Source organism: Megascapheus bottae, chromosome 9 (assembly GCF_031878675.1).
Source record: "Megascapheus bottae isolate mThoBot1 chromosome 9, mThoBot2.hap1, whole genome shotgun sequence".
NCBI lineage: Eukaryota > Metazoa > Chordata > Mammalia > Rodentia > Geomyidae > Megascapheus > Megascapheus bottae.
This window is the reverse complement of record NC_143517.1, coordinates 36,884,385-36,956,473: the sequence shown is the minus strand read 5'-3', so window position 1 is coordinate 36,956,473 and position 72,089 is coordinate 36,884,385. Positions and strand designations below refer to the sequence as shown.

The following is a 72,089-nucleotide window of genomic DNA, read 5'->3' as shown; positions in this document are numbered from 1 at the left end:
AATGCTGTCCTTGAAATCTTTTACTCAGGCTAGTGCTCTGCCTCTTTGAACCACAGCATCACTTCCAGTTGCCCGATGGTTAATTAGAGATAAGAGTCTCACCTGGACTTTGCTGCCCTGGATAGCTTCTGGCTTTGAACCAAGAGCCTCAGATCTCAGCCTCCTGAGTAGCTAAGATTACAGGCATGAGCCACCAGAGCCCGGCTTAAAATAGACTTTTTTTTAAAACATCCTATGTACTTAAGTAGTGTATGTTCCATGTCCCCCCTACCTTGCTCTCAAGAAATATGGTGGTCACCCATTGGCATAGACAAATTTTCCACTCCAAGCCACTAGCCATTCCCCCAGCCTCCCTAAGCCCCTAAACTGGATTCAGTGACAAATAAATAATGCTGCTGCCAATATTTGCCACCTGGAAAATGAACACAATTTCAAAACCCTGTTTTCTAAACTCCTGGTGACTGAGACAGGAAGGGGTGGGGGAAGAGGGCGGGTGGTCTGTTTGTATATCCATTGGTACCGCCTCTTCCTCACCGGTGAGCTTTCCATGGAAATTCTGGCTGCATTAAGCTTGTCTGAGCTTGGGACTATTTTTGGAAGAAGAAGAAGAAAAAAAAAAAACTCTCATGGGAGAAACTTTTACTTTTATTCTTATACAGGGTCCTTACTTTTATTTATTAAAGAAACAAAAACATGTCTCCTGGTTAACTTCAAGCAGCTTTCATGTTAAGTAAAACAAAACTTGTTGGCTGGTCCCATGGGACCAGGGGAAAGGGGGAGCCCATTCCATAGCAGGTCTGGGTTCTGGGACCTGTATATTAAGCACCCCTCATAAAAGAGGAGGAGCCATCGACTTTTGAGGTGCTTGGCCCAAGGAATGACTTCGGGAGAATGTTTGAGCTTGGCTGGAAGAGAAAGAATCTGGATGACATTCCAGCAATTTTCAAATGCAGCTTTTTGAAAGCATTTCCAGCAAGAAAGAAGGAATGGAGACTCAGCATTACCCCTCTCCATCTCACAGCTGTAACACTGACATTCTCCCCCCATCTTACTCCCCTCCCAAACAAGCAGAGGATCACAGGACAAGAATCACCCCCAGCTCTGGTTTTACCCCCCAGAGTCTAAGTGTTCATTTTAACAAGTTGTGAAAGGCAGGCAGCCAATCCCTTGGCCTTCATGAGACAAATTGATTCAAGGTTTTCTCCTTGAGCCTGCAGCCAGGATGCCTGCCACAATAGCAGCTGAAGAGGTACTATTGTTCTATCTCAGTGCAGATGCAAAATCCCTGAGCCAGGCCTACTAGAGCAAAATAGAAGTTAAACTGCAGTCCTAAACAAAGCTGTGGTGAGACACCCCATGAGCCCTGTTGGGTGACATTCCCAGACCCCAATCGTCAAAACTAGCTCTCAGTTCTCAGTTTGTTTAAGTCATAGCTGGGCTGGGGAAATTCAAGAGCATGGTACCAGCACCAGCCCCTTCGTATTACATCAGAACATGGCAGATGATAAGACAGAGCAAATGTGCTAGCTGGGGCTTCTCTTACTATAAAGCCACCAGTGCAATTAGGGAGGCCTCACCCCTCATGACCTCTTCTAATGCCAATTTCTCCCAGAGGCCTCATCTCTAAATACCATTAACATATGACATCAGGGATTATGTTTCCAACATATGAATTCCAAGGGCTATACTCAAACCACAGCCCCCTCTATTGCTTTAGTTCTGTCTGCCTCTTTGTCAATCCCAACTCCAATTCCAGCTAAGATTTCCATTGTGCCCTGATGTATTGGAGAATAAATACAAATGCCTAAGACACAGCATAGCATCCCTGGAGCTCAGTTTCATACATTACATGCATATGTGACAGAGCCTGTTAAAGACATTCACCGTACAATTGTTCTTCCTAAGCATATAACAACCATATCGTAGTCATCATAGCTTCCCTTGTGTTCCGAGCAGTTCAGCCATCATACTGTGACTGTCATTCATCTCCAACAGAATATGAGCAGGAGTGACATGTTTTCAGGTCAAGAAATGGATGCACCTCTTTTTCTCTTCCCCCTAGCTACCTATGAGAAATAGTGAAGACCTGAGAGTCCACACACAAAAAGATGGCAAGGACAGAAAATACATTCCAGAATTACCTTCTGGGATAAGGGAAGTAAAGAAACGTTTGCATTGCTTTATGAGCAAGGAATAAGCATTGGTTGAATTGAGCCCTAAAGTTTGGGAAACTTACATCCTGTGGTCTACCCTATTCCGACTAATAGAGAGTGTTAATAATACTTGCCCTCCCTAACTAATTTTCTACTCACTGGTAGAAATCTCAAATGAGATATATGGTGTGAAGTCACTTTGAAACTATATTTCTTCCCCCTTGTCTGGAGTAGAAACATGGAGCGAGGACTCAAATACTTCATACTCTCAGATTAGGGATAAAAAATGTGAATGTTATTTAAGTGAAAAGTAGAGCAGTAATCATTAGAGGCAAGGAAAAGTAGGGAGAAGAGGCTGGAAAGGTAGGAATTGGATAATGGGCACCAAAATGCACTTACATGGAAGAAACAAGTTCTAATAGTCTATCATGCAATAGAGATCATGTTTACAATAATTTCTTAAACCTTTTATATAAAACAGGAAAAAAAGAGTTCAAAGCTACCTCAGATCTGCAATCCTAGATACTCAGGAAGCTGAAATCGGGGACTGAAGTTTTAAGCCAGTACAGGCTGAAAATGATCTACAGTTAACCATCAAAAAAAACAGAAGTGGAGGAGTGAGCTCAAATGGCAGAGAGCCAGCCTTGAGAGAAAAGGCTGAGCAAGAATGTAAGGCCCTGACCATATAAGATGAGGCTAAATGACAGGACCTCCAGGATATGGAAACATATAGTTATAGTGTCTTGCCTTACTATCTGGTATATTGTACATATGTTTATTTGTTTATTTGAAATAGGAAAGGGAAGGGAAGAAAACAAGAGGAGGGGAGGGTGTGGAAAGAGAGAAATGGGGACAAAAACATGAGAAAGGGTATCAATGTATGTGAAATAATGCACCTTCTATCTGGTGAATATAATGTAACCCTTCTATTAATTACAATAAAAATATATATGGGAAAAAATAAAATACAATAAACATCTCAAAAAATTGGGGAGCAAAATACTGAAGAGCGAACTGGGTATACTAAAATGGAACATGAAATTTATTTTGTTATAAAATGAAGAATTTTCCCTGAAAATTTCTTTCTTTCCATGTTTATATTATTTCCATCTTTAATCAACATTTCTTTGACTCAAAAAAAAAAGAATGTAAGGCCCTGAGTTCAAGGTCCAATACCTATACCAAAAAAAAGTTCAACGTTTCTCAACAGAAAGAAATTATAGCTATTTAGACGAAGGAAACACTAATTACTATGATTTAATCATTACATATTATACACATGAGGGAAACTGCCACTGAGCCCCAAGAACATATACCATGATTATGTGTTACCTTTTGGTTTTTTAAAAGAAATAATAGCATAAAAAGGGATGTATCTGATCAGGCATTGATGGCTCAGGCCTGTAATCCTAGCTACTCAGGGGACTGAGATCTGAGGATCGGGTTAGAAGCCAGCCCAGGCAGAAAAGTCCATGAGACTCTTACCTCCAGGAAGCTACTCAGAAAATGCTGTCAAGTTGTAGAGCATTAGACCTGAGCAAAAGAAACTTGGGAAGAGCCTAAGCCTAGAGTTTAAGCCCCAGAGCTAGCAAAAGTAAAATAAAAGGAAGTAGCACTGTAACTCAAAGCGGTAGAGCACTAGCCTAGAGTAAAAAGATCTCAGGGACAGTACCTGGGCCCTGAGTTCAAACCCTATGACAAAGAAAGAAGGAAAGAAAGAAAGAAAGAAAGAAAGAAAGAAAGAAAGAAAGAAAGAAAGAAAGAAAGAAAGAAAGAAAGAAAGAGAGAAAGAAAGAGAGAAAGAAAGAGAGAAAGAAAAGAAGAAAGAGAGAAAGAAAGAAAGAAAGAAAGAAAGAAAGAAAGAAAGAAAGAAAGAAAGAAGGAAAGAAGGAAGGAAGGAAGGAAGGAAGGAAGGAAGGAAGGAAGGAAGGAAGGAAGGAAAGAAAGAGAGAAAGAGAAAGAAAAGAAGAAAGAGAGAAAGAAAGAAAGAAAGAACGAAAGAAAGAAAGGAAAAGAAAGAAAGAAAGAAAGAAAGAAAGCAAGAAAGAAAGAAAAAAGAGAGAGGAAGGAAGGAAGGAAGGGAGGGAGGGAGGGAAGGAGGGAGGGACAGAGAGAGAGAGAGAAAGAGAGAGAGAGAAAGAGAGAGAGAGGCACCCATAATTTAACAATATTCTATCCAGGCCTGATGCGATTTAAATATAAGTATTCACTTAATCTATACTACCCAGATGAGGAAAGCACAGAAATGAACACAACTCATTTACACAGCTAGCCCAGAGTCATAGACAAGACCTCGGACACAGAGCCATTATTCTGAAGTTGGAATCTAAAAAGAAATGGCAGCTTGAAATAAACAAATAACAGGGGGATTCATCAAGTGAAAGGTTAAACACCCTTTGCTTAAACTACTTTTTAAAGCCACTTTAGCCTACCATTTGTCCTGAGGCTGGTGTGAGTTCTGTTGTTTTATGCTCTTTACTTTCTTCCTTTGTAGGTAGCTCCCTCTGTGGTGTGTCAGACAGGGCTCTTCATTTCTAGTTTAGCAAAGTAGACCTCCACCTAGATTCCTGCCACAAGCTTAGAGGCAGGATTTGATGTTTACTAGGTGCTGTTTGAAAGCTCACTCCATTCATTTTTTTAAATTCCCTTTAGAACTTCCTTTGTCCTCTTAAATGTACTTAATATAAGGTAAGAGACAAAGAAATGCTGTTTAATGAGTGGAAAGGGCAGAAACACCTCCCAGGTATTAATTCATTGAAGAACTCTTAAGGCAGTATTACTTCATGCTTCTACCATTAGACAGAATCCCAAAGTACAATTACTGAAACCTACTAATGAGACCACCAAAGGGAAGCAGGACATTATAAAAATATAAGAGCTATTGAGCACTACACATTTTACAGTGGGTCAGCTTAGAGTTATTTAGCACATGTTTTTTCCATCCTTGCAATGCACAGGGAAAATTCAGTGTCCAACATCTCTCAAAACCACATTTCCACCTGTGTGGGGTAGTGGAATTAATAAGCATATAGAATAAGCTCACAAATTTGGAACACACTCATCTGGAATTCATGATATTTCAGTCAACATATGTGGGCCTGGCCAGACCCACAAAAAAAAAAAATCTGGCAGAGGTAGAGGTCATCGCAAAAATCCAGAGCAAAATAAGAGCTGGCAAGATTGGGTGGGGGGAGAAGGGGGGAGGGGAAGGGACTCTGGAGCTCAAAGACTGTTATATATCCATATTTTAATATCAAATATGAATTATATATAAAGGAATTAATTGTGTGCTGAGATTGGTTTACCCTTCAATGTGCATGCATGAGAGCATGGGGAAATAAATTTAAAACCCTTACATGAAATTGCAGTTGGGATATTTAACCCACTTTGCTGATGAAAGTAAATAAAGCATTTTCACTTTTCAGAGACTCATTCACAAGAGCTATTAAAATGCTTACCCCTGTCCTGAAGGATGTAAACAATGAAAACCTTAGAGTCTTCCTGGCATAAAACTCATAGAATATCCATTTCTGTAAAAGGTATGATTTGGTCTCATTTGTATGTAGAAGCTGCAACAGACAAACTCACAGAAGCACAGAGAGTGGCAGCAGGAGCGGGGGCTCAAGGGTCCTGGGAGGTCCATTGTCAAAGGGAACACCATTTCAGTTATGTAAGATAAATAGATTTGCAAACCTACTACACAGCACAGTGACTATAACACCACTGTATTATATACAGTCACACAAGGACAATGTCTTTGTCTCTTTTATATGCAGTCACTTAAAGACAAGGATACATTTTGAGAAACACATCATTAGGCAATTTTATCATTATATAAACATTTTAAAACTATACTTACGGAACACATAGACTATAGACATAACACCATATACCATTTAGCCATAGTTATGTAAAATGTGAGTACATTTAAAACTTTCTGAGAGAAAAAAGAACTAATGAGCAGCATTGTCACCACAATTAATAATAGTAGTAACAACAACAACAATGAGCCAGGTGCTGGTGTCTCAAGCCTGTAATTCTGGTATTCAGGAGGCTAAGATCTGAGGATAGACGTTCAAAGCCAGTCTGGGGCAAAAAACATCTCCAAGACTTTTAATCTCTAACCAACCAGCATAAAGCTAGAAGTGGAAATATAGAAGTGGAAGAGTGCCAGTCTTTAACCAAAAAGTCAAGTGAAAATTCAAGGTGAATTAATGCACCTTCTATCTGGCAAATATCATGTAACCCTTTTACTAATTACAATAAAAAAATTAAAAAAAAAGAAATCTATGCATACAATATTTTCCTTCATTGTGGGCTTATATATTTTCCACATTGAGAAAAATTAGCTTGAATTACTTTGGTAACCAGTAAAGAAATTGATGTAGTATTAAAAATAAAATTATGTGAAAAACAATGAAAAAAAAGAAAAAAGAAATTCGTGCATACAGAAGACTTTGGCTGAGAGTGAGCTTTCACTGCAATGTGAACACAGAAGAGATGGGTACAGGTTCAGAACTAACGGTGGTCCTGCCAAGGCACACTAAAGGTTTGTTATGCTTGCTTTTGTTTGTTTTGTTGTTTACAATACAAAATCCATCCAGGCATAATAGTGCACACTTGTAATCACAGCACTTGGGAGTCAGAGCCACAGATCCTGAGTTTAGGGGCAGTCTGTCTACATAGTGAAACTGTCTCGAAAGTATTTATTCTTTCTCATCCTCTAAACAATCAAATTAGAATTCTAACACTAAAGCAATCCTTCTAGGCTTAATCTCCTTCATTTTTCCTCTGGTCACTTGCTCTTTTCAGCCTCTTCAGATCAGCTCCAGATAAAGGAGCATAAGATAAGGTTTCCTTTGCAGTAGGATTTCTTTAGGTGATGTTAGAAAAGCTACGAATTGTAACTAGTCATAGACAAATAAGTATGTTCCATTCACATGAGGAAACAGCAATTTTCCAAGATGTTTTCCTTAAGGTGTGTATAGTCCAAGCCACAGCACATCTTTCTAAATAGCAATTGGAGGCAAGAATTTCAAACATAAACTCTGCAACTGGTTTCATGATCCTTGCAAAAACTAACTAGCTAAATAAATAAATAAAGTACTAACTCAGTGAATTTAATCTTCAGAGGCTCCTGGACAGATCGCTATTAGCAGAACAACAGTGAATTTCCCTCTTGCTTCTTACCAAGTTGCTCCAGCTGTATACCAACAGATAAAACACTCCGTGCTGGATTCCTGATCAGATAGATGAATGGAACACTTTTAATCACTTTTAAATCTGTGATCCATCTGTGATCCATCCCACTCCCAGGGGACAAGCTCTGACACCATTTACCATCCAGACACAGATAACATGGCAATCAAATCTACTTTCCAGCTGGGGTGCTGGTGGCTCACGCCTGTAATCCTAGCTATTCTGAAGGCTGAGATCTGAGGATGGTGGTTCAAAGCCAGCCTGGGCGGGAAAGTCTAATTAACTACCAGAAAACCAGAAATGGAGCTGCAGCTCAAAGTGGTCAGCCTAGAGTGAAAGAGCTCAGAGACTGGGCCCAGGCCCTGAATTCAAGCCCCATGACCAAAAATGTTTTTAAACTACTTTCCTTTTCTCCTCTTAATACATCTCCAAAGCCACACTGAACTCTTTGGCCAACAACTCTTGCAGTGATATGTAGGGAATTTCCCCAAGTCAACACTGGAATCTTTCATCAAAGTGTTCTTTCAGGATGAACCAGTATTTTAAGGTAACAAACTGCTGCGCATACAACAGGCTTGGCTGAGACAACTCTTCCAAACCCTGGCTCCTTCATATAATCATTTCAAGCATGAGCCCAGAGCTGCTTGGAATCTCTGACTAGATAAAGGGGGGCGGGCAGCACTACTCCGTGAGTGTTTCATTCCACATTGAATCCAGCTGCCTTGATCCCCTGGGAACTTCTTTCTCTGTAATTCCAAGTATTTGGAGCAAGTCATTCCCCAGCAATTTGACAGTTCAATTAATATTGTCATACCTAGAGAAATAGGACTGTAAAATATCCATATGTCATTGCAAGATGCTCAATATTTGTAGGAGTCCTCAAAACTGAAATGGGGTCTTGAAGGTCACTATTGCCTTTGGACGTGCAAGCTCCTGATCAGAGAAAGACCGTCATTCCTCTCCGGGTCCCCTCCTCCTCCCTTTTCATGCCTTCCAGCAGATGATCAATTGCTAGGGTGATAGGTGAAAACAGCCGTTTGTCTGCTGCCTACCTCCCAGAACTTGGTCTCTGGTGATACAGCTTACTGGTGGAAGCTTTCCAAGTGCTTTGGAACAAGAGTAATTCCTCTAACAAAAACCTTCTCTCCTAAGGAGCTTGGGAATGAGAGCAGACAGATGGTTCCTGGCTTCTGCGGCCATTGTCTACCCTACCTAAGAAGACAATCTTTTTCATCTGTACCAACGTGATTCAGATCTGGCGATTCGATTTTTTTTTCTTTCTTTTTATTTTTATTAACACCAATTAGTGGTACAAGGACATTTCATCTTGACATGCCCATATATGTAGACACTGACCTGTGTCAGGCTCACCCCTCCATCACTCTCTCCTCTCCCCTGCCCTCTTCCCAAGCGGATCTCAGCAGCCATTGTGCCATTGTTTGTGCATTCGCAAACAGTTGCACAGAGGGTGATTCCCTTGTACATTCCCACACACGCAAACATTTCCCTATCCATCTCAGCCTCTCTATCACTCCCTCTTCCCAAAACAATTCCATTGTTCCATTTTACACATGCAAACTGTTTTGACCATATTTATCCTCCTCAGGAGCCCCCACGCTCCCACTGGCGTCTATCTCCCCACCTTTCCACCAACAGAGCCCATCCCATCTTTCTGACATTGCTTTCCTTCATTTTGTGTATATTTCACCAAGAGGCTCCACCATGGTGTTTCAGATGTGTGTACAGCAGACCTTGCTTGGAACAAACATAGTTTCTGTGTTGTCTCGCTGCCCCTCCTGGCTGTCTATGTATCAACAGCTTTCACTGAGAACCCTTAGGTTGACTTCCTACAGAGTCGCATCATGTTTCCATTTTTCTTTCCCCTTTCTTTGTCCTTATTTGATACTTTGGGTTTATATCCTGCTACATTTCAAAGGGTACATTTTTACACATGTGTATAAAGTAATTTTTTTACCACTCTCACTCTTCTCCACCCTCTGCATTCACCCTTCCCCCTCCTACACGACTCCTATCCCAAAAAGGACTGGTTTGATATTCATGTTCATGTTTCCTGTATGCTAATTGTGCAAAGGAATCTCATTGTGATCTTGCATCTGTGCATAAGCACTATTTTAATCTGACGCATCTCCTTGTTTACTCCAGCTTTCCTCATTTGCACTACATTCTACTTCAGCCTGCATTGGTGAGCTTTTTTGATCCTAATTTGTAAGTTTCCAGATGTACCCAAGACTGGTTTTATAACTCTAAGAACTTAACAGGGGCAATAAATGTTTTGAAAGCGATATACTGTGTAACACTTAGTGGAGTTCAACTGAATTTTGTGGACGTACAGCAAGATAATATTTCCTTCTAGTGAGAGCCTTTCTGGCTCCAGAAGCAAAATCTTCCCCTTTTAGGAAACTTGACCATAGAGTTAAATATAGTGGATCACACTTGTAACCCCCACTTTTTAGAAAACAAAGACCGGGAGAACTGAGATTTAAGGCCAGATTGGGAAAAACAAAATTAATGAGATTGTCCACCTCATCTAAACAAACAAGCAGACATGGTGTTTTACTATTGCAATTCTAGCTGGAAGCATAGGTATGAACACAGGTAATTTTCAGATTCTCCCTGAAAAAATAACAAAATCAAGAAAGACCAGGGGTATGGCTAAATGATAGCTTAACAAGTCTTGAGTTTAAAACTCTGGTACCACAAATAATAATAATAACAATAGTGGGTCTTTAGGGTGTAGATTTTTTAATGAAATAGTAATATGACCTAAAAATATTCAGCCCCACCCCTGTCCTTCATTTCCTCTCCTCTGGACGGAGAGCCCAAGCTCACACATCCCCTCACCTCACCAGTGCTGCCAGCCCCATGCTGCCTGGAAAGGAACAAACAGAAGCTGGGGGAAGCAAAGAGGAAACCTTGAGAAATAGCCAGGAGGGGAAGAAGGATGAAAACATCCAGAGAAGAAATCATCATAAGTCCTAGCTGGATGTTCAATGTGGACTGGTACCACGTTATAGGGAAATATCTTAATTTTCAGCATCTTCTGAAGGCTCCCTGTGTATGATCCCATCATAGTAAACAAAGGACTGTGCATCCGTATCTTCCAGATGCCAAAGTATGACTAAGAGACTCCAGGTGGTTGAACATTATAGGGAAGTTTCTTGACAGTAAGATCCAAGGTCATTAGCTCTAAACTTTTAAAAGAAACTAAAGATCCAGAATAATATCCTCAATCAAGATATCTCTGTAAGAGATGAAATAGAAAGAGATGTAAGGGGAGCCCTATGTTTAGTCTATAGAGGAACTGCCACACTGCTTTCCATAGTGGTTGAACGAGTTTGCACTCCCGCCAACAGTGTAGTAGTGATCCCTCCTGGCCACATCCCCTCCAGCATCTGTTGTTATTAGTTTTCTTGATCCTGGCCATTCTAACTGGTGTGAGGTGGAATCTTAGAGTTGTTTTGATTTGCATTTCTTTTGACCAGAGATGTTGCGCATTTCTTCATGTGTCTATAGGTCTTTTTTATTTCTTCTTCAGAGAAGACTCTCTTTAAGTCTTTGGCCCATCTTTTAATGGGATGGTTGTTTCTTTGGAGATTAGTTTTGGAAGGATTCAATTTTTTGAGCTGTTGATATATTTTAGATATGAGGCCTTTGTCCATTGTATAGTTGGTGAAGATCTTCTCCCATTCTATAGGCTTCCTAATTAATTTACTAGCTATAGAGCTCCCCTATGACCCAGCAATTCCACTACTTGGCATTTACCCAATTGTCCCGAAACAAGGACAGAGTAAATCCACTAACACAACGATGTTCATTGCAGCACTATTTACCATAGCAAAGATATGGAACCAACTCAGATGTCCTCAGTTGATGAGTGGATCAACAAGATATGGTGTTTGTACACAATGGAATTCTATGCTGCTGTCAGAACGAATGACATTGCCCCATTTGTAAGGAAATGGAAAGACTTAGAAAAGATCATATTAAGTGGGGCCGGGAGTTTGGCCTAGTGGTTAAAGTGCTTGCCTAGCATGCACGAAGACCCAGGTTCAATTCCTCGGTACAACATACATAGAAAAAAGCCGGAAGTGGTGCTGAGGCTCAAGCGGAAGAGCTGTAGCCTTGAGAAAGTCCGAGGACAGTGCTCAGGCTCTGAGCTCAAGCCCAGGACTGGTAAAAAAAAAAAAAAAAAAAAAAAAAAGATCATATTAAGTGAAGTAAGCCAGACTCAAAGGAACATAGGCTCAATGGTTTCCCTCATTTGTCCTAATCAGTAGAAACCTTGGGATCCCCTAGCAGAGATTTGCAATAGAGCAAAACCTATATACATAAGGCCATATAGTATGACGCTAAATGAAAGGACCTCTAGGATATAGAAACAAAAGCCATATAATGAGTGATTGTTGTCCTTAATGTACTATGTCATCTCTCATCTCTTTGGCTGTCCCTTGGTTATCTCATATTGTTACAGTATCTCACTTTGTTATCTGATATATTGGATATATTTGTATTCGGTTATTTGAAATTGGATAGGGAAGGGGGGAAAACAAGATGAGGGGTGGGGGTGGGGGGGAGGGAAATGAGGACCAAGACATGAGAAAGGGTATTAATTTATGTGAATTAATGCACCTTCTATCTGGCAAATATAATGTAACCCTTCTATTAATTACAATAAAAATATATGAAAAAAAGAAAGGGATGTAAGCAGAAGACATATCTAGGTTAAAGCATCTTCAAAGAGCTAAACATCTGTGGTGTTGGCCACGATGAGTTTACAATTTTCTTGATTATGGAAGGAACTAAAAAATAAAAGAATACTTCTCTAATAAAAGGATTGAAACTTCATAAAAAGTTGTAAGCCAAAGGAGATGGAAGCAAAGAAACAAAGTTTAATGACAAGTTAAGTTTATCATCAGAGTTCAATTTCAAGACCTGGCAGTTCACAGATAAAAGCAAAATGGATTGACTGCAAGAATATCTGGATTATCAAAAACAGAAAAAGAAAAAAGAAAACCTTATCTCTTGCTTAAAATGAAACTGCAAACCGAAACAGTTACAGATGCCAGAAATATTATGCCAAGAAATTGATCTAACTAATTGGAACATGAGTTCACTTCAAATGAAACTGTACAAGTTACTAATCACAAAAAGAAGTAGATGGAAGAAGAGAAAGGAGGAGGAAAAGAAGCAGCAGTATGTTAGGGTGCTCAGAAAAATAAAAGACATGATTAAAAATGAACAAAATTTGAGATGGGAATGTAGCTTAATGGTAGGACCCTCACCTAGAATGCATAAGAACCTGGATTTGATCCCTGCCATCCAAAAAATAATGCATATAACAAAACATGAAATAATGAAAGGACTCGAATAGGTCATTTTAAAAGCTTATATGATACCTTGGAAAAGAAATATTTTCATTATATTGAATTTAAATCAGACACATACACACACACACATATTCTTTGTTAGGTCTTGGGGCAGGGCAGGGAATATCACAAGAACAATGGCCACATCCCAATATTGGCTTCTGAGTACTATGCTCCACTACAAGTCTATTGGGAAAATCTCCAAGACTGAGCTAGGGAAAGCATAAGATATATTTGAGTTATATGTTATGCCAGAATGCAAGAAAAAAAATCCTCAGAGCATTATGGAGACCTGTAGAAAAACTCCAGAAGCAGTTTGGATGGACTCCCAGCCTAAACTAGAGACACTTTTGGCATCAAAATAAATGAGAGTGCAATAGATTAATCTATTAAATAAAACAGAAAACTCTATATTCATTCACAAATAAACAAATGAATGAAAAATTGAATGAAAGTTTCCTAAGGCAGAGTATATTTTCATAGTTTCAAAGTACCTCCCCGCGACACATATATTATTCAGCAAAAAGAAAAATAACTTGACAGTAGAGAAGCCTAACAGACACCTAATTATCCAGACAATCTGAGGTAAGCTTGTAAGTAATGGGACAATTTGAAGTCATGTGCCACGTGATATTAGCCAGTAAGAACACCCACCATGTCTATGTACTCCTGTTAACTCTGTGTAATACAAATTCTGCCATGAAGATACATGAGGCAAGCCCCATCTGATGAACATTCTATCAACTAAGTATCTGTAACTCCTGAAACAGTTAAGGAAATCAAAGTCAAGGAAATAATAAGGATCCACTCTAGACTGAACAGAAGGAAAGAAGTAAAACAATTACATTCCACCTGTGGTTCTGACCTAGTAAACTTACAATAAGTGGAATGACTGAAGAGCTTGCACGGGAGTCCAGCAGCAAGTTAGCAGTATTAACTTTCTAACCTTGGTGACAGCCTCACAGTTACCAGAGAATGTCCATAAGAAGAACTTACACCACAGGGTCAGCTCTGGAAGGGATGTAGCATAGAGAAGAGATATAGAACAGAGACCCCAAAGTGTTTGCTATTATATCAATGGCAGTGAAGCAATATTGGAAAATGCAGTAGCCTAGATTCCTTCAAAATTTAAAACAATCAAGAGTTTTCATATTGAGGAAGTGACCCAAATTTTGAGCTATAAAATAAAGGTACATCCATACATGATTATCTCATGATAAAACTACAGAATAACAGAACTGGGTACCCTAGCTACTCAGGAGGCTTAGGTCTGAGGATTGCAGCCTTGAAGCCAGAACTGTTAGAAAAGTCCATGAGATTCTTCTCTCCAGTTAACCAGCAAAGAGTCAGAAGTAGGGCTGTAGCTCAAGTGGTAGAGAGCAAACTCACAGTCCAAGCTCTGAGTTCAAGCCCTAGTACCACCCCATACACACTCAAAAAAGACTATAGAATATCAAATGTTTCTGCTTGAAAATCTTTGAAAAGTGGCAGGTTATTTGCCTCTGACTCTATCATTCCAGTCCATAAGCCTTTAGGGTTCAAGGGTACAAGACAACCAACAGGTAAAGAGCTAGATCTCCCCTACTCTGGATTTCCAACCAAGCAGAGCAAAGGGACTCCAGCCCTATGACTGTCAACAAAATAAGACATGGAGCCACAGACGGTCATTCTAAGGCTCCATGTCCAATACAAGTATATGCTCAAGAACAAAGTCTAGAGGCTGACCAGGCGAGAATCCTAGATCAAATGACCAAGATCACCAGGAAGAGGACATCTTGAAGCTGAGTCTGAATGACAAGAAGAGTACCACATAAGAATACTTCCAGTTGAAAGGAGAGCAAATGCAGGTATCCTGGGAGGGAGGGAGGGAGGGAGGGAGGGAGGGAGGGAGGGAGGGAGGGAGGGAGGGAGGGAGGGAGGGAGGGGGAGAGAGAGAGAGAAAGAGAGAGAGAGAGAGAGAGAGAGAGAGAGAGAGAGAGAATATGAGAGAGAGAGAGAATATGAGAGAGAGAGAGAATATGAGAGAGAGAATGAGAGAGAGAGGGAAAGAGATAATTTGGGGGATGTTTGAGAACAAAAATATGAGCAGTACATTGGAACTGAGCAAAGGAAGTAAAGGGCAAAAAGGTCATATCAAACTTTCTGACTTTAAATGCCTTTCAAGGCATCTAGAATTTATTCTGAAATCAGTGGAAGACCCTGAGATACTTTCTAAGTAATGGGGAATAAAGGCTCTGGCTGCTTGTGAGTGAGCAGATTTTCTGACTTGCCACCACATTCCTCCTCTGATGTCTACCTGAGCATCTTTCATAGGCCTGGTAGTTCTCCATGGTGACATTAGGCAGCTTGTGACAAGACAGGGCCAGCAGCAAAGTCTCTTGGGTCCTGTTGACCCAACCCCCCCATGTGAGAATGAAATCACACATCCCCCAAGGAGAGAACACATGTATGATCTAACAAGCTATGTTGTTTTCTTTTCCCTCTGACATGGCTAGTGCTGGAAGCAACAGTGTGAAGATCAGGTGATTCCAGAGGACCCTTCCTCCTGCTTCACTGTGAACACCAGAGTTTGAGTGCTTAAAACAGTTTAGACAGGGACGTTAATTTTCAGATAGGAATTAATTTTCATTCTGGTCGTTGTGATCAGGGTGGCTCTCACATGGCCTGAGGAGCCTATGAATACTATTTGCATTTCAAAAGATCCTAATAATTAGAAGTAGAAAAGCTATAGAAAGCCACCTGCACTTGCTCTGTACCAGAAAGACATTGTTCTCCCAGGCACAGATAATACAACTGTCCCCAGCCATGTTTTAAATACTGCAAGCAACAAGGCTAGAATGTCTACCATACCTACTGAAGATTCTTCTGCATATACTTACATGTATTATATGTGCACATGTGTGCATGCACATTCATATGTTCTGTTTTGGAGCTAATTACCCATTGACCATAAATATTTATTTGAGCTACTCAATAAACTGGAAGAGTCAAGTCCAAATATTTGCAGTGATAGATAGCTAAGCCAAATAGAATTCAGATTACTTAATATCTGAACAATTAAGTAGATCCTGGCAGCAAAAGTGAAAAGACAATATATATAGGGAAATCTTCAAGTTATGATAGCATGCACACTGTGTGTGTGATTTCTTCCTAATATTATTTTGATCTGGCATATCCTTTGCCATTAAATAAAGATTTATACTGAATAATTTTAAAACCCCTAATACCCCTAAAATAGACTGGAATTCAACCACACTAGATGTTTTATGACTTTGTTCTTTCTTTATCTCATTTCTACTCCCCTGTAGAATGGGAAAATTGCCTTTTGAGATCTCTGACCCTTAGATGGAATAGGCTGTAAAATGTTCCTGGAGATTAAGTTTTGGGATAACCTTAGAGACACACTAACATTTGGTGGAAATTTTTTAAAAAGAGAGAGAGAGAGAGAGGGAGAGAGAGGGAGAGAGAGAGAGAGAGAGAGAGAGAGAGAGAGAGAGAGAGAGAGAGAGAGAGAGAGAGAGAGAGAGAGAGAGAGAGGGAGAGAGAGAGAACAATGAGATACAGGGATTCCTAGAACAAGAAAAAATCTACAGAGTATAGAGACAAGTGCAAGAGCATCAAAGAGTGACCTAAAATGTTCAAGAACCATATTCCAGAAGTAAGGCCACAGGGGAAAATGATATGAACACAGAGTCTAAAGCAGACAAAGTCCCTGTCCATGAATCTGCTGCCAGCTAACTGTCAGCACTGATCCCTTAGCTTCTCTAAACTTTAGTTTCTATCACTGCAAAGACAGCAGTGAGAGAGTAAGAGAGAAGCCCATAGGAAGGTTGATATTGATTATGTTAAGGTGCCTTTCAAGGGACAGAATCCTTTTTCATTTACATTCTGTTTTGAAAAGCTTAACCTATGAGTTGATAACTACTGCTTCTGTCCAATTCCTATCTTCTAGATCCTAAGGGTCTTTGACAGTCTCACTATGTGCAGGCAGCATCAGTATATTCCAGTATAGGTAGATAAGAACACAGATTAGTATGAACCATCCCATCCCAGGTTTGTGGGGAAAAAAAAAAAAACCCTTGAGTCACTATCCAGACTTATTGACCTCTATCTTCTTAAAGGTTCCAGAATGCGGACTCAATGCCTTATGTGGGTATTGCTTTGAAAATGCCAGCCAACTTTTCTTCTGTTTCTTTATTCAAAAAGTATTTATTGGGCTGGGAGTTTGGCCTAGTGGTAGAGTGCTTGCCTAGCATGCACGAAGACCCTGGTTCAACTCCTTGGTACCACATACATAGAAAAAAGCTGGAAGTGGTGCTGAGGCTCAAGTGGTAGAGCTCTAGCCTTGAGAAGGATAGCGCTCAGGCCCTGAGCTCAAGCCCAGGACTGGCCAAAAAAAAAAAAAAAAGTATTTATTGAGTCCTGGAGTTTGGTCTAGTGGTAGAGTGCTTGCCTAGCGTGCATGAAGACCCGGGTTTGATTCCTCAGTACTACAAACACAGAAAAAGCTGGAAGTGGTGCTGAGGCTCAAGTGGTAGAGCTCTAGCCTTGAGAAAGACCAAGGACAGTGCTCAGGCCCTGAGCTCAAACCCAGGACTGGCAAGAAAGAAAAAGTATTCATTAAACAGCTACTATGTGACAGGCACTAAACCGAATCGTAGGATATGGCCAGTCCTCATTATCCCCACAATAAAACAAGCCTCTCTGTGGAGCAGGTCTGTGGTAACTACTGTTTGCATGAGAGAAGAGAAGAGACTGAGGCTAAAGTTGAACTAGAAGACCACAGTTTTCTACAGCCATGCCCTATCCAAGGAAGGGTGATGCTAGAAGTAGATGAACTTCCAGCTCAAGTTCCTCGTCCACGTACACAACACCTCTGACCTAAGTGAGAAGAGATGCTAGTGTTTTGTGGTTTCTCCTCTGGCTTATCCCTACTGTAAAGAAAATTGATAGCCAGAGAAATTGGCACATTGGGATTGCTCTCCCAACTGTGAGCCATTAGACTCCAATAGACCACAGCTAGTAACACGGGTGCTGTTTCCTACAAGGAAGGACAGACAATATGTCTCTGCCAATTGCTAATACTTCTTGCCTGCATTCTTTTCAAGTTTGCCTCTCACTCTAGTAGAAATCTGTTGCTCTTATAACAAAGCTTAATAAATATGAAGCATCCTCCTTGAACAAAGCCAAAATAAGCAAAAGCCTACATTGTTAAAAGTTTTGATCTGGTGATGATACTTCCTCAGACAACAACTGTAAATCACAAAATGAGCACAGATCTATGTGAGTGACCAAAGCAGTCACTGCATAGACCAAACAGTTGTCCCTCCAAAGTCACTAATTCTTCACCTGAGAAAACAAAGCCAGAACAGATCAAACATAACTGGCAGCTGAGGCTGAAGGTCAGTGATAGAATGTGGGGTTTGCAATATGTTAAACTGTTAACAGAAAGTACTGAAGGGAGTTGTACATAGTAAAAGGCAAACTTTAGAAAAAGAAAAAAGAATGTGGGATGTGCGTGCATAAAGCACTGCATTCCATAACCAATACCAAAACCAAACAAAAACAGCATCTGTACCAAAACATGCACAGACCTTTCCTCGTCATTTTCCCTAAACAATACAGAACAACAGCTATTTATCTAATATTTACCGGATATTATGGGTTCCAGGTAATCTAGAGATGATTTGAAGTGTCCAGGAAGATATGTATAGGCTATATACCAGACCAGGTAGCAAACACGCCAGTTTATGTGTGTTTTGATGATCTGTGGAACTGGGTGTTCCCAAGGGCCTACTAGAACCAATCTTGTGCAGAGAAAATTACACCAGCAATCCGGGACTGAGAGCCAGTGCCTCCAAACCCGCCACATACCACAAAAGTATCCCCCTCCTGCTAGACAGCATCAGGGACATCTTGCTTGACAGCCAGAGTTGATGAGGAATTACGATTTAAAAAAAAAAGAAAAACAAGGACTGATAAAAATTGTTCTCTCCTGCTATGTATGTATTAAGCTTATCAGTTATCCCCTCCAAAGCTCATTCCCGTACCAGAGGACCCCTCAGGTGACCCCTAAGCACCCTAGTTTATTCTTGGAATTACAAAACTGGTTCCCAGACATCAGGAGAATGGCAGAGGGACTTTACTGATCTGGAGGAATCGTGTGCTCCACCCTCGAGTGGTGGGTGAGCTACCTGGCCAGTGTGGCTGGTGGGCTGTAAATGAGCATTGATTTTCTTCACTGCAGGACTGACGTACGAAAGCGCCAGTGTATGACCCTCCCACTCTGCCTTCCACCTCCTAAAGTGTTTCTACGACATCAAGAGGCACCTCATCTCTGAAGTGAGACTTGGAAAGAAGATGGTCAAGTGAGCCGCCAGGCTTCACTTAAACTATAGCTAAACCTTTTGATGGTGACCTGCTGAGATGGGGTGTGTGCTCATCACTACAGCAGAGACTTGCTGGACAGATGTGACCAGACAGCCAGAAGCACCTGTCACTTGGTTGAACTCCAGGCTGGGAAGAGAACAAGACAGCCCTGCTCTCAGATAGGGCTCTCGAACCTTTCCATACAATTACCACGGTTCAGAAGCAAGTAAACATAGAAATCATAAAAATGAAAATGAAAGTGGTGAGAAGTACCAAAGAAAATACGAATGAGAAGTCCAAAATAAAATAAGAATGGAGGGGCTGGGAGTTTGGCCTAGTGGTTGAGTGCTTGCCTAGCATGCATGAAGACCCAGGTTCAATTCCTCGGTACCACATACATAGAAAAAAGCTGGAAGTGGTATAGGCTCAAGTGGTAGAGCTCTAGCCTTGAGAAAGTCCAAGGACAGTGCTCAGACCCTGAGCTCAAGCCCAGGACAGGCAAAAAAAAAAATAAGAATGGAAAACGTTGGGGGATAATGGAAGTTGGCCTTTGCATGTAAGGCAATGCTTATCCCAAGATGGTTCAGTTGAGAAAGGTGCTGCCTTGATGGGCCCAGAAGAGGATGGAATCAAGACTGCACAAGACTTCTTAGCAAACTCCCAAACTTCTATGTCAAGACAACAGCAGGGCACATTAGGAAACCAAAACCCTAACAAGCCAGGGGCAAACTTTGAAGCTGATTTTTAAAGATTGCTATCTATGTCTGTGGCCAGATACAATGAGATAGTTCTCATTTGTTCTTTCTCCTGGTCCCTTAACTCTTAACCCTCCATCTCTCAGTCACTTGGTGTCCAATTCTTCTAAGATCCTCAAATGATAAAGCCATCCATTCCAGCAGCATTTCATTTCCAAAGACCTTTTCTTTTCAATCCCTGATGAGGGACTGGCAAGGGGCTATTTTTACAAGGCCTGATCGGGACAATGCATCAATTTACAGGAGCCAAGGTTACCTGGCTACTTGGGGATGAAGGGATTATTCTTCTGGATAGTTAACACTGGTAGATGTGACTGTCTGAATTTCATCCCTCAGTTTAAACTAAGGAATGAAATGTTTTAAGAGGGGAAAAAAAGTACTTCCAAGGCTTTTCAGGTCTTTCTGTGGTTATGAACGACTATGCTCAGTCCCATAGAGCAGGCACAGGTAGACAGACACGGGCTCATCTTCTCCCTGTCAACAGTGCAGGCCTCTGACCTGTCTTGTTCCTGTCACGCAGCCTGAACTTCCTCCTGCATTCACTTGCAATGACTCATCTTCCTCACTCTCCCTGTGATTCTGGAGGCTGAGCAAGAAGCAGAGCAACACCTACAGTATCTGCCACTGAAAACAATCCTTAGAGAAAAGATGTCCATATCCAGTGGGACATGTTTTTCCATCAAAACACTGTAAAATGAGCAGTGGCTTCACATAACGCTCACGCTGTGGTAGGTGTCTGTTGTTTCTAGGGCAGCGGGGCCACATGTCCGCAGTGATACATTGATATATGATGTAGGCGTTGCCATAGCAAATGCCATGCCCTTTTGTTGGTTGAATAGAAAGGTATAAATATTGTATCTTCTGTCACCATGGAGATGCAGTAACTTGGGTCCTCATTATCTAGAGAAGTTTTAATTTTCTCATTTGGGCTCACTCCTTGCTCTGAATATTCTGCTGGATGATAATTACACTTAATTAGCCTGACTCATGATTTGTTCCTTCCAATGGAGTGTCACTCATCCATCCCCAGAGGATAAAATTCATTGTTTCTCCTTTGTTTCCAGATGTGAAATCTGTATCACCAATGTTAAAAAAAAAAACATTAATATTAGGGCTGGGATGTAGCTCCATGGCAAAGCACTTTCCTAGCAAGTGCAACATCCTAGGTTTGATCCCCAGCAACAAAAAAGAAAAGACAAAAAAATATACAGTTAAAAAATATTAATATTTAAAACTTGTCTTAAAGTCATGATTCTTTTGTGGAAGTGACTCCAAAGAAAAGGTTTATCTTTTCAAGCCCTTGAAGGGCTTTTTTGATCTATTTTTTTTATTAAGGCAAGGAATTGAGTCTAGATCTGTTTGAGTTATTACTGAACAACATTCATTAATTCCTAACTCTGGTATGTCACCATAAAAAAAACAGAATTTTAATGCTTTTATAGTCTGGAGGTCTCTATTGCAATCACTGACTTAGAGATTTCTGGCTTAGCCTAGTGGGTCTTGACTTTTTACTCTGAAATGTGTTAGCTTGTTCCTTACCAAGTAATCTATCAATGTATTGAACCGCTGAAACATTTACTGAGCACCTACTATGTAGCATGCATTGATTAAGGCACTGGGAGTGTAAAAGTGAGTAAAGACAGTCACTATCCCCAGGAATTATTTGTTTAAATAACCTGTACTGTTGCAAGTTAGCATACTTTGTAAAATTGAATTGGTTTGTTAGAATTGTTTCATACATTATCAACTCTCAATTACCCTAGGAGAAGTCAAAAATAATGGGAAATATTTCTAAGATCAGAAGCTGCTAACCGTTACAAGACAAATTGACTCCCTTTGACTTTTGTGCTCATCAAGGAGGAAGTTAGGTCAAGAAGGCACTGGTTAATTAAACCATCTAAGAAACAAGCAGACACCTGACAAACAATAGCAAATGGAAAAAAGACATATGTACATGCTACATGCCTATGGCAAAAGCTACTGATTTCTACCTATTATATTCTTTATCTTTCTTCAACATAGAGAAAAATCTATATAGTCAACCTACAGGCTTTTACACTGTCTCTTTTCCCCTGCTTTTTTCCCTCTTCTCTGTCTGGCACATGATGTGGTAGTGACCAGCAAGGGGCATGTGAGAAAGGAAAATGGTCCAAAGAGAAGACCTCGGGACCTTGAATAACTGCAGAATGGGACCAACAAGCCGGTCATCCTTCTACAGAGACAAACTCTGCACTGCTAAAGTCACAGCTAATTTGCGATTCCTATATATATTTAAACTTATCTCTCATCTAACATAGCACCTGGCTAAAGGTCTAGTCCAATGCAGGCACTCGGTAAAGAATAAGACTGTTTGCATTCCAACAAGATATTTGCAGAGACCAACTTGGCTTACTTGAAAGCTTACAAAAAAAAAAAAAATCTCTAAGAGTAATGAAATGACAGTTGCTTCTGGATGCAACCCAGAATTTGCCTTTGAAGCCGTAGATCCCTTTGTTCCAGAGCAGTAACTTGCTGAGCCCTTTTAATTATGTAATAAGGAAGTGATCTTAGCTGGGCAACTTTTGAAAAAAAGCTGATTTCCGGTAATTAGGTCAACGGGCACTCTAGCAAATTAATTGGGATAATAAGAAAAAGCGTACTCTTATTTTCAGGACACAGACTAACAAGGCCTAGGATTTATTAGTTACACACATGGCCACTGAAGAAACATCATGATCAGTGGTTGGATGCAATGCCTCCAAGAAATTCCATCTCGTGGTCCTTATGCCAAATCCACCCAATGGAAAATGTTCTTGGCTTCTGGGAGTCAGAGTCCTGGTTAATCAGCTCCTCTCACTGCCTCTCTATTCCATGGTATAAATGGTATAAAAGACAGCATAGCTGGGTACTGGTTAGCTCATGCCTGTAATCCTACCTACTCAGGAGGCTGACATCTGAGGATTGTGGTTCAGAGCCAGTCTGGGCATGGAAAGTCAGTGAGACCTTTATCTCCAAGACACCACCAGAAAACTGGAAGTGGTGTGTGGCTCAAGGGGTAGAGTGCTAGCCTTGAGCTGAAGAGCTCGGGGATAGCACCAGGCCCAGAGTTTAAGCCCCACAACTGACAAAACAAAAGGCAGACAATGCATGTTTGTCCCTGTTTTCTGAGAGAGTCATGTCCTTGGCTGATCAGTTGTACTGTGTGTCATCCTTCTAGGGGCTCCATTTCCTTTGGTCGATTAGCCACATTTTCCTATTCTTCAACTGCTTTTCATATCCTCCATTTCCTGATTGACAGGAAATTCACCAATCCCCAATTACTATCAATAAATGGAATTGTACCTCACAACTGCAATCACCTTCTGTTGTTACTCTTGTATCTTGTCCTGGCACATTCCTTCAACGTTAAACCTTGTTTAATCTATGTTTTATTCTACAAGAAGCAACCTCATATTAGGCAGGCCTCCTGTTGGACCCCTCACAGCTTAAAAAAGGCTCACCAGTTACTCAGTGGAAATGTTTCCTAGTTTTCAATTTTCATTGCCAGAAGAAGCTATATGAGAACGAAAGGTGCTACTGTTTCATTTTGGTTTGGTTTGGTTTGGTTTGGTTTGCTGGGATTGAACTGTGGGCCCTCTAAACATTAAGCAAGCACATCCTCCAGCCCAAGGTATCCTCCAGCCCAAATACATTTCCATCATTACCCAAAAAGTCTTGTTTGTAGCACAGGTTGGTGTCCTCCACTACAGTCTTCATCACTTCATTATTTTTAAGCAGATAATTAAGGCCAATTCACAAGCCCTGGGCCTTTGAGCTCCCTTGCTGCCCATCCCAGGATTCGTGCAGGCTGTCCAGGTGGCTGATTGTGGGATGGGGGCTGGGGCAAAGGGATTAAGGCACTGCTACCAGCAGGACTCAAGAAGCTTTCAAGATCTTCCTGCCATGATCGTTGTTTCTAGGAGTGAAAGACAAAATTCATAATTCTGCTCTAACCCCCAGAGGAGGTTCTCTTAAGTTTCTTACAGCACAGAATCATTTTCACGGACATCCTCTCCTCTCTGACTGGTTAAGAGTTGCTGGCAAAGTGAGGAGAAGGTGGACTGAGGGGCTCCCCAGAGTTCTGGGGGCAGTGCTCCAAGCAATAATAGTTTCAAGGACCCCTTCCATCCCAGCTTGTTTGTATTTGGAAAATGTGGCTGCATCCACCACCCCCACAAAAGAAAACACCTAGAAAAGGAGAAGTTGGCCCTGCAGAGAAGCGTGGAGGTGAGATTCAATTTGCACAGAGCCTTCACAGAAGACTCACAATCGGCAGGAAGCAGACCAGAAATAAAAGTGGATTCCCACCTCCCACTCACACAAGTGAAACTTGAAAGGAGCTGGAAGTGGCCGCAGCTGGGCTGGCACAGTATTGCCCTGGCAGTGCCCTGCCCTGGCACCCCACAGGGTTTGCTCTGAGACTTGCCTCAGGGTTTGGCTGGTAGGAAGAGCCCCTACATTACTATAAAACAACACACTCCAGTATGTTTTTAGTTAGCATAATGGGTGCTTTGAACTTGACTCCTTTGCTGGGGGAAAAAAAGATAAAATTAGAGTATTGGATGGGACGTTAGAAATGAAACAATTTTTCTGTGCTTCACTTCCCACATCTGAGAAGGCACGTGGAAATGAGTGATGTTTCTAAGGTCCCACAGCAAAACTGTGGCAACATACGCACACTACACTGTCCCTTCAGTCCCATTCATGGGTCTCCACCTTCTACAGGATTGTTTAGCATTGTGTCCCTCCCATGTGACTGCTACTCGGCAATGCTAGATTGGCCAAAACAAACCACCATACCATGCGGCACCTCCCTGTCAGAGTTATGAGAAGGCAGAGGGGATTCCTCCATCCTTTGAATCTGTGCTAAGCCATATTGTTTGCAAGTTGACAGACACCAAAACGGGGAAAGGTGGTCTGTGTATTGGTGCTTTGTCTTTCTCACTGTACTTGGAATGCTGAAGTTATTTTGTGAGTATGTCTGGCCAACTTACTGGAGGATCCATGTGGAAAAGCTAATGGATAGGAATATGTTTTTTCTCACTATATGAATACCTATATAATATCTTCACTTTTGTTTTGGGGGGTCCATAAATCCTAAAGTATGAATAAGCTAGCATTTACAGAAAATGTTGTGACTTCTAGCTTCATAAACTACAAGGAGGAATGGAAAGCAACTGGCATGGGCTAGCTGTGTCATCCTGAGAGGACACTTCACTTTTTTATTTTTATAAAATGAAGATAAAAGGGCCAGGCACTAGTGAGTCACACCTGCAAACCTAGCTACTCAGGAGGCTAATTTCTGAGGACTATGGTTCAAAGCCAGCTCAGGCAGATTCAAGTGTTGCTGTAGCATAAGTAGTACAATGCTACCGGTGAGCACAAAAGCTCAGGAACAGCACCCAGGCCCTGAGTTCAAGCCCCAGGACTGGAACAACAATAAAATGGAGATTAAAGGCAATGAGTCAAGGAGGAAAACTCGAGGGTAAATCCTCCAGTCCCAAGCTTTGTTATAAGTTAATTATTGAGTTACTATTATGTACCAAGAAACTATTAAAGGCATTGGGAATGGAGCAGAAAGCAAAATTTGTTCCCTCCAAAAGAATATTAATCTACATGAGAATGGACTTACAGTATAACATGCGGCATGAAATTAGATCTGGATTAGATTCATAGAACATTTTGGGAAAACTGGAAGAATTTATGTCTATATGGGCATCCAATGAAATGAAATCTTCCTGCAAAAGGAAGTTGTGCAAAGAGCAAGAGTGAGACTCCCTCCTCTGGTTGCTGGTTTCTCATCTTACCATGGCTCACTCCTCTCACAGGCTCTTACCACAGTGTTTGTTACCTGCCATACTGCCAGGTAGCCAAAATACCCTAACCACACAGAGGAAGCTGCCTACTCTCAGACTTTCAGCCATCAAAACTGTTAGCTAAATCAATTTCTTCTAAAGAAAAAGAAGCCTTCTATCACAAGACCCTTAGTTCTGATAAACATTTTGAGCAAAATACTAGGATACAAAACTAACAAGCAAAAGGCAGTAGTTTTTGTACCCCAACTAGCAAACTTGCTGAGGAAGAAATCAGGAAAGCAATTCCATTTGCTGCAGCCTTTTAAAAAAGAAAAAAAATATATACCAAGCTGGGTGCTCATGGCTCACACCTGTAATGCTTACTATTCAAGAGTCTGAGATATGAGGATCATGGTTCAAAGCCTGCCCAGGCATAAAAGTCCATAAGACTCTTATCTCCAATTAACCACCAGAAAACCAGCAGGGGCATTGTTGCTCTATGTGGTAGAGCACTAGCCTTGAGCTAAAGAGCTCAGAAACAGTGCTCAGGCCCAGAATTCAAGCCCCATGACCGACCCAAACAAACAAACAAAAAAAAATTAGGTGTAAACTTGGGGTGAGAGAAAATCTCCTCCAGATTTGTTTGGTATGTGTGGTGAGGTCCTCTTTCTCATCTCTAAGTTTATCTATTTGAGGCCTTTCCCTCTGCCCTTCTTTTTTTGTTAGTTTGGCTAAATGGCTTGTTTACAATCTGCTCATAGGTGGGGCAAGGTTGCAGCCATTTTGAGGGGTCATGGCGTTTTGTTGTTTTGTTTTGTTGATCTTGGGGCTTGAACTCTGAGCATGGGCACTGTCGCTAAGCGATTGTGCCCAAGGCTAGTTCTCTACCACTTGAGCCACAGCTCCACATCCAGCTTTTTGTGATTAATTGGAAATAAGAATCTCACAAACTTTCTTGCCCAGGCTGACTTTGGACCACAGTCCTCAGATCTCAGTCTCCTAAGTAACTAGGATTACAAGTGTGAGCCACAGGCACCCACCTGATTGCTGAAGTTTTAAACATGCTGTTTAAACAGGAAAAAAAAAACAAAACATTTTTTTCTATTCATATCCCATGTGAATTTTAAGAATATGTTTCCAGTTCTGTGAAGAATGTCAGTGGAACCTTATTGGGGATTGCATGAAACTGTAGCTCACTTTGGCAATATGACCATTTTCACAATATAGATTCTGCCAATCCATGAGCATGAGATGTCAGACCACCTTCTAGCATGTTTTGTCACCAGTGTTTTGTTATTTTTATCATAGACACCTCTCACTTCCTTAAATGCATTCCTAAATACCATATGGTCAATAGGATTGCTCTCTTGGTTTCTTCTTTCCTTTCATGTTCCTTATTGTTTATAATAATCTATTGTCAGCTGAGAGTTTGGCCAAGTAGTAGAGTGCTTGCCTAGCATACACAAAGACCGGGCTTCACTTCCTCAGTACTTAGAAAAAGCCGGACGTGCTACTGTGGCTCAACTGATAGAGCTCTAGCCTTGAGAAAGCCCTAGGACAGTGCTCAGGCTCTGAGTTCAAGCCCCAGGATTGGCGAAAAAAAAAAAAGTATTATGGGCCAGGAGGTTGGCCTAATGGTAGAGTGTTTGCCTTATACGCACGAGAACGGGGATTTAATTCCTCGGCACCACATACACACTAAAGCCAGAAGTGGTGCTGTGGTTCAAGTGAAAGAGCACTAGCATTGAGGAAAAAGCCCAGGGACAGAGTTCAGGCCCTGAGTTCAAGCCCTAGGACTGGCAAAAGTAAATAAATAAATAGCTACGGTCTTTTATTGGTTGGTTTCATACTCTGCAGCTCTAGCATTCATTTCAGAAGTGCCAGATGCACCTCGGGATGTAAGGCTACATTCCCATCACAGAAAGCAGGCATCCACGAGCCAAAGAGATAGACTGTGATACACAAGGGCAATACCCCTGTAAAAGAAATAGGAATTGTCTTAGAAAATCATTCCAAAATACAGTAAACTTCACTTCAAGTTTTTTAAAAAGTGCAAGGAAGTGAATTTAAAAAAAACAAAAGAGAAAATTCTAAATTTTAAATTCCTTTTTCAATGACTCATTTGTCACAGAAACTGAGCTTAACGCTTCCTCTCTCCTGAGATACTTTTCAAGGGAAAATTAAAGAGGCAATAAAACCAACCTGGAAAGCATATGAATGAAGTGCTATGTAACCCTGGGGCAGCATGACAGTTCACGCATGCTCCTTTCAACCCTCTGATTCTAGGATTTTTCTGGATGTTCCAAGAAAATAGAAAGGTCTAAAACTTGAAATCACATTCCTAGAAAAATAACAGCCCAATTTTTTTTATTCTATAACTATTCTGAAGGCAAAATGGCCATTCTTCCTTTATTCATCAAGCCTTTTTGACTATCATACTAGGGACAGATGATTAGTAACAGTTTAAGATAGTCCTCTGTTGAGGGATCTCAACTGTAATTTTTTCCCTTATGGTTTATCCCCTCTGTCTGACTTTGGCACCTGGAGTATTATATATATATATATATATATATATGTTTATTTATTTGTTTACTTGAATTATAGAAAGGGAGGGGAAAACAAGATGATAAGACAAAGGACAAAGGGTGAACCAATGTAACAGCGATATTCACAAGAAAATATGTTAGAAATGAACTTTACAATGTGGGAGGGGTGGGAGGAGAGAGAGTGGGACAATAACATGAGAAGGGGTAACCATGTTTAAAAAGTAGTGTACTCACTACCTTACAAATGTATCTGTAGCCCCTGACAATTAAATAAAATTCAAAAAAAAAAAACTTTCTACAAGCCGTTCACATCATAAGTAATGGGAACAGTCTCAGGTCCAGGAACTGAGTTAGGCTTGACTTAAGTCCATTATAATAGTCTCATTTCCCTTGCCAGTGAGTGGATGGGCAGGTCATACACCTAGTCAACAGATATATAAGGAAATCTCTTGGAAGGCTTCAGAGAAAGTTTTTTTTCATATATTTTTATTGTAATGAATAGAAGGGTTACATTATATTCACCAGATAGAAGATGCATTACTTTACAATCATTGATACCCTTTCTCATGTCTTGGTCCTCATTTCCCTCCCCCATCCCTGACTCTCATCTTGTTTTCCTCCCTTCCTATCTGATTTCAAATAACCAAATAAGCATATATACAATATATCAGATAATAAGGTAAAATACTATAACAATATGAGATAACCAAGGGACAGCAAAAGAGATAAGAGATAACATAGTACATTAAGGACAACAATCACTCATTATATGGCTTTTGTTTCTATATCCTGGAGGTCCTTTCATTTAGAGTCATTCTGTATGGCCTTATGTATCTAGGTTTTGTTCTATTGTAAATCTCTGCTGGGAGAGCCCAAGGTTTCTACTGATTGTGACAAATGAGGGAAACCATTGAGCTTATGTTCCTTTGAGTCTGGCTTACTTCACTTAATATGATTTTTTCTAAGTCTTTCCATTTCCTTGCAAATGGGGTGATGCCATTCTTTCTGACAGCAGCATAGAATTCAATTTTGTATAAATACCACATCTTGTTGATCCACTCATCAACTGAGGGACATCTGGGTTGGTTCCATATCTTTGCTTTGGTAAGTAGTGCTGCAATGAACATCGTTGTGCTAGTGGATTTAATCTGTCCTTGTTTCTGGATGATTGGGTAAATGCCAAGTAGTGGAATTGCTGGGTCATAGGGAAGCTTCAGAGAAAGTTTCTGATGAAAACACCCAGGAAAAATCAGTTCATCACTTGTCGTGTCTGAAGGGGATGCTTAGAATTGCCATAACCGTCCCACACCTATGGCTTATCCAGTATCATTCAATTACTTTTCTGAGTATTTCCTCACTATGTAAGTTTTAGACATAAAAGGCATAGGTATTAGTAGGGCACGGTGGCTCACACCTGTAATCCTAGCTACTCAGGAGGCTGAGATCTGAGGATCACAGTTCAAAGCCAGCCTGGGCACTAAGGAACTTGAGACACTCCAATTAACCACTAGAAAATGGGTGGGGCTGTGACTCAAGGGATAAGTAGTAACCCTGAGCTGAAGAGCTCAGGGACAGCACCTAGGCCCAGGGGTAGGGCAGTAGCCCCATGACCCAAAAAAGGAAAAATTAAAGTGTAGATATTTGGATTGTTGTTTCAACCCTCAGGATCATCACAGAATCTCTGATGAAGCATGATTTGTTAAGTGGCATCTTGAATAATCAAATTTTTTCAAGTTATCCAAAATAAAGACATCCATGAGAATTCATAAGGTAAAATATATGTGGATCTTCAGTTACTTACTGAAGCCATATTTTAGTTTTCTTACCTAATAAAATGTATCCATAACCTCTCAATTAACATTCAGACAACTTTCATGATCATTTGCAAATATGTACCTGCACAGAAAAAAGTGAGTCCCCTAACACATGACCAGATAACATAAAGCAATTCACTTCCATATTTAACTATCATTGCAAATTATAATACATTACAATGCAAGGCTGGCCCTTTACAGCCAAAAAGCATTCGAAGAAAGCTCTTTCCAAACATGGAAAGGGCTAACAATGTTCCAGAAGTAATATTCCCACTCTGTCATATATGTAACTGTAACTCCTCTGTACATCACCCCAACAATAAAAGAAAAAGAAAGCTTTTTTTCCAAAATGGAGTATTCCAACAAAATTCCTATCTTCAACCCAGACCAGGCTGCTTTTCAAGGTTCCTCAACCAAAATGAAAGAATATACCTTTGTTACAGAGCCACTGGCTCTGTAGAAGAAGAGCCAGAGCCTCTTCTATAATATATGGGACAAGAAGAATGTGCCTTGCCGGGCACCAGTAGGTCATACCTGTAATCCTAGCTACTCAAGAGGCTGAGATCTAAGGATCGTGTTTAAACCCATCCCAGGCATAAAAGACAAAGAGATTCTTATCTCTAATTAACCACCAGAAAACCAGAAATGGGGCTGTGGCTCAAGTGGTAGAGCGCTAGCCTTGAGCTGAAGAGCTCAGGGACAGTGGCTAGGCCCAGAGTTCAAGCCCCAGGATCAACCAAAAAAAAGCGGGGAGGGAATGTGCCTTGAACATAGTACTTGAGTCCAGAAGCCAAGTCCATTCTCCATGATCTGGGAAGTCAGAGTTCTAGTACACACTCTGAACATAGCCTGTCTGCATGTTCTCTACCCTCTATTGTGTCTTCTTCCTCATATAGTGACATCTTGAGTTGGCCACTACAGTCAAAAACAATGAAGCATACAACAACCCCATTATCATGGGTCCCTTCCACTGCTGCTTCAACTGTGCCAATACAGAAGAGTTCTGAAGTGAACTGTCCCCACACACAGCAGGTAACACCTAAGCAGGCAGAATGATAAATATCTTTAGAACTGGCCCATGCCAGATTTTCCCACGTTAGGATAGAAGGAAGGTAGAGCTGGACTCCTGGCTGGATGCTTTCTTCTCTAAAAGGCCAAATTTCTCAAATAATTTATTCTCACTGAACATCTGCCTCTTCTCTCATAGTTCAGTTGGCCTCAACTTCCACTATGTCATCTTAAACTTAGAAAACTTTTTAGTGACTTGCTAAATCAGATGTGTCAACCTCAGCCTTTGGGCACTCAGCATTCAGCACTGCTGCTACTACCGTCTTCCTCAGAGCACTCGCTTCTCTTGGCTTCTGACTTTTCCCTCTCGTCCTTTGTCACATTGAGTCTCAGGCACTTTGGCTTGCTCCTTTTCAATTTGCTCCTGAACTCCTCAGAGCATTGAATTTAGCCCTTTTTCACCCCCAAACAACCCTGTCACCACACATGGCTTACTAAGCATGTATGAAAACAGATATAGGTTTATTTAAGCAGCCCAGAGTTTTTGAACTTTTGGACTTGTATGTAATTCATACTAAGTTGTTCACACAGACTGAAATCGTTTGGTCGTCCCAGGAGACTTATGAAGTACTGTTGTTATTCCCATTTTACAGATTTAAAAAAAACTAAGGGCCACTGAAAGGCTAAATAAGCTTCCCGAGATTACACAGCTAATGATCCCAGCATTATATGCAGTTTTCGGCAACATACCATACTGCCTGTCAATCCGTTTGCTTGGTGAAAATTACTGTTTAAACCAGGCAATTGGCTCACAATTGTAATCTCAGATACAGAGGAGCCTGAGATCAGAGGATGGTTCAAAGCCAACTCCTAGAAGAAAAGTTCATGAGACTCTGATCTCCAATCACCCAGCAAAAAGCCAGAAATGGAAGTATAGTTCAAGTAGTATAGGACCAGCCTTGAGGGGAAAAGAGGCCCTGAAATAAAGCCTTAGTACCAACACACACACACACATACACACACACACACACACACACACACTCACACATGTGCACACATACATGCCATGTACACACACATGCACACACATGCACGCACATGCACACATTCACATACTATACTACTCCCTTAGACCCATCAACAGTAGTCCTTTGCCTTTGCTATTAATAGAGCTGCTTCTTCTTTGTTTTTTCCAGTCCTGGGGCTCGAACTCAAAACCTGAGCACTGTCCTTGGGCTTTCTTAAAGCTAACACTCAACCACTTGAGCCACAACAGCACTTCCAGCTTTTTCTATGTATGCAGTACCAAGGAATCAAACTTGGGTCTTTATGCATACTAGGCAAGCACTCTACCACTAATCCAAACTCCCAGCCCTTGACAGAGCTTCTCAATGGGCCTTCCCTATGCTCAAAAGCCTACCTCCAACTTACTACCACAGTACAGTGACGAGAACTCAGATCTCTTCATGCCATATCCTATTAAGTTTCCTACTGCCCACAGAAGCAAAACAAAGTCCACAGTCCTTCTCATGTAGATAGAGCCCATTTTTCCTTCTGGCCATCACTTCCTCACTTTTCACAAGGCCAAGACCCTTTACCTCCGAACACACATACCTTATAAAACCGCAGGTTGGTCCCTCAGCCAGATCCTCACCTCTCCCTTCTGCAAACCTTGTCTCAAACGTCATTCCATCTCCTTCATTAAGTTTTGCTTATACATCCTCTAGACCGGCTTGCCATCCCTGACCATCCATCACTGACTTTGTCCTAAGCTACTTAATATCAGTCTCCATCCTAAGAATCGAAAGATCTTGATAGCAGAGCCACTTCTTTTTCTCATGCCACTAGAACCATCGATATGCTCTGAAGGACGCTGTTCAGTGAACTAGGGGTAGCCTAATGAGATGGAGAAATAAGCACTTACTTACCAGGCACTCGGCACAGTGCTGTGAGCCAGACGTGATGGGAGTTAAGTATGACATTAGGAAAATTAATTTGGCAGTACTATGGAGAATGAATGGTACTGGGCAGATGGACAGTTAGTAGAGTCAGGCTTGAGTCAGAGACTGGACTGGCAGGTAGGTTGGTGTTATAAATGGGTGAGAAGGTAAAATCAAGGATTATTACAAAGCAAAAATCTACAGGACATGGTTGCTGACTAGACAGAAAGTGATTAGTCTGATTCCTCTAGTTAGTCAGCATGGCTCTGTATTAAATGGCTAAGAAAACAGTGTACAAATGGAATGTAAGAGTGAAAGGAGGGGCTAGGAATCTGTCTTATTGGTAGAGTACTTGCCTACCATGCATGAAGCTGTGAGTTCAATTCCTTAGTACCACATAAATAGAAAAAGGCAGAGGTGGTGCTGTGGTTAAAGTGGTAATGTGCTAGCCTTGAGCAACAGAAGCTCTGAGACAGTGCTGTCCAGAACCTAAGTTGAGTCCAGGACTCGCAAAAAAAAAAAAGAGTGAGGGCCCGGAGTTTGGCCTAGTGGTACAGTGCTAACCTAGCATGCACGAAGACCCGGGTTGGATTCCTCGATACCACATACATGGAAAAAGCTGTAGGTGGTGTTGTGGCTCAAGTGGTAGAGCTCTAGCCTTGAGAAAGCCCAAGGACAGTGCTCAGACCCTGAGTTCAAGCCCCAGGACTTGCCAAAAAAAAAAAAAAGAGTGAGAGGAGGAACTGAGTACTGGTAGCTCATACCTGTAGTCCTAGCTATTCAGGAAGCTAAGATCCTTTTATTTCTAATTAACCACAAAAAAACTGGAAGTGGAGCAGTGGCTCAAGTGATAGAATGCCTAGCCTTGAGCACAAAAGTCCAAGGACATCACCCAGGTCCTGAGTTCAATCCCTTGGATCATTATGTGCTTGTGCGCGTGCCCGCGCGCGCGCACACACACACACACACACACACATGAGTGAGAGGAAGGAAGAAATGTAGAAAGGCTGCCTGACATTCCTCTTATACCCTGAGAACATACAGGTCAACAAGATAGTAAAAGTAAACAGACAATTGGTTTCAGCCTACTCCACCCCTACACACACACACACACACACACACACACACACACACACACACACAGTCTCCAAAAAACTTAGCATAAACTAATTGCACAAAATAAGTGGTTTCATGGTAACATCTTCACACATGCATATAACATGTACTACTTATTATACTCCTCTCCCTCTTACATTTCCTTCTACTTTCCATTTCCCTTCTACTTTCATGTCTTTTCTTGCAGGTTCTACATATGAAACAAAGTATGAGATACTTAATGAATCTGGCTTATTTCACTGAAGAAGAGATTTCAAGTTCTACACATTTTCTTGTAAAACATGACTCATTCTCCTTTACAGCTGAATAACCCTCCACTGTGTATGCCACAATTTCTTCATCTATTCATCCATTAACTTCATTATTTGGCTGCTATGACTAGAACTACAATAAACATGAGAATGAAGGTATGTTCTCACTCGGTGCAGTTTGTGGTTTTGCTTTGTTTTCAGTTTGGGCTTTGACTTTGGTTTCAATGCTCTATGTAGCCCAGCTTTGCCTCCAACCCACAACCTCCCACCTCAGGCTCCTGAGTTCTGCTATTACAGTCATGTGCCAACGCACCTAGCTAATACACTGGCTTTAGTGTCTTCTGATATACACCCAAGTGTAGAACAGCAGGGTCAGCTTGGTACTTCCATTCTCAGCTTTCTTATGAGAGTAGCAAAACTAAGTTATATACCCACAAACAGTGAAATAAGAATTGCTTGTCCCATGCATTAAACTGCAGAGCTTCTGTATGGGAAAGGACATAGTTAGCAAATTAACTAGAAAGCCTACAGACTGGGATTTCTTCACTAACCATATAACAGACAAAGGCCTCATATCTAAAATATATCAACAGCTCAAAAAATTGAATCAATCCAAAACTAATCTCCAAAGAAACAACCATCCCATTAAAAGATGGGCCAAAGACTTAAAGAGAGTCTTCTCTGAAGAAGAAACAAAAATGGCCTATAGACACATGAAGAAATGCTCGACATCTCTGGCCATAAAAGAAATGCAAATCAAAACAACTCTAAGATTCCACCTCACTCCAGTTAGAATGGCCAGGATCAAGAAAACTAATAACAACAGATGCTGGCGGGGATGTGGCCAGGAGGGATCACTACTACACTGTTGGTAGGAGGCAAACTCGGTCAACCACTATGGAAAGCAATATGGCAGTTCCTCAAAAGACTGAACATCGAACTCCCCTATGACCCAGCAATTCCACTACTTGGCATTTACCCAATTGTCCAGAAACAAAGACAGACTAAAGCCACTAGCACAATGATGTTCATTGCAGCACTATTTACCATAGCAAAGATATGGAACCAACACAGATGTCCCTCAGTTGATGAGTGGATCAACAAGATGTGGTATTTATACACAATGGAATTCTATGGTGCTGTCAGAATGAATGGCATCGTAAGGAAATGGAAAGACTTAGAAAAAAATCATATTAAGTGAAATAAGCCTGACTCAAAGGAACATAGGCTCAATGGTTTCCCTCATTTGTCACAATCAGTAGAAACCTTGGGCTCTCCTAAGCAGGGATTTACAATAGAACAAAACCTAGATACATAAGGCCATATAGAATGACTCTAAATGAAAGGACCTCCAGGATATAGAAACAAAAGCTATATAATGAGTGATTGTTGTCCTTAATGTACTATGTTATCAGATGAGGGTGGGGGTGGGGGAGGGAAATGGGGAGCAAGACATGAGAAAGAGTATTAATGTATGTGAAGTAATGCACCTTCCATATGGCGAATGTAATGTAACCCTTCTATTAATTACAATAAAAAATATATGGAAAAAATGTACTATGTTATCATTCATCTCTTTTGCTGTCCCTTGGTTATCTCATGTTGTTACAGTGTGAGAAATAATGTACTTTCTATCTGGCGAATATAACTGTAACCCCTCTACATTAAAATAACAAAAAGAAAAGTGCAGATAAGCAAAAGAATTATAGAGGACACTCACTCTCTCACTCCTTTCCCATATACTGTCAGAAAAACGTCATCTATTGATACTTAAAAGAAAGTCAACATGATAGTAAGAAAAGCTTTTCTGGGAATATCAGAATGGGAGAAAAAGGAGCCAAGGGAGAGAAATAGTGATGAAAAGGAAGAGTATATATGATCAATCATGAATGCATAAAAGTATCAGAATGAAGCCCACTATTTTATACTATTAGCACATGCTAATGAAAATACATTTTAAGAGCCTTTCTGCTCTGATCATGCTCTTTTCTCATTAACAAACCACCAGTTATAAACTTTTGCAAACTCTTTATCAGATTTTGAAACAACTACCGCATGTCATGAAATGAAACTTCAAAAGACAGGTGAAAAAAAAGACAGGAAAAAATTTCAAGTGTTCTCTAATCCTAGAGACAGGATTTATCAAATTATACAGTTGCCATTATAAATACATAATAATACTAATAGAAGTCACTAATCTGAGAGCTTGACCTTACAGGTACTTATTTACTTTTATGAAAAAGCTTCCCATTATCCACACATCATTAAGGAGTAAAAAGGTCAAATTACCCCACAAATGAAATGTCTCTGTACCTCTTAGACTTTGAAAATTCCCCCTTTAAGTATTCTTGGAAAACTAACTTTGGGGAGTATCTCAGCCATGAGTGATTTATGTAAGTATATAAAATGTCAGACTGCATTTCTCAGTCCTTGCGTTTTGTACTGAATTTCTAGTTCAAGAGAATGAAATGACACTCAACATCACACTCCATACAAGTATTCTGGGTACATTATATCATTTCTCAGCCAACAATAGCTTGTCTGAATCAAAATGCATTGGAAATTTTCTTTAAAAATGTAACACTCAGGCCGAGAGTTTGGCCTAGTGGTAGTGCCTAGCATGAACAAAGACCTGGGTTCGATTCTTCGGTACCCCCATACATAGAAAATAGCTAGAATTGGTGCTGAGGCTCAAGTGGTAGAGCTCTAGCCTTGAGAAAGTACAAGGACAGTGCTCAGGCTCTAAGCTCAAGCCCTGGACTGGAAAAAAAAAAATGTAACACTCGGTAAAAATCTGCAAACGACTCTCAGCCCCTCCCCATTTCCCAATGAGACCATAAATGGACAGAAAAGACAAATCAGAACTGTAGGCTAACATTGCCCCATTAACCAGCTGAACAGAATTTATTTATCCCAGCCTCCATGTGGTGACCAGCTTTCCATGTTTGTGTGAGTGCCCCTCTTATCTTAAAACTTAATAAGGTCAGTGGTTATGTCAACAAAAGAATGGTATCTGGTCTTGAAACAAATGGAGAAAAACTCTAAGCAAAGTACAATTAACGACAAAGCAATAATCCACTCAAACCAAGAGGAAATGGCTTGAGTGAAAACAAATGACTTGAATTTTTTAAAAAATAAACCATTTTTAAATTACACAAATGCAATTTCCCATTTTTGTTTACTTTGGTCAAATTATTTTTTTTTCTATTTGCAGATAAACCAACCAGGGCCTGGGAGCTGATTTCATCATAGGAAAGAACAAGAGAGTACCATGACATAGTACCTGACCAGAAATTGCTTCCATCGGTGCTCATTAGGCTCAACAGATGCAATCATCTCAACTTGACTTTTTACCCTAACACAGCATTAGCTTCATCCTTGCAACAAGCCCATGAAATCAGTACTACTGTGCTCACTTTGAAAACAAGGAAAGTAAGACTCCAAAAGATTAAGTGGTCAGACTAGGCAATCAGTCAATAGGAGCATGAGAGATCACACCATCTCATGCCTCCAGCTTACACGATCATTCTCCACAGTCACTACCATGGGATCAACACAGATCAGAATGTCTGCACTTCCTGATTCTTGTCCCAGATAAGACTCCCCATTTCCTAATGTGAGCGAGATAGCCACACTCCTCTTCTCACACAATAAATTGAATCTAGCTCTAAAGTTTACACAAATAGAACAAACCTTACTCACTTACCTGGAAAGAATGCTCCAATGTAGATTTCCATCAACACGACTGACTGCAGATTTCATTCATAAAGTATTTGTTATATTTTATTTTCTTATTATCTTTAAGTAGTTATATAAAGGAGCTGTCACTTAAAAAAGCAGTTCATGAATACAGTGCATCTCAATCAATTGCACCCCTGTCAATATGCCTACTCACACTTTTCCTCACTCTTTTTAATTCTTGAGGGTATACATCGAATTCTTGATTACTTGTAACACCCCAAAAATGTTATTTCCTTTCCTTGACTCACCTGGCATGGGTGACCACCTTAAACTATGACCAGAACTAAGGGAAGCTGTGTGTCTGGGGTCAGACTGATACTCATGGGGTATCTTACCTGAGTGGCCTTTGTTAAGAATCCCAAGGTTTAGTAATACCAAACTAAAACCACAAAAACTATGTTCAATGTTGTCTGCCACAAAGGACTAGAATAGTTACTGGTTTATTGATTTACTTCATTCAGCAAAGTTCATTCAAAGAAGACTACATGTTAAGCAGCGTACTAAGTCTTAGGGAATAAGTGAGTTCACACGTATAGATATTAAAAGCTAAGACAGAAGCTAGGTGCTGGCAGGTCATGCCTGTGATCCTAGTCTCTCAAAAGGCTGAAATCTGAGGACTGTGGTTTGAAGTCAGCAGGGCAAGAAAGTCCATGAGACTCTCATCTCCAAAGAAGCACCAAAAAGCTGAAAATTGAGCTGGGCTCAAGTGATAGAGTGCAAGTCTTGAGCAAAAAAAGCTTAGGGACAATGTCAAGTCCTATATTTAAGCCCCAGAACCAGCATCAAAAAAATAAATAAAAATAAAATAAAAGCTAAGGTGGATAATAATAAGCTCTTTAGAAGTAGTGTCTAACAGATTTAGGAGGCACGGTCCCCAAAGGGAAAAAAATAGCTATTAAAGACAAGCAAGAATTAACAACAGGAAAAACTTACTATATATTAGGCATTTTTCTTGTTTATTCTTCCAGACTCTTCTCATTTGACATGTGGGGAAACTGAGAGATGTCATGATTTTCTTTTTTTGGGGGGAGGGGGGTTCAGTCATGGCCTTTAATTCTGGGCCTGGGCACTGTCCTCGAGTCCTTCAGTCTAAGGCTACCACCCCACCCTTTGAGTCACAGTGTCACTTCTGGTTTTTTAATGGTTAATCAAAGATAAGTGTCTTATGGACTTTAGTTCCCAGGCTGGCTTTGAACCTTGATCCTCAGATCTCAGCCTCCTGAATAGCTGGGATTACAGGCGTGAGCCACCACACCCAGCAGGATGTCATGGCTTTTTTTTTTTCATGGATTATGGGGCTTGAACTCGGGACCTGAGCACTGTCCTTTGGGCTTTTCTCAAGGCTAGCACTCTTCCACTTGAGCCACAGTACCACTTCCAGCTCTTTCTATCTATGTGGTACCAAGGAATCGAACCCAGGTTTTTGAGCATGCTAGACAAGCACTCTTACCACTAGGTCAAACTCCCAGCCTGGATGTCATGATTTTTAAGGGCCACCTACTGTCAGAATTCTAACAGGACAAACCCAAAGCCCATGTTTTACTGCTCTTTTACTACTCTACAAACAACACATTCTTACCAAAGCTTCTAAAGGAACCCATTAACATGCCACAGTGCTGGGCCAAGATTTCCCCTTCTCAGTGCCTTGTCTATTTTCCTTAAGTTGTATAGAAAAAGGTCTTGGTCCCTGAAGTAAAAGCAGATACCCTAAAAATTTTATAGGAAGAAATAGGAGACACACTTGGGCTCCTTGGCACAGGTCGACTTTCTTAATAAAGGCCCAGAAACACAACAAATCAAAGAAAGTTTGGACAAATGGGACTGCATTAAACTGTAGAGCTCCTGTATAGCAAAGGACATAACCAGCAAGATAGGAAGCCCACGGAGTGGGAAAAGATCTTCACTTGCCATACAACAGACAAGGGCCTCATATCTAAAATATACCTATCGCTCAAGAAATTAAATCTTCCAAAAAACAAATCCTCAAAGAAACAGCCATCCCATTAAAAGGTGGGCTAAAGACTTAAAGAGAGACTTCTCTAAAGAGGAAATCAAAATGGACAATAGACACATAAAGAAATGCTTAACATCTCTGGCTATAAAAGAAATGCAAATTTGTAACACTGTTGATAGTCAATTGTGAGCAGAAATTTTCAAGATAAGAGCCCAAAGCAGGTCGGCTAGCAGTATAATTCCCACAATACAATCTCCATCTCCTCTCCCCAAAACAATGGCCAACCCAGTAGATGGCCCTAAGTAAAAGTAACCTTCAAAGTGTATGTCTGTGGCGGTGTTCTCCAGTGTATTAAATGCAATTGACAACAGTTGTCTTCCATTCAATAGATCGTTTAATATAACTTACAGACCATACACCAACTCCTCAGGAAGTGTGAATCAAAATGGTACATGACAAAAAAAACAGAAATGCAAATTAAAACAACTCACCTCACTCCAGTTAGAATGGCCATTATCCAGAAATCTAATAACAGCAGATGTTGGCTGGGATATGGCTAGAATGGATCACTACTTGTTGGTGGGAGTGTAAAGTTGTCCAGCCACTCTGGAAAAGAGTATGGAGGTTTCTTAAAAGACTAAACATGAGCTCCCCTAAGACCCAGCAATCCCATGTCTGGGCATTTACCCAAATATCCAGAAACCAAGCCATACTAAACCTACCAGCACAACCATGTTCATTGCAGCATTATTCGCCATAGCTAAGATATGGAACCAACCCAAATGCTCCTCTAGATGAAGATGTGGTATATTTACACCATAAAATTCTATACTGATATCAGAAAGAATGACATTGGCCCATTTGTAAGGAAATGGAAAGACCTAGAAAAAAATCATATGAAGTAAAGTAAGCCAGACCCAAAGGAACATAGGCTCAATGGTTTCCCTCATTTGTAATAATTAGTATATGTTTAGCATTCTCCTAACAGAGGATCATAATAGCTCAAAAGCTATGTACATATGACCATATAGGATGAGGCCAAGCGAAATGAACTCCAGGATATGGAAACAAGATATTTATCTTTGTGATTGCTGTTCTTAATGTCCTATGTGAACCTATTTCTTTTTTTTTTCTCTTCCCCTTAAGGTTTCTCTCATGTTGTTATTATATCTGACTTTGGAACTTGGTATATTACATATATGTTTATTTGTGTACTTGAAAAGGGAAGGTAAGGGAAAAACAAGATGAGTGGGAGGAGGTTGGGGGGGAGTGGGAGAAGGTTGGGGGGGGAGTGGGAGAAAAACATGAGAAGGGGTATCAGTGTTCAAGAAGTAATGTACCCACTACCTGATGAATGTAACTGCAGCCTCTCCGGACATCATCCCAACAATAAAATAAGATTAAAAAGAAAAAGGTCTTGGTGCCCACTGCTATTTAGCTACCATTGAAAGGAGCACGGCAGGGAAAATGTTCCCTTCCTAGATGACAGAGAGATCTGGCTTCTGTGGTAGGCTGAGTTCACAACCCCAGTGACAATAAACAACCTGATGACTTTGTCTATTCAAGTTGTGCCTCCTTTTCTTTTGAAATCAATGCTATAGATACATGATTATATTTTCTTCCCCAAATTTGATATCCAGGACAACGAAATGTTTTCAGAAACCCCAGCCACCACCACTGGAAGATAATTTGAGGGGCGACACTGATCAAGGTATATTATATTCGGGCCAGGCTCTGGTGGTTCATGTCTGTAATCCTAGCTACTCAGGAAAGTGAGATCTGAGGACTGCAATTCAAAGCCAGCCCACACATTGGAGTCCATGAAACTATTATCTTCAATAAACAGAACAAGCCAGACATGGTGCTGTGGTTCAAGTGGTAGGATAACCTTGAGCACAAAGCAGCTCAGGGACAGCATGCAGGCCCTGAGTCAAGCCCCAGGTCTAGCAAAAGAGAAAGAGAAAGAGAGAGAGAGAGAGAAAGAGAGAGAGAGAGAGAGAGAGAGAGAGAGAGAGAGAGAGAGAGAGAGATACATTATATTTATAAACTGCTTTGTTAAATGGCAAATCCTTTGTATAACTACCTAAAGATAATTTTTAAAAGCTTAAAATAAATAAGTGGAAAATGGGGCCTGGAGTTTGGTCTAGTGGTAGAGTGCTTGCCTAGCATGCACTTGGACCAGGGTTCAATTCCTCGGTACCACATACATAGAAAAAGCCAGAAATGATGCTGTGGCTCAAGTGGTAGAGCTCTAGCCTTGAGAAAGCCCAAGGACAGTGCTCAGGCCCTGAGTTCAAGCCAGGACTGGCAAAAAAAGTAAAAGATAATTTGAATCTACCAGAGATATTCAGAAGAAAGTATCACAAGCCTTGATGACCAGTAATGACAAGACTCTGGAGGTTAGTTAGCTAATAGAAAATTATAACACACTCCTCCATCAACTGCTTTAACATGGGTAAGCCCTGCTGTGTGTGCAAGTTCCAATGTATTTCTTTAAAAAAATCGTTTTGATTGAACTTTGATGAATGAGAATCTTTCAAAACTTACAGGGATTTCCTACTAAAAACTGGTTCTAATTAGTAAGATGTAGATAGAGTAGATAATTTGGTAGAACTAGAATTAGGCCCCTATAATCAGCCCCGATAAAACTTAGCTTCTACTTGCTTCTCACTCTGTCTTTTGCTGCCTTCTCTTCTTTGCAGATTGCTCCAAACATATCAGTTACTTGCAGCTGCTGATGGGCTATGTTGCAGGTAATGAAGGCATCTTTGAGTATAAATTGCTTTTGTTTATTAAGACCTCCTACATCCTCTTAAAGGTTAATCATTCACAATCTCAGACAAATAGTTCTCAGACAAGCCAGGTATCAGCCTTGAAAGAATCCTCCCTTACAAAACTGTCTTTGACTATCAGAGAGATGATACAATTTCTGGTACTCCTTCTGTCTCGTCCCTCATTTATCTATTCTCTATGGATCTTACTCTCGTGTAAGGTGTCCCATGGATTCCTTATTGGACTTCCCATCATGAGTAAAGTAGGGCCTTCCCCATTAGATTTTTCTATTCTCCAAGCCAGTTCCCTATCCCACTCCTCATTCTGCATCTCTCAAGCTAAATGTAGTTTGAATCTAGTTTTTAAATAATAAGATATCAATAGTTCATTTGCTAAGGTAATGCCACTAAAGCATAAGAAGATTTAACCTCCCTTACAGGATATTTTCATGTAGGGAAGATCTAGTTGAATAGTATCAATCTATCTTTATACTTCTTTGTGCAACATCTTCAGAAGTACTGTAAATAAACAAAGTGCACTTTGGTGCACTTGTTGGGAGCCAGAGTGGAATCAAACTGTACCTTGACTTGCATCAGACGATGGCTATATTGTCTTATTGCTTTCTGGCCCTATTCTATGTAAATGACCTGAGAATTACCATATGAATGTAACACCTGGAGGTTCCCTGGGAGAGGAGGAGGGAAGAAGGGGGAGGGGAAAATAAACGCGGCAGTCTAGTCAGTCTTTGCCTGGACTGCGGACATCCCGGACCCGGTGTGTCTGTCTCTCTTCTTTTTCTTCCTAGTCCTTGTCCCCTATTTCAGGAACCCCAATCTGCGAACCCTGGTTTGCTGCCGGTTGGCCCCGGCATCTGGCGCCCGAACAGGGACCCTGAAAATCTGGGACGAAGGTGAAGGACCCCTCCCTGTGGTGAGTAACACATCGTAGGACTATTAAGAGAGTATAGTCAGGAGTAAAAATTATGGGTCAAGCTAATAGCCATGGGTTATTTCTACCGATCTTAACAGGCCTATTTGAAGCCCACGGAACGTGGGTGGAAGAGGGGGTGCTTCAGAGCTTCCTACAGTTTCTTAAGGAGGCATGCCCGAGGTCTATAGAGGAGGAATTCCAAAAAGCCTGGCAGCGGATAGGAAAAAGAATTCTAGATTATTATGATGTATATGGCCCCGAGAAGACCCCAATAGAGGCTGCTACTGTATGGAGTTTAGTAAGTGAATACATAGATCCTCTACATGAAAATGCTGAACTTAATCTTGAATTAAGGGAACTTTATGAGTTAAAGGACCCTTCTGAAGAACCTGAGGCTGAGCCATATGCCGCAGCCCAAGAGAGTCTAAGTGAGATCTTGAAAAGGGAACAACAACCAGTAAATATTGAGTATCAGAATTCAGGTTTGAATATCAAGGAGGAAAGTTATGATGAGTCAATGGAGGGCCGAATGGCTACGATGGAGAAGAAGTTAGAAGAAATCCTACATTTTCTATCGAAAATGGGGACAGAGCAGAGAGCCCCCCCAGAAGTAGGAAAGAAATATGACCCTCAGGCCACTATGGTGTCTGATTCTAAACCTTACCCCTCACACCCACCGCCTCCGGCTGCAGCCTTACGGCCTCAATCCCTTTCTCAACCTTTAGGCAAGCCTAAAGGCCCTAGCAACAAGCCCCTTTTAACAGGCACTACAACCAGGCACAGTGCATCGCAATTAAACCTGACTCAGGCTGCTAGAGAGAGGGAAGGTATTTCAGGGCCTCGATGCTTCCCTAGTTTAGTTGATCATGATGAACAAGTATACCATCAACCTGTTCCTGTTAAACTATTACAGGATTTAAAAAATGCCTGCTCCCAATATGGGCCAACTGCCCCTTTTACTCAAGTAATATTGGAGGCCGCATGTGCTGGTATTGCATGCCCAAATGACTGGAAGCGGCTTCCCAGAGCATGCCTTAGTGCAGGAGAGTACTTATTATGGGAGACAGAGTTCACTGCACAGTGTCAGGCTAAAATTGAAACAAATAGGTCTAAGAACCTGCCTTACACTGTTGATCAGTTGTTAGGAGAGGGAACCTATAAAAACACCGAAGATCAATTGGGTTATGCAAAGGAGGCCTATTTACAAATAAATGCTGCGGCAAGAGAGGCTTGGAAAAAGTTACGCAATTCCAATCGTACAAAAAATCTAGTAGAAGTTAAACAGGGACCGAATGAACCTTATCTAGAATTTTTGTCTCGATTAATGGAGACTGCAGACTGCCTAGTACAAGATGAGAATGCAAGGGAGAGTATAGTTAGACACATAGCCTATGAAAATGCCAACGCCGCCTGTCAGGCGGCTATCAGACCCCATAGGAATAAGGGAGGAATCACGGACTTTATTTCACTGTGTGCTGATATTGGACCCTCCCATGTACAAGGCCTTACTTTAGCCGCCGCTCCTCAAGGAAAGACTGTTAGTGAGTCTCTAAAATATAGAGGTCAGCGGCATTCTCGGGATGCTAGACCCCCAGGGCGTTGCTTCTCTTGTGGACAAATAGGACATTGGATGACGCAATGCCCACGCCAGGCCAGGCAAAAGAGAGAAAAATCACCTGGCACATGTCCACGCTGTGGTAAAGGGAAGCACTGGGCTAAAGATTGCAGGTCAAGAACAGATCGCAATGGCCGCCCGCTTTCGGGAAACTGGAGGAGGGGCCAGCCCCTGGCCCCGCAAAACCATGGGGCAGTCCCTCCCTCTTCTCGGCCACAAGTGCATCTTCTAACAACCCCCCAAGATCAGTCTCCGGCCTCCTCCGTGCCACCCCAGGAAGTGCAGGATTGGACCTCTGTTCCTCCACCTGCTCAGTATTGACCCCAGAGATGGGGACACAAGCTCTCCCCACGGGGGTCTTCGACCCCCTTCCCCCGGGAGTGGCTGGATTGCTGTTAGGGCGAAGTAGCTCAGCCCTTAAAGGGATACAGATTACACCTGGCAAAATTGACCAGGATTTTACTGGAGAAATCAAAGTTATGGCCTCTGCCCCGAAACACGTGGTATCGATCCCAGCCGGTCAAAAATTAGCACAATTAATACTTGTGCCTTTACCTCCCGGGGAGACTGCTAATTCCCCATGTGGACAGAGAGGATTTAGATCTTCTGATATCTATTGGGTACAAAGCATAAAACAAGAGAGGCCTGAGATGATTATATTTATACAAGAAAAGCCCTTTAAAGGAATATTAGACACTGGAGCAGATGTGTCTGTGATATCTAAAAAACATTGGCCAGCCCAATGGCCCCTGACAACCTCTATGACTTCCCTACAGGGGGTTGGGCAAGCAACTGACCCACAGCAGAGCAGTGCGATCCTTGTTTGGAGAGATGAGGAAGGGCACTCTGGTCATTTTCAGCCATTTGTCTTGGATCATCTGCCAATTAATTTATGGGGTCGTGATATCATGGAAAAAATGGGAGTGTATATGTTTAGTCCTAGTGCTGCGGTCACTAAGCAGTTACTTGATCAAGGCCTCCTCCCCTTTAGGGGACTAGGCCGAGCAGCACAGGGGGAGCTAGAGCCACTCCAACCCCAGTCTCACCCTACGAGACAAGGATTGGGGTATCCCTTGACGGGAGCTGTCGTTTGCCCTCCCCCTCATGCTGATCCCATAAATTGGCTTTCTGAACAACCGGTATGGGTTGAACAGTGGCCTCTTTCACTAGAAAAGATCATTGCAGTACAGCAGCTGGTACAGGAACAGCTGGACTTGGGGCATGTGGCCCCTTCTAACTCTCCATGGAATTCTCCAATTTTTGTTATAAAGAAAAAGTCAGGTAAATGGAGGCTGTTACAGGATTTGAGAAAAATAAATGCCACAATGGAACTGATGGGGGCCCTACAGCCTGGCTTGCCTTCACCCATGGCAATCCCAAAGGATACTTATAAGATTATTATAGATTTGAAGGATTGTTTCTATACTATACCCCTGGCGCCTCAAGACTGTAAGCGCTTTGCCTTCAGTGTCCCCTCTGTTAATTTTAAAGAACCCATGAAGCGATATCACTGGCTTGTGCTCCCACAGGGCATGGCAAATAGCCCAACTTTATGTCAAAGTTTTGTAGCTAGAGCCATTTCTTCCACTCGTGAAAAATTTTCTTCTGTTTATATTGTTCATTATATGGATGACATCTTGTTGGCTTGTTCTGACCCTATCGTCGTACGACAAGCCTTTGGACAACTAAAGCAAGATCTGAGCCTCTTTGGCCTTATAATAGCAGCTGAAAAGGTTCAGGAACACCCCCCTTTTACATATCTAGGCCATATATTAGGCCCACACTATTTTAAAAGCCAAAAAATACAATTAAAAACTTCCCACTTAAGAACTCTTCATGATTTTCAGCAATTCTTAGGAGATATAAATTGGCTTCGGCCTTATCTAAAGCTCTCCACAGGAGAGTTAAAACCCCTTTTTGATCTCTTAAAAGGAGATACCAACCCTACATCCTTGCGTGAATTGAATCCTGACGCCAGGAGGGCCATCCAAATTGTAGAAAAGGCAATTTCCCAGCAACAAGTGACCTATTGTGACTATTCTAAACCATGGGGAGTTTATATTTTAGCTACTTCTCACTCCCCAACTGCTGTATTGTGGCAGGATGGCCCACTTTTATGGCTTTATCTACCATCAACACCCGGCAAAGTGCTGACCCCCTACTACGAATTGGTAGCTAATCTGATACACATGTGCCGAGTGGATTCCCGTAAATATTTAGGTCAGGAACCTCATTTTATCTGTGTCCCATATAATTTACAACAACAAGATTGGCTATTCGCCCATTGCGATTCTTGGGCCATTGCTTGGGCCAATTATACGGGAAAAATTTTGCATCACTACCCGTCTAACAAACTTCTCCAATTTGCTGCGTGTCATACGTTTCTATTTCCTTCCATAGTACAGGCCTCGCCTTTATCTTCTGCCTCTTTGGTATTTACAGATGGATCCTCAAATGGAACGGCTGCTCTGACCATTAATGGGAAAACTCAATCTTGGGTTACAGGTTTTTCCTCCGCCCAAGAGGTGGAATTAGAGGCTGTTTTACAAGCACTCGTCCTGTTACAAGACGAGCCCTTTAACTTATACTCAGACAGTCAATATGTAATTCGTGCTCTTCAAGTCATAGAAACTGTTCCCTTTATTGGAACTACTAACTCCAATATTCAGACCCAATTTCGCCAAATACAAACTTTGCTTTGTTCTCGCAACCACCCCTGTTTTTTTGGCTTTGTTCGAGCTCACACTAATCTTCCTGGCCCTTTAAGTGAGGGCAATGCAGTTACTGATTCTGCCACCAGAGTTTACTTAACTCAGGTTGAACTTGCTAAGCAGTCACATGCCATCCATCATCAAAACAGTCGAGCCTTGCGCCGACAGTTTAAAGTATCTAGAGAAGCCGCGCAGCAAATAGTTAAGACTTGCTCCAACTGTGTCCCTTTTTCACCAGCCCCCCATTTAGGCATAAATCCACGAGGACTGCTTTCTAATCACATTTGGCAGATGGATGTCACGCATGTTCCATCATTTGGCCGATTAAAATATGTTCATGTTACTGTAGATACTTATTCTAATTTTATCTTGGCCACCCCCCTTGCTGGGGAAGCCACTAAACATTGTATCTCTCACTGCATTCGATGCTTTGCTGAGATGGGGATTCCCTCGCAAATAAAAACAGATAATGGCCCTGGCTATGCAAGCCGAGCATTTCAATCCTTCTGCCATTCCTATAATATCACTCATATTACAGGCATTCCTTACAATCCTCAAGGTCAAGGCATCGTGGAGAGAGCTAATGGATTATTAAAACATCAAATTGCTAAAATACAGAAAGGAGAGTCATATCCCGCTACCCCTGTGAATATACTTAATCATGCTTTATTTGTTTTAAATTTTTTGAATTTGGATTCAAATAATTTATCTGCTGCTCAGCGATTCTGGGAAAAAAGAGCGCAGCGTCCTTTTGCCTTAGTAAAATGGAAGGATCCCCTAACTGGTGCTTGGCATGGACCCGATCCTGTTCTAACCTGGGGTCGAGGGCATGTATGTGTTTTTTCACAAGGAGAAAATGACGCCCGCTGGCTGCCTGAACGCTGCGTTCGGATCGTGGAGAGTGACAGTGGCCATCCAAGCAGTGACTCACTGGGCCTACACCCCCAACCCTCCAGTGGTGCATCCTGCGACGTGGGAAGGACCTGAGTTATTTGTGCATGTCAATCGGGACTGCTACTGATCCACTTGTTCCACACATTCATATGAGCTGTGTTTCTCCTCCTTTTACTATTATGTAGGGACCTTTTAACATATTTATTGACTCTACACAATTTAATATGTGACATTATTTTGTCTTTACCAGCCCTCTTCTTAATAACCTTTTTTGTAAAAGATGCCCAGGTGAAAAGCAAAGGCCTCCAGAGGTAAGTAGAAGTCGGCCGACCCCCTTGTATGTCAGCGTTTTATTTTATTTTATTTTATTTTTGTTTGTTTGTTTGAAAAGGTGCACTGTGGGCCTAAAACAGAGGCCTGGGTGGTCAAGGGACGCCTTGACCCCCCCTCCCCTTCTGAGTTTCTTGTCAATAACAAGGCATACCTGAGAGTCCCACCAGCAAGACATGTCTAAATCTAAAAATAACTGTTTGGTGAAAACATTCATTTGAGCTCATGTTTTTTGTGTTAAGTGTATCTGATTGAGTCCAATTTTCTTGTTATATGTCAATGTCTGATTATTTAAAAGTCTCCGTTTGTCTTGTTCGTGTTACATATTTTTCCTTGTCCAGTTTTGTCTTTAAAATTGGTACCATTTCTAAGTATGGATCCTTATGGTTTTTCTGTGCGTACTCAAGCACACATCCTTGTTATTTATTTGAACATTTCTGAGCCTGGTATGGCCCCTCCCAATCCGCTGCAGCTGAGGTGAGCAGAGGCCAGACAAAGCAGCTGCAGGCTTCGTTCAGTTTCCTTTTTCCTACAACCTGCTGAAGTGACAGTCTAGAGACACTTGGTGACAGGACACAGACTTGTCTTAGTTCTCCTAGGTTTAAGACTCCCACCCAACTTTCATCTGCAAAAAGTAATATGTCTGATATCAGAAACAAACTCTGGAAGAATAAATTTCAGCTAAGTTGCCTTGTTAGAAAGCTTTGTTTAAAAACAAAAACAACAACAACAACAACAAAAAACCTGGTTGTCACCTCCAAGAATAAGCTTTGCAAAAACAACAACAACAAAAGCAACAAAAAACAACAACAAAAAAAAACCCTCATGGTACTAAAATTTCCGGAAAATGAACGGCCGATATTAATTTTGCGCACTTTAAGATCTTTGAGTATGAATGTGTGTACGAATGGGTGTGAGTGAACATGTTCAAGGTTAAATTGTCAGCATGCTGTATAAAACAATGGTTGAGCTCATTTGAAACACAAAAGCAATTGGGTAAATCTAAGTCTAAACTTCAAGAAAATTAGTAGGTTTGAATGTTTCCTATGTCTCAAAGGATTATTGCATTGTCTTAAAGAAAAACTGGTAAATATTTTTCTAGATCCTGAAATCTGCATTTTATTGCAAGGCATACAACTGTTTACATTGTAAACATCGTATCCTGTTTAGCACAGAGATGTTAGGGAATTTGGGATTTACTACTTTAAGTTAAAGTTTGGAAACATGTATTAGAGATTTAAATGTGAAATTGTTCATTAACGTCAGAAATTTTGCCTGTCTGTCTTTTCTTGCAAATCTGATGGTAAAATGTGGATAATGTGATTAGTATTTTAAAGGAATGTTTAAAGGTTTATCTCCATGCTATTGGGTGTATTTAAAAAAAAAAAAAAAAAAAAGAGAGGAAACTAAGTCCAGACCTAGACTTTTGGTGCACTGATGTCTATAGTTCTTGCATTAGGGAAAAACTGTTATTTGAGTTTAAATTGTTGTTGGAGTTTAAGACAGTAATCTAAACTGCAAAAAAAAAAAAAAAAAAGCCCTTTTCTAAAAGGCAAGAGGAGTGACTTGAGCCCTAGGGGGCCTGAAGGCAGAAGGAGTTCTTTGTGCCCTTAAAGGTTTTTCAATTGCAAATAAAGGCTAAGGTGTTGATTGTTTAAGCCAGTATCAGCAAAAGTTTTAAGAACATTGGAAATGGGTTTCTAAACAATATTTGAAAGTGAAATTGTCTTAAATGTTTAAAGAAAGAGAAAAAAGGAAAATTAGGACTACCAAAGTAATTGCTTAATTGCTATTTCAGCTTACTCTTGTAAGTTACTTTATAGCAATCTCCAGAAGGCCCATGGAGAAGGACAGCAGATCCTCATTCAGATGTAAGTTTGGCCCTCACCAAGTTCCAGGTAAGATCATGCTTAGAGACTATTTCTGTATTGACCACCTTGTTGCTTCTAATTGGAGTAAAGTGGCCTTTTCTAGACTCATTGATCTGAAAGCCACAGTTTTGAGCCTGCCCGGGCAAAGCAAAGTCCCTGTGAGACTGTGGTGTCTAATCTGCCAGCAGGATGCTGGGACAGAGTTGCTTTGGAGCTCGAAGTGGCAGAGTGCTAGCTCTGAGCTGAAAAGCTGGGGGGAAGCACTCAAGCACCAAGCTCGGGACTCACAGTGGCAGGGCGCTAGCCTTGAGCTGGAGAGCTGAGAGACAGCGCCCAGACCCTGAGTTCAAATCCAGCAACCAACAAAGTGAAATGCCAATGGGATGTTTATCCCTGTGTGGAGAGACACTACCGGGACAGGAAAGCCTCTGCTTGGATGGCAGAGTTGGTGTCAGATCTTAGAGTCACTTGTGCTTGGCCATTCAAATTAATCAGAGCCGGGAGGTCATAGAATAGTTTGTAAGCATGCCTTACTAATGCCCGTGCCTTTCATAACTGGGCAGGAACTTGTCAATCTTCTGTGATAGTGGGTAGTTTAAAGTCCTAATTGAGCGAATTTTTTTATTTTTGACACCAGCCACAAATTCAGGAAAAGTTTGTGGATCTGAAGCTTGTGTCTCTATTAATCTGTTTAGATCTGACAACTGAAGCATTGTTAAGGTTGCAGAAATTTAGTTCCCCAGACAATCAAGAAAAAGCCTTTGCAAATGGGTGCTAGGTAGGCTGCGCTGTTGTGGCCAAGGATGGTTTGTGCAGTTGTTGAATGTCAAGTATGATTTCTAGTTTGGAGTAGATTGTTGTTCCTGGTGTCTAATCCTTGCAACCCCTTGATAAAACAGGCTAGGCTTCTTAAGGTCCCTGGTCAAGCGTGGAGACGGCGCCCCTGAGTCAGCTTGAAGAAGTCACGGAAGTTGAATCTCCGCCCATCAAATCCCCGTTGGACCAAGGGACCAAAGTCATTTTTGGAAAATGTGACAGGATAAATTAGGGGTATAGAAAAGAGTAAAAATTGCACTTGTGTTTCTTTTAAAATAAAAAACGGGGGACATGTTGGGAGCCAGAGTGGAATCAAACTGTACCTTGACTTGCATCAGACGATGGCTATATTGTCTTATTGCTTTCTGGCCCTATTCTATGTAAATGACCTGAGAATTACCATATGAATGTAACACCTGGAGGTTCCCTGGGAGAGGAGGAGGGAAGAAGGGGGAGGGGAAAATAAACGCGGCAGTCTAGTCAGTCTTTGCCTGGACTGCGGACATCCCGGACCCGGTGTGTCTGTCTCTCTTCTTTTTCTTCCTAGTCCTTGTCCCCTATTTCAGGAACCCCAATCTGCGAACCCTGGTTTGCTGCCGGTTGAAGATCTAGTTGAATAGTATCAATCTATCTTTATACTTCTTTGTGCAACATCTTCAGAAGTACTGTAAATAAACAAAGTGCACTTTGGTGCACTGATTCTTTTGCCTTCACAGAGATAATAACATCCACCAGTCTAGTCTCATCTTCTCCCATGCAAGAACTAGTTGTAAGTTATCCTGAAATCCGGAAAGGAGTACTAGAGATCTGCCATGCCAGGCATGAAGGTCTAAAAGGTCTCCAAGAAACTTATGACATTATAGTTTCCATGAAGGAAATTCCATGTATGCAAATTGGGACGGTATAGCCTGAAAAGGTTAAGTCTTATTAGAATCACCCACAGATTGCTATAGGAACCCATTTGCACAAGACTAATATTCTCCATTGCCCAAGCCAGAGAAGACATTTTAGGAGAGAAAAGAATATGTGCAAAATGCTGCAGTTTTTAGAAGCAGACAGCTAGGCACTCCAAATGAGCAAAAAGCACCCCTTTTTTCCCTTTTCATCATACATTTTACTTTTTTCATATATTTTTATTGTAATTAATAGAAGAGTTACATTATATTCACCAGAAAGGCACCCAACCTTTATCCACAACTGTGCTCCTGATTTTTCCACCATCAGAAAGTGGCTCTAGGAACATGGCCAAATAATTCACCCTACAAGGTCAATGAAGAATTAAATCAATTTCCCAGACAACTCACAAAGTCGATCGATCGAATGAGTACAACGGGAAGGAAGGCACATGCCCTGAGTGTACATTTTGGTTTTGCTAATGTTACTGATATGATTTGGGCAACTGTACAAATTTTCAGAACTTTCATTTGCCAATGAACGAAATGGTGAGAAATGTATACTTCCTAAAGTGGTCTTAATCATGGAATCACAGAAGTAGTGTATGGGAAATACAAAGTATATGGAGAAATAAATCTCATAGCACCCCTAGAAACTAAGGGAGAAGTGACTATTTCCAGCCATAGAGTCATGAGGCAATTCTCAACATCCAAGCACACAGACACACAGAAACAGAAAAGTGGAGACAAGAGTAGGTCTATATTTATACTCAATAGGTCCAACAGCCACAGGCATATGATTCACTTTCGCCTTTCACGTTAGCAATTCATTAAGCCTATACTAGCTAATATTCTAATTCTCCAATAACCCTCGACAATAAACCAGGGAGGGGCGGGAGGTATATAAAGATACTTCATAGACAACCAGGAGAAGCAGCATTGGCTGGTACACTGGTGTACTCTAGGCCATGAAAAATACACTGAAGCATAATCAGGCTAATTGTGGAAGAAAAACCCTCTACTTCTCACAAGCCACAGCATAGACGGCATAGGACTTGTTTCTAAAATCTCTTTACTGCCTCCTCAAAGTCGGGAAACAGTTGTGGGTTGACCTCAACCAGCTCTAAGTGACAAGCAGAGAAAACAGAGCAGAAAATAGAAAGAGGGAGGGGAACGTATCCAATGCACTCAGCAAGATTGAACTGCTCATGTGAAGTTAAGCTGAACAAAGGTGATTTCAGAGGACAGCTGCTCGTGGGGATATCTGCCTGAGTCAGGGCCAGAGTTCAGTGTCTTAGAAGGGCCTGCAGCAAATTAGCCTACTACTGGTGGGGTTTGCTGGTGCTAATACCAGTTTACTCACATCCTCTAGGGTGCCTTCAGAAGAGACCAGAAACAAAGCAGGGACTTCCACTCATCTATTCCTTCACTGGCTACCTACTCTGAACTCCTGGCCCAACCAGGCCTCTGTGTTAATCTCCTCTGAAAGTTGCATGAACCTCTGAGATTACTATCTTTGGTAAGAGTAGCCCTCCTAATTTAAAACACCCTTCCAATCCAACTGTGTACATGCATGAAAGCAAGGAATGGACCCTGGCCTCCTCCTTTATAACTCCCACTATCACAGAATTGAGCACTTTTGAGGTGTCACATGGATTCCCGCTATTTGAGTCATAATCTAGAAGACAAGTTTCCTATCCTCAGAATAGCAGGAAAATACAATTTAATCCATGGAAAGACCATTTCTAAAGGTAGATTACCAGAGGGTTCCAATGTGCTCAGGACAAATACACAGACATGATGAAGTCTCGCTGTTCAGGATGTCCTTAAAATGTGGGCACATGTGGTACAGTACCTGAATGGGCTCCAGGCTTGCAATTGCTTTGTTTCAACCTTGGCAGCCCTTCATTTTGGCTCCCACATTCAAAGGGATGATGTATTTCCCCATATTTATTATTTGCACTGGACTACTGAGGAAAAAAGCAGAGCAGCAGGCGATGTGTCTGTGTTGCTGCCAGGAATAACAGAGCGGCCTCCCACCAGCGCCTCATTAGCTTATGGAAAACAGTTCCCTAAGGAAACTGCAGGGTGTAAATAAATTTAAAACATTGCAGCGTTTTGAGGCCTGTAGATGCCAAATTTGTAAAACAGTGGTGGCTCAAGAACGTAGTAACATTCTGTTGCACGTCTCATAAATTTAGCATAAGCTCTATAGTTCTGTTTATTAGCAAAATAATGTCCTACCACGGATCTACTTCATGAGGGTAATACACATTACTTGGTGATTTATATAAAATAAAAATTATTTGGTGGAGTACCTTCCGTATAAAAGAGTAGAATAGTATATACCTTTCTAACTCAAAACTGTATTTAAACTTTAGTTTAATTGAAAGTAAACCTTTCTGGATTGAAAGTAAACCTTTCTGATAAAAGCTCTGACTCTCTGTAGATGCTGTATATCATGCTCTCACATATGGGCAAAGCTTCAGATCCAGGAATTGTCCATTCTGCAAACAGGGTGCTAGAGAATGGTGTGTGAGAATGTGTGTGAGAATTGTGCAGCTGGTGTCATAGTAAATCTATAATCTCAGCACTCAGGAAACAGGGTCAGGAAGATCTCACACTGGAAACCAGCTTGGACTACACAGTGAGACTATCTAAAAAAAAAAAAAAAAAGAACAAAGATCCAAACCCTAGTGCAGTAAGCGTCAATAAATGATGGGCAAGTGCTAGATGATGGAGACACAAAGGCAAACAAGCTATATTCTTCTCCTTAAGAGCTTCACTTCTGATCAAGTTAATTCTACTTGAGCCTATTGCAAATTTTTATCCCCTACCACCTCTCTAAGTATGTAATCCAGAGTCTTCCAACCTGGAGTCAGAGATGTAGCTCAGAGGTATGTGGAAGGCCCTGGCTGTGTCCCAGCACCCCACCAGAAAACAAAATGTACACTTCTATAATCTAAAAGCAACCCTTAAAGCCACAGTTGATGTAAGACATTCCTAACAGGTGACAATCCTAACAGGATCTCTAGCATTTAGGAAAGTCCCACTGCAATGCTTTCCGGGAAGTCAGGACTATAATGGCAGTCTTTGAGGACACACCCTTCCCTGCACTCTGCTTTCACAGTTGTTTAAAAACTCCCTGGTTCTCTATGGCCCATAAGAGGTAGTACCATGACATATCTCACCTGATGTTCCAACCACATTCTTCTTCCCTGGGGCATGAACTCAGGGCCTGAGCACTGTCCTTGAGATTTTGTGATAGAGCTCTACCACTTGAGCCACAGCACTACTTCCAGCTTTTTTTTTTATGTAGGTGGTACTGAGGAATTGAACCCAGGTCTTTGTGCATGCTGAGCAAGCACTCTACCACTAGGCCAAACTCCTGGCCCTGACCTCTGTGTAGTTCTGTTTTAGCAATCAATCTTCTCTAGAACTTTCTATATCTCCTGAGAGCTTTTCTTTAAAAAATCTCTGTTCACTTCAGGAGAACTTGATCTTCCTTGTTTTTTTAAGCCCCTTTGAGTTCTTGCTTCTCTTCTACATAGCTGGAGCCACCACATACTGTCTTGTGTTGACATTTATATTGTTTCAAATACCTGTGTCTTACCTCCCAGATGAACTACAAACATTGTGACTTATTCTTGCTTCTTACCATGGGCCTGACACAGAGTTAGCACTTGGTAACTATTTGTCGCTGCTGTTCCTGATGAAAAACAAATGCTTGGATAATTCTGAGGCATCTTCCATGCCCAACCCACCCCCATTCCATGTCATCATCTCCTCCACTGTAGATAAACAATGGTTTTTTCCCAGGCAGTTTCTCCCAATTCCTCCCTCTGCCCCAACTAACTGGGATAAAAAAGAAACACTTGTTTATCCCAGCCCAGGTGAAAGTTTCCAGACTTTTCCAAATTCCTATAGCCTCTTGCCCACATCTGACAAGCCATCTCCATCTAGAAACAGTCTTCTTATTTAAAAAACAAAAAATTACATCCTTGAATTTCTAGCCAGAATATCTCTGCCCTTCTACATTGGGTTCTTATTAAGATAAATGTGATAATAGATCTAAAAATGCTCTAAAAAGTTTAAAGTTCTATGCCAAAGAGAAAAGTGTTTTTAAGAACTCCACTTAGCCTTTTTAGATCTCTAAGAATTCACTTGTTTGGCACCACAGCACCCCACCCACTTCAAAAATTGTCTCTCCTTCTTAGAGCCTACTTTTATTCTTTATTTAAGTTTATTTGGTTCTGTTTGGGTTTCTAAAAAAAAAAAAAAAAAACTAAAACAGGAAGGAGAAACTGGCTCCAAGAAGAATTGTTAGGCTAGGAATTATTTTGGTTTTTTGTTTTGTTTTGTTTTTTTGCCAGTCCTGGGCTTGAGCTCAGGGCCTGAGCACTGTCCTTGGACTTTCTCAAGGCTAGAGCTCTACCACTTGAGCCTCAGCACCACTTCCGGATTTTTTCTATGTATGTGGTACCGAGGAATCAAACCTGGGTCTTCATACATGCTAGGCAAGCACTCTACCAGTAGGCCAAACTCCCGGCCCAGCTAGGAAATATTTTAAGAGTTCATTGTGTTAGATTCATTTTCTCCTATGACCAAATTCTGTATTTTTATATACAAAAAGATATAACTTCAGCTACTTTAGAAAATAACCCTGAGAAATGCGAAAGATAGTTGTGAAAAGATGATTGGACAGGCTTGGAAACCTCAGGCCCACCAGCTTTGTGCTATTCCAGAGAACATGGGTCAACGTGTAGACTTCACCACATCCTTTAGTCAGCTGAATCAAGAAAAAGCCACCCCCTAGAATGCCTAAAGTTCTTTTTCCTAACAGTTTCTCAGAATTAAGCATATTCTTGCTCCTCTAGAGGAAATCCTTATCACGTTGCTGCTGAGTAGACCTTGACATGATCATCTAAGTTGCTTTCAAACATCTATCACACGCTTACTATACATCCAGTAGGGTCAACAAAGCTAGTGAAGCTTCAGGTTCATCATACGTGACAGGGCTGACTGGTGATTGACATATCACCTCTAGTATGGTCAGCTGTTTCTCTTGTCACCAAATTCACACTGAGAACTGGACACCTGTGGCTCAGGCCTGTAAGCCTAGCAACTCAGGCTCTGAGTTGATGATCCAAGGATCATCGTGGTTTGAAGCCAGCCCAGGCAGGAAAGCCCATGGAACTCTTATCACCAATTATCACCAAAAGAAACAAACAAACAGAAATAAAACTGTGGCTCAAGTGGTAGAATACAAAAGAACCCAGGCCTTTCATTCAAACCCCAGAACCAACAAGCGCGCGTGCACATGCGCGCGTGCACACACACACACACACACACACACACACACCTATAAGACTGGAGAAACAGTCCTAGAGTGACACCGACTTTGCTGGCAACTTGATCTTGGATTTCTCCACTTCCTGAATTGTAAGAAATAAATTTCTGTCATGTCAAATTACCTAGTCTCCTACCTAGGTTGTTCTGGTAGACTGAGAGCTAAGACATGCCTGTTGCTTTCATGATAAAGCTGTGCCTACTATCATCTCTATGTATGAAAATCAACACGTAGAAAGGTCACTCATGACAGAAGCAGAAAATCCAGAGTTAGGCTCGAGTCTACATTCAGTGGAACCGCTGAGTAAGAATGCCTCCAAGTATAGTCACCACTGCTGCAATAATAATACAGGTGACATGTACAGAGCACTGTGTTGTTATGGTGTCATGTTAATGCACTTCACATTTTAATTCCCTTCTTCCTCACAACAGCCTTTGAGCTAAATGTCTTATGATTCCATCTTAATCGCTCCTAATAAAGCAGCTAAAGACTGCACAACCCCCTTCATTTCTGACTCCTGTCGGCATATAAATATTCCCCATGTTTTTCTCTGTAATCACCATTATCCAATAGTTAGGGAGAGTCATCTTCCTGGGTCATGATGTCTTTGCAAACAGTCCTATAGCCTTTCTGGACTGAGGAGAGAACGTTCTGACTTTGGTTCTTCTAATAGACACACTAGCAAGATGTCAGAATCTCACTGGGCTTACAAGGACAGTGTCTGGAAAAGAGCCCAACAAGATGCTTTCTGCTAGTAGTTTCTTACTTTCTGTCACTTCACATGGGAAGCCTGAGGTCTGCTACAAAGAGAAGCAAATCATATCCAGGCACACGCCAAGGAACCTGTCCAACTCTACTTCACTGGCAGAGCAGCGGCCCCACCCAGCCCTCCTCCCAGCCCACAGGCTGGGGCCCTGGGGCAGGCTGCCAGCACCACACTTCTCCAGTTACACTACACCAGGGAGAGGCTACCACTACCACAGCAATATAGGCCAGAACCCCTACTTATCTTTCCCACCCTCTCCAGAATGCGATCAGAATTTGCTAGACTATGGTTCACAAGGAGTCTGAATTACATCCCCTGCCTTCAAGCCCGATCTCCCTCCCCCAACTCCTAGAATTGTCTATATCTCCTGTAGATGCCCAGGCTTCCTGCAGCTGGCTTTATTCCTCTGCAAGGCTGCAGAGTAGAACTTGACATCACAGCATGCTCAGGGTGTGAAGTCACAAGTGGGCTATGTGCCAAGAAAGTGTCAACAAAGTGCCTTCATTTCAGGTTGCCCACCCCCCTCCCACCGCAGGCACATCCCAAGGCAGGAGTGCGGCCCCTCTGTGAGGGCAGCAAGGTTGCAGGCAGTATTTTCAGGCTCCTCACTGGTCTCCATTTAAGAACCAAACAGAGTATGACAGATCCTCTGCTACATGAAAATGTAGGAAACAGGCATGAACTTTTCAGCAAGTGGGGAAACACCTAGTGTTTCAGAGATCCTAATGATACCAGATTTACTTGTGGTGGTTTCCTGCACATAGGCAAAAACAAAATGGTGAGACTAGCTTTTCCTAAGGACTGGGAAGGTTCCAGAGGCCTCCTCTGACACCAGAGGGTGGTCCCTGTCCACAGCCAGGGCAATCAAGGTTCATCTGTTTCAACAAGCCGGGTTCTGAACAGTCTGGGTATGGTTGAATCTCTCCTCCACCAGCCTGCTGGTTTCCCTTCAGGAATGTCCACCCTCAGGTCACTCCTGTAGGAAGGAAAGCCCACCGGAAGAAAGCCAAGTCACAATCTATCACTACTGCCAAGAAGGGTCTCAATTATTTTTTTCCAACTGGCCATAGTTGTGACAAGGGTTCTAAAATCACACACTGCCATTCCAATGCTTACTTCTTTCATGTTTCTAGGGTGGAATGAAGCCAGCTCAAAAATCAGCTCCCCCACCCTAGACAAAGAAGAAAAATGATAATAAACTGGCTAATGACACTTACTCAGACTCTTCTCCTTTAGATGAGTCACATTTGGAGTAAGTATTATTCTCTCAAATTCAAACATTCAGAGTTTTTCCCAAATAGAAAGTAGAATGAGCGGGCACAAGGGGTTAGTTTTACATCCTTGAAACACCAAAAGCAAGCATGTCCTAGTACAGGACCACTGTGGCATATCGCTCAGGAGCCGCCTCTTGATACACAGTGTGTCTCACTGGCCTAAAAAGAGCCCAGAAGGCTGGATCACCCCAGCCTGACTCTCACTAGACTATTTATCCTCTAAATATTAGCCACATGCTTCCTCTGACCTGTGGACCATCCAACTACAAAGCCCCTCAAGGATCATTTTGCCCACTCACCATGGTAACCCTAAGGGGTAATCTCAGTGGTTCACAACTGTCACTTTCTCAAGTCCCACTAAAAGCACAGAACCCCTCGGCACTACAGACCAAGCCAGGCCTCGTAGTCTACTGTATGCATTGCTAGAATCCCACTTCCATCTTTGCTTCTACAGAGTATTCTCTGTAGAATACTGCAAAGTGATCCTTTGAAATTGAAGGGCATCACTGAAGTCATATCATTCCTTTGTCCAAAATCTTCAGGGACTCTCATTCACATGAGGAACCACTACACGAAGCCTGGCCTCAACTAAGCCCTTAATGTGTGCTTATTAAGGAAATAAGTAAATATAAGAGTTTTCTTTCTATAAGAAAAGAAGGCTCAGGCTGGGAGTATGGCCTAGTGGTAGAGTGCCTGCCTGGCATGCATGAAGCCCTGTATCTGATTCCTCAGTATCACATACACACAGAAATAAAAGCCCGAAGAGGTGTTGTAGCTCAAGTGGTAGAGCCCTAGTCTTGAGCGACAGTGTCCAGGCCCTGAATTCAAGCTCCAGGACTGGAAAAAAAAAAAACAGGAAAGAAGGCTCACTGGGTGTAAAATATTAGAGACTGAATAAATGAATTGCATCTAGTTACTTATAGATTATAAATCAATGTTAAGGCATATAAACAAAATTTGGGGTATCTCTTTCCTCTAAAATCTAACCTGTGTTTCATGTCTTCATATCGTTTAACAGGATATCAAGTTTAACATGTAAAGAACATGACCTTCCTCAATGATGTTAACCTCAGAACTTTGGTCGTTTCCCTTACAGATGCATTCTCCGTGACCTCACTAGACACATCACACATCTATTTCCTTAAGGCCACAAGCACTACAGACATGCTGGCACACCCAGCATAGCCCCAGTCTGGTTTTGTTTTAAAAGATTTTAATCCCATGGTACTTCATTATTCACCTTGCAGACTAAATAAATACTCTTAATCAATTTAGTGTCATCTCTGTTGACCCTGGATTCTTCAAAATGTCCTTTTCCACAAAAGACAAGAAGTCACTAAACATGTCTGCAGCTCCAAAACAAAGGGATCTGAGGAAAATGGCCAACACACTTTTTCTCACCTCCCACACCTCCCTGCCACCTACCTCCTCCTCTCACTATCACGTGGTCTAGGCTAACCTCATTCTTCCCCTAACACAGGTCCAATCCTTTTCAGAAACCTTACTGTGAATAAACCACAGATTCTCTCCCAAATGCAAGAGCAACAAAACAAGGGTGAAAGGACAGGGCCTCTCAGCAACCAAGGAGAGGAAAGGTGTCAAATAGGAGGCATCAAAGAAAAAGAGAAATAAAATATGTGTCTATAGACTGTACAGTGTGGTGAATGATTTCATGCACTTTTTCATTCAGTCTTTTCTAAGATATCTGTGTATGTGAGTGTGTGCATGTGTGAGAATGTGTGTGTGTGTGTGTGTGTGTGTGTGTGTGTGTGCCTGTACCAGGACTTTAACTCAGGGCCTGGGCACTATCCCTTAGCTGTTCATTCAAAGTTGGCATTCTATCACTTGAGCCATACCTCTGCTTCTGGATTTTGGTGGTTAATTACAGATAAGAATCTCACAGACTTTCCTGCCCAGACTGGCTTGGAACCACAATCCTCAGATCTCAGCCTCCTGAGTATCTAGGATTACAAGTGTAAACCATCAGCACCTGGCCATTATAACTGTCCTTGTGAAAGGAGAGTCGTCATCCAATGAGTCTCTTTATGAGACTCTTTTATGAGGTCAGTTCATTAACAAAAATTATAATGTACTCAGAATATAGGTGCCATGAAAATTATTGAAGATATAGCCTCCATTCTTAGTAGATAAAATCTGCCAAGGCTGACTTGAATTATAAGACACCACAACTAACATCAAAACAAAGTTGGCTAGATGGTTTCCCTACTTACCTACATTCCTACATTTTCTAGAAGCCAGGAAACATGGCCCTATCATGTACATCTCCATGGTTCATCTGCAGAACTGTGTTCGAGTACAGGTTTGCTGGACCCCAAAGCAGACAGAGCATGAGAAGTGCCTTTGCCTTTCTGCATCACACAGAATGCAAGAAGAACTTGGTAGAAAGGAAGACTTTCTAGAACACATGATGCCCCCACTTCCCTTTCTTCCAAATTCCTCTACATACAATTTTGCCTAAAGACTTGAGCTTGGAGCCTGAAGACCTCCGAATAATACCAAAATATAACCCAAGGTCATCCAATTCTTTAATCTGGAGACAATTGCTTCTCAAGATCAAGAAAATAGTAAAGGAGTAGAGTACACCTTTGTTTCCATATTGTCCAGGCAGAGTTTGGGAGTAACCCAATGGAGAAGTAGACTTGGGATGTGTATAAGAGTTTTATGACTCATTGAAGTTCAGCATTAACTGATACATCATTCAAACCCAAGACTTTTCTTCAGGGATCTTGAAAGTCCCTGAGGGCTCCTCAAAGCGTCTTGTAAAATGCATTTCTATTTCCAGCAAGTCATCTTCTTTAGAGATCCATGGAGCTGTCCACTGGTAAGACAGGATTGAGCAAAGTAGATACACTTTACCTTGAAAAATCATATTAAGAGAAAGAGAAGACTCTGGTACTTGTATACATTGTATAATTGTCATGCAATCACTAGCCAAATTCCTTAAACCTGAGCTATACTGGACACCCACCCCTCACATCGTACTCTACCTCAGTCCTTTCTAATCTATACCCCAAAATGAATCTGTGACGCATATTTCAAGTAGGAAAGAAAATGAAAGCATTTTTCTAAAGTTCAGTCACTTTAAGAGAACCAGGATTTGAAAGAAACTCTGAAATTTTAGAGTTGCTACCGTGAAAGGGGCAGATACTATAAAAAGAGAGAACAAGTTTCTTATGGAAAAAGGCAGAGGAAATATGTGTCAACTTCTCTAAAGCATGTTGAGACAGAGTCTCAACTTGGCCTGGAACTCTTGATTCTCCTACACTTCAGCTTCCCATGTTCTGGGAATAGAAGTGTGTATCACTATCCCTGGCTTTCCAAGTATTTACAATACCTGAAAACATCTACGTGGCATACAACAGTAGCTCCTCAATGCCATTCCTACCTATAAGTTTTGCACCTTCCTACTCTAGAGGTTGAAAAAGGCCAGGAACTCAATTCACAAGCCTTCCTTGCAGCTAGAAAGCTCATGAGACCCACCACTGGCCAGAAAGTTGCAGAAGCCAGCCTAATAAAATAACAGGTGGGGGGTCATGTTTCCCTCAGGTTGTATGGCAGGTTACAAGAAATGATTATAGTTACCTTATAGAATGGGAGGGGGAAGATAAAGAGAACACTAGAGATGCTGAACCGTGTTAGAGCATCACACTAGAAGTAGTCTAACACTCTTGGAATCACCTGCCTCCAGAGTTATTATTAATAAATTGCCTTTCCCTTCCCCTTGGGGAATCTTCCTGTTACCTTCAGCCAGAATCTTCCATAGAATACAACAGACATCTTCTATTCTTGTTTTTCAACCTTACTAAAGGCAGCAGACTGGAGGCCTCACTGCAGCCCCAAATCATATTGTATCATGGATTATCAGTTGATGTTGACTTTTGTCAAAAATCTAATGGTGACACTTAATTTTTAAAAAAATGTAAAATACATTTATTTGGCTGAAAGTTCCAGCTTTGTCCCAGATGCTGTATTTCCTCTTACTATTTTTTTTTTGCTAGAGAGTTCCCAACTTTGTTGTCTTTAGCCTCTACTGCTTTCTAGGAATTCACAATTTCTAGCCACTTTTTTCTTTTCCAGAAATTTAGCTCTCCCCTTATGGATCCATTTATCCATCACTCTCATTGGAAGACAAAAGTCAGAACTGTTAGAAAATAGCATTATGTATAGTAAAGAGCAAGCAATCCTCTTCTTTTTCTTACCCCACTTTATTCTGTGCCTCTAGGGGAGTTTGGTTAGCTGATTGGGAAGGAAGGAAGAAAGGGAGAAAGAAACAAAAGTATAGCTTCCTCTCATATTGTTACAGTGTTTTACCTTGTTATCTGATATATTGTATATATGTTTATTTGGTTATTTGGGAAACAAGATAAGGGGTGTGAGTGGGGGGGAAGGAAATGGAGACCAAGACATGAGAAAGAGTATCAATGTTTGTGAAGTTATGCGCCTTCTATCTGGTGAATATAATGTAACCCTTCTATTAAATACAATCAAATATATGAAAAAAAAAGAAACCAAAGTATAGCTTCAGAGAGGAAGCTCCAAAAAGAAAAAGAATTACTCTGGTACCAGTGGGTCTACTACCTGTGTACTCACGAGACTGAGATGTGAGTACCCCAATTTGAAGTCAGCCCAGGCAAGAAAGTCTACAAGACTTTTATCTCCAATACACCAGCAAAAAACTGAATGTGGAGATGTGGGTCAAGTGGTAGAATGCCAATCTTGAGTGAAAAGGGCAAGAAGGAACTCCCAGGCCCTCAGTTCAAGCCCCACTAATGGCACAAAAAAATAAAAACAAACATAAATTTCACTAATTTTCCTTCCTGCCTTTCTTTTTCCCTCTTCCACTAGCTGGAACATATGGTCAGAGCCCTCCATTGCTTATGGTCTCCCTTTTTCTTTCCTTTTTTTTTTTTTTTTTTTTTTTTGGTGGGTCATAGGGCTTGAACTCAGCCTGCATGCTGTCCCTGAGCTCTTAAGTTCAAGGCTACCACCCTACCCCTGGGCCAAGCCCCACTTACCATTTTCTAGAGATTAATGGGAGATAAGAGTCTCAGGTCTTTCTATGCCCGGGCTGGCTTTGAACCTTGATCCTCACATCCAGCCTCCTGGGTAGGTAGGATTACAGACGGCTTGGTCTCTCTTTTCTTTCCTCTCATTCACATCTTCATTTGGTCCATAGTTTTAATCTCCCAGCTCTACACCAGCCAGAACTGTTTGGATGGGGTCTAAAACCCTGTGATGCCAAGAGAACCATTCAAGTAAAATTAAATTGTCATTATGACCACATGGTACCATTTCATTGGACATAAGTCACTATTCCAAGCTAGGACTCTCTCTTACAGTATCTTTGGAACACAGCCCAGACAAAAGACCAAAAATATTATCTTTTAATTCCCCCATTACCATCAAGACAGGCATACACTCTGGAGTCATTTCCTATACAAATGCCTGGTTGTGGCAATACTGGCCCAGACTCCAAAGGCCCTGAGGGTCCCTTCCATCCAGGATTCCCATGAGTGGAAACAATCCTGAGAAAGGGTAGACAAGGATAGTGTTGAAACGCACACTTGGGCTTTCAGGTTTTTCTGACACTTGCTGCTTCTCTACCCTCTAGACAGTGGGAATACGAGATGCTAGGCAAGCATATACATATACTGATGTTATTGTCTCCCCCACCATGCATTAAAAAACTTAATAAACTATGGGTTTCAAGAAGCTTGTGTTTTTTAAAAAAAAATTTACATTCTTTCATATAAAGCACGGGACTTCGTTCTCCCAATTCAAGAGATTTTCTACACATTGGGGTTAAAAGTTGAAAGGCAAGAGTTTGGTCCTGATGGGAAGACATTACCACCCGCTCTGTCCACAGCCAGAGGAATGAGTGAGGCGGTTGGGCCTCCTTCCCTGGGTTTGCAAAGGGTGCTTGGGGCTGGGGGATTGGAATTTGGAATGTTCTTTTGTCTCATGATTGCAAATGGCATGAAATTGAATCATGTGGAAAGGAGGAGGAGATGGGGGAGGGGCAGGGAAACTGCTTAGAGCCACGGGGCTCTTGTCTTTCTATAGCACCGTGGCTGAGCTTAGAGCAAAATGCCTTTTCCATCCCCTGAGGTCTCAGCTTGATCCAGTGACATATTGCTGGCCTCCTCTTAGCCCAGCCATCACTTTCAACTCAATTTTTGTCAGGCATCAGGAGGCCAAGGAAAAGCTAGAGGGGTAAACCAGGCATTTGTTTATTCAAGTGTTTTGGGTTTTTTAAGTGTATTTTTTTTTCATTGCACTGTGCTCTTTTCCAGCCCCACTTGTAGAAAGAGCAGCCCTGCCAGAAAACCTGCTAGCACCAGCTGCTTCCGAGGAGAGGTGTTTTCAACAGAGCCCAGAGGAGGCCAATCACCTGTCTGCTTGTCTGAGACTTTACTCCTCCGAGATTTGCTGAAAGCAAGGCTGCCATGCAGTGCTCACAGCCACTCAGCTGATTTGACTTTGTACACATGGACCTACTACAGGGGCTCCTTAGAAAATCCTTCTTGAGTCTACAGTTGTATACATTTCAGGGCTGTCTTTCTATCCTGTACTGGAAAGGGGTGCCTGGAACCTGCATTCCTGCTAATTAATTTCAAAAAGAAAAAATACTGAGCATACACTGCACTTCATCCTAGCACAAGTAGGAAACCTTCTTTGCTGCCAAAGGGCATTTGGATAGCCTAACACCATTTGAGCGCCATATCAAAGTGTCCAAAATGGACAGAAAGGCCCCAGGCAGCCAACAAGAAGCATTAGGCATCTGTCCCATCAAAATGGTTTCTCAGGCCTGGCCAGGTGTTCTCTACCTCTGTAAGCCTTACTCACCTTGCTTATATCCCTCCTTTTGTCCCTCCACTGACATAAACAAGGTCTCCGAGCCTTCTTCTGCACCAGCATTGCCTTCTAGGAAGCTACTAGAACCAACAAGCTGACCCAGCTCCTGTCATTCAGTAGGTTGGTCCCTTTGTCTCTTACAAGAGTCATCCTTCAGTAAAATTTTCAATGTATAGTTTCCCATTCCAGAGCACAAGCTACTTGAGGGAAGAGAGTAAATCTTACATATCTTCTTCATCCTTCCTCTTAACTTGCACACAGGAGTCACATTAGCTACCTTTTTTTATGTTTAAATTTTTATTATGTCAGAGAAAGCTATTCACCAAAAGTACTGGATTTAAATTTTTCTGTGAAAGTTTTTTATGTATTTTTTCATATATTTTTATTGTAATTAATAGAAGGGTTACATGATATTTGCCAGATAGGTGGTGCATTAATTCCCTTACATTGATACCCTTTCACATGTCTTGGTCCCCATTTCCCTCCCTCCCACCCCCACCCCTCATCTTGTTTTCCCCCCTTCCCTATCCAATTTAAAATAACCAAATACAAATATATCCGATATATCAGGTAACAAAGTGAGATACTATAACAATATGAGATAACCAAGGGACAGCAAAAGAGATAAGAGATAACATAGTACCTTAAGAACAACAATCATTCATTATATGGCTTATGTTTCTATATCCTAGAGATCCTTTCATTCAGCGTCCTACTATATGGCCTTTTGTATCAAGGTTTTGCTCTATTGCAAATCTCTGCTAGGAGAGCCCAAGGTTTCTACTGATTAGGACAAATGAGGGAAACCTTTGAGCCTAAGTTCCTTTGAGTCTGGCTTACTTCACTTAATATGATCTTCTCTAAGTCTTCCCATTTCCTAACATATGGGGCAATGTCATTCTTTCTGATAGCAGCATAGAATTCCATTGTGTACAAATACCACAACTTGTTGATCCACTCATCAACTGAGGGACCTCTAGATTGGATCCATATCTTTGCTATGGTAAATAGTGCTGCAATGAACATTGTTGTGCTGGTGGATTTAGTATGTCTTTGTTTTTGGATGATTGGGTAAATGCCAAGTAGTGGAATTGCTGGGTCACAGGGGAGTTCTATGTTTAGTCTTTTGAGGAACTGCCATACTGCTTTCCATAGTGGTTGAATGAGTTTGCACTCCCACCAACAGTGTAGTAGTGATCCCTCCTGGCCACATCCCCTCCAGCATCTGTTGTTATTAGTTTCCTTGATCCTGGCTATTCTAACTGGAGTGAGGTGGAATCTTAGCTATCTTAAACTAGTTATTTTCTAGAATTAAATGAATCGTGACTTTTTTAATTCAACTAGATAGGGTATTTTTTAAATATTTGCGAAGTTCTAAATCTTTGCATCTTTAGGAATCTCAATCGGAATTATGTAAAAATTTATGTATACACACATATACATATATGTATGCAAATACATGTATGTTGCCGTGTACATGTATATATGTGAGTGTGTGAATATATGTATGTATATGTGTGTACATGTTGATCTAATCTTTCAACTAGATGGTCCTTCCTGCACAAAGAAGGATCTCAAGGACCCACAAAGTACATGACAACCCACCGTCTCCGCATTTCCCCAACAGGCAGGAGTCACCAAGGTCAAAAAGCCTCTCCAGCTCAGATGAAGACCTACTATGCTGTTGTGTTTGATTTTATAACTTCAGTTTCACAAAAAAACAGAGCTGGTAGGACAAGGTCCGCTGGTCATGCCCTTGCCTTTACTACAGCAGACCTAACAGACCAGCAGCAAGCCACATTCCCCTCCATCCGGTGACATAGCTTCTTCCCTTTTCTTGACACACAGCCTAACACTAGATCTTGCAATCCTCTTCTCAGAATGTGGTAGCAAGGTGTAAATGTGTCTTGTAAAAGACTTCTCAAAGCTGGGCTCTGGTGGCTCGTGCATGTCTACTACTCCTAGCTACTCAAGAGGCTGAGATCTGAGGATTGAGGTTTGAAGGCAGCGCAGGCAGGAAAGTCCATGAGCCTCTTGTCTCCACTAAACTACCCAAAGAAAACTAGAGGTAGTGTTGTGGCTCAAGTGGTAGAGCAGCAGCCTTGAGCAAAAGGAGCTCAGAGACATCATCCATTCCCTGAGTTCAAGCCCCAGGATCAGCACCAAAATAAAAAAGGCCACCCAAGCCTACCACATAGCCACACCGCTATTACACCATGTGAAATGGAAAGGACATTATCTCAACTTTTCTTCCTGCTCTCCTCCATGTAATTTGTCACCTGAGTATTAGGGAAAATGTTTCCTAACATGTTAACCCAATGGCATCAATTTCAATAGTCCCCTCACATTCTCTGAACACTCTGACAAGTCGTTTGTCTATTTGCCCTTGACATAGCTTTGCCCATAGCAAATGCCTGATGAATGTGGCAGACATTAATTATCCATCCCTGTCTCAACCCAGCTGTTCACAGTGATGACCAGTCTCTTTCTGCTGCCCATTTGCACTGAACTGAAACAGGAGGCAATCTCTCCCAAGCCATGTATTTCTATTTCAATATATATGGCCATCACTGGTTGGCTAAGAATGAATATCCTACCTAATTTGGACCAATCAGATTATGTGTCCTAGCAGTTTGGAATAAGAATTCCAAGACTGATGGAATACATATGTGTGGCTGGGAGTGCTAGAAAGTCATATTCCATCATGTAGACAGAGAAAAAGGAGAAAGCTGGTCTACAGAGAGAAAAATACGAACTAGAACAGACAGACAGCAGCTGGTACTGTAGAGCCTCACCTGAATATGTCCTGTCTCACCATTTTAGTGCCCCCTAGCCTTCCCTCTGCCAGCATTTATCTGGGAGCTTTCTCCAAGGTCTTCCTCAGCAGCTGAGTCTCTATTGAAATTAATGAGTAAACATTCCAGTTTTTCCAGAACTTTACTGGTTTTAGCAATGAAAGTACCACTTGCCCAGAAACCCTTCAGTCCTAGACAAGCCCCTAATTGAGATTGAACATTTCAAGAGTTTCAGGTTACTGGGACTTTGGACGGCCAGAGGACAGTTTTGCTCTCCATTTGAAATCTGTGTGTTTATTCCATGAGGGTTGGAACAGAGTGGGAATGAGTGACTAGATTCATACACTTTCCTGCATTCAGACCATTCCTGACCTCCAGACCAGTCGGATGATAGATGTCCCCGAGGGCCTCGATGGAGCCCCCTCACCAGCGAGGCATCGCAGCCTGGTGGTGAGATCATGCTTAGAAAAACTTCTGAATAAATGAGCTGCTGAACTTCGTCATTAAGTACATATTAGAGAGCAATGGCAAACCCCAGTGGATACCATCTAGAGACTAAGAGCTTGCTTCGTCTTGGCCTGACATCAGCCATCCTGAGTAAAAGGGACATGGCCCAGAGTTTCTATCAGCCTCAGGCCCTAAAAACCACAGCATAGTAGTACTGAGGCTGGAGAGCCTGACAGAGAGACTCAGGGGCCATAGAGACAAGGACTAGAAAAATTAAATGGCGCCAGGTGCTGATGGCTCACACCTGTAATTCTAGCAACTCAGGAGACTGAGATCTGAGGATAGCTGAGGCAGGAAAGCCAGTAAGATTCTTATGTTCAATTAATTGACATGGAGCTGTGGCTCAAAGTGGTAGAGGGCCAGCCTTGGAGCAAAAAAAGCTCAGGGACAGTACCCAAGTTCTGAGTTCAAGCCGTAGGCCTAGTGAAAAAAAAAATAATTAACAAAATAAAATGGAAACCAAGCGTGACGGTATATACCTGTACTTCGGATGTCACCTGGGCTACGCAGCAAGACACTGTCACAAAAATCCAAGCTCTACGGATATAGGTCAATAGTGTATTATTCGCCTCCCATGTTCAAGGCTAGAGATCAATCCCCAGCACTACAAAAACATCAGATAAAATGAAATAAACAAAGACAAGAGCTACACAATACGTGCAGTCAACAGAAAATTCTCCAAAGCTTATTTTATTCACTTACCCTATAAGTGTTCGTTGCACTACTACACATGCACTACTAAACACAGATAACCCAAGAGAAAGTCAAGACTCCTGGTTCTCATGTGCATGAGATTTTAACAGAGGCAAAGCTTGCAATGATACCATTATACAATGAATAAATGTTTGATAAACATCATAAAGGAGAAGGAAAGCCATAGTATCATATGACCAATAATATTTCTTTTAAGCCAGTTTTTTTAAGTCAGCATCATTATAACGTAGGTGTGTAAGAAGTGAGGATTATAGGAAAAAGGAAACCTTGACCAGATAGAACTCTTCCCTCCAGGATTAGACTGAGTCTGGCAGGACACGACTCAATTGATGAATCTCACCCAAAAGAAGCCAGAGGTTACCAAAGTGGGAAACAGAGGTAGCAACCAGGAAAGCATGTGGAGCCTGAGACTCAAAGGGTGGTTTATTTCCACAGTTGTACTGTACAAATTGAATGAGAATTGTGAGTGCATGAAGTACACTTACCACTTGCTGTTCTCAGCCTTCTTTCATCCATCCACTTGACAAAGTTCCCCCATGACAAGGTCCCAGCAGACAAGTATAGAACATCAAGAATGCTCATTGCGGGGCCGGAAGTTTGGCCTAGTGGTTAAAGTGCTTGCCTAGCATGCATGAAGACCCGGGTTCGATTCCTCGGTACCACATACATAGAAAAATAAAAGCCGGAAGTGGTGCTGAGGCTCAGGTGGTAGAGCTCTAGCCTTGAGAAAGTCCAAGGACAGTGCTCAGGCCCTGAGCTCAAGCCCAGGACTGGCAAAAAAAAAAAAAAAGAATGCTCATTGCATCCACAACCGCCATACACTTCCCCAACCCTTCCCAAATAACCATCATCTCCTTGCTTTACCCAATATACGTGTCATTGCTTGTGTGTGTGTGTGTGTGTGTGTGTGTGTGTGTGTGTGTGTGTGT

The 72,089-nt window shown here is 41.5% G+C and overlaps 1 long non-coding RNA gene across 1 annotated transcript; it reads left to right on the top strand.

The window, feature by feature from the left end:
- The first annotated feature begins 59,541 nt into the window (after window positions 1-59,541).
- LOC150059029 (uncharacterized) lies at window positions 59,542-61,485 on the top strand. The gene is made up of 3 exons (XR_016536580.1): window positions 59,542-59,629; window positions 60,128-60,246; window positions 61,287-61,485. It is a non-coding gene; the product is annotated as an uncharacterized LOC150059029 (long non-coding RNA).
- The last annotated feature ends 10,604 nt before the right edge of the window (window positions 61,486-72,089 follow it).